Source organism: Equus quagga, chromosome 2, assembly GCF_021613505.1.
Source record: "Equus quagga isolate Etosha38 chromosome 2, UCLA_HA_Equagga_1.0, whole genome shotgun sequence".
Taxonomy (NCBI): domain Eukaryota; kingdom Metazoa; phylum Chordata; class Mammalia; order Perissodactyla; family Equidae; genus Equus; species Equus quagga.
This window is the reverse complement of record NC_060268.1, coordinates 30,631,668-30,703,756: the sequence shown is the minus strand read 5'-3', so window position 1 is coordinate 30,703,756 and position 72,089 is coordinate 30,631,668. Positions and strand designations below refer to the sequence as shown.

General features: G+C 34.7%; 4 protein-coding genes and 1 pseudogene across 4 annotated transcripts; all 5 read left to right on the top strand.

Moving 5' to 3' along the window:
- Positions 1-10,354: 10,354 nt before the first annotated feature.
- On the top strand, positions 10,355-11,329 carry LOC124235113 (olfactory receptor 4K15-like). The gene has a single exon (XM_046652733.1). The coding sequence runs from the start codon at positions 10,358-10,360 to the stop codon at positions 11,327-11,329; it is 972 nt and encodes a 323-aa protein (XP_046508689.1). The 5' UTR covers positions 10,355-10,357.
- Positions 11,330-22,309: 10,980 nt separating this feature from the next.
- Positions 22,310-23,218, top strand: LOC124235965 (olfactory receptor 4K15-like). The gene has a single exon (XM_046654539.1). The coding sequence runs from the start codon at positions 22,310-22,312 to the stop codon at positions 23,216-23,218; it is 909 nt and encodes a 302-aa protein (XP_046510495.1).
- A 5,454-nt stretch (positions 23,219-28,672) lies between these two features.
- On the top strand, positions 28,673-43,874 carry LOC124235112 (olfactory receptor 4K1-like). Its single transcript, XM_046652732.1, has 2 exons — positions 28,673-28,862; positions 42,910-43,874. The coding sequence occupies exons 1-2, from the start codon at positions 28,673-28,675 to the stop codon at positions 43,872-43,874; spliced, it is 1,155 nt and encodes a 384-aa protein (XP_046508688.1).
- A 388-nt stretch (positions 43,875-44,262) lies between these two features.
- On the top strand, positions 44,263-50,654 carry LOC124235111 (olfactory receptor 4K1-like; annotated as a pseudogene).
- Positions 50,655-66,613: 15,959 nt separating this feature from the next.
- On the top strand, positions 66,614-67,532 carry LOC124235110 (olfactory receptor 4K1-like). The gene is given in 2 exon segments (XM_046652731.1): positions 66,614-67,170; positions 67,172-67,532. Coding segments are annotated over 2 exon segments (918 nt in total).
- The last annotated feature ends 4,557 nt before the right edge of the window (positions 67,533-72,089 follow it).

Genomic DNA, 72,089 nt, shown 5'->3' with positions numbered 1-72,089 from the left:
CCTTCTAAAGCTCACATTGGTGCATCTAATTTGTGGAACCTAATTTGCACATGGAACGTTGGCTAAAAAGAAGCAGCCCATAGATTTCAACATTTTTATGCAATGGAAAACATCCTAAAGGAGAGTGGGCTGGAGGCTGGCTGAATTGATCAATAGTATTCATCATCACATTCATTTTTTATGATTATAACCTTTATATTGTAGAGTAAAACCAATGTAAAGAAAAATGCACAAAGTATATAACAATGAAATAGCATAAGGCAAACACCATTATAACGACATCTCAGGCCACAAAATAGAACTTAGTCATTCCTGAAGCTCTTGCAATTGTCCATCTAAATCCCAATTGTCTCTCTCCTTCAAAAAATAACTATTACCCTATTATAATAAATTTCTTGGTTTCTTCACAGTTTTATGTATATATGTATACCCAAGTATATATGCTGAGACATTCGAATTTCATCACGTCCACTTTGTTTCATTTTCTATTAATTTACATGTCTCCCTCCCACCATCCCTTCTATTTCTGTACAATTCGTCTTTTGAAGAACCTGAGCTCCAGGGTCTCCTGCAGTCTGGAATATGCTGATTGTATGCATTTAATATAATTCAACATGTACATCTAACCTCTATATTTCCTGCAAATAACACATCCAGAGACTTGATCATATTAGGTTTAATACCTTTTGTAGGACAGACTATAGATGGTCTTATGTTCTCTCATCTGGAAGACCTTGATATCTTGCTGTCTCTCTGTTGAGGATGATAGCAACTATTGTTGTTCAGTGCCACAGCCTATAGTCCATGTCTTCAGTCATTTTTGTTGCCTGAACCTTGTTTTCTGCTGTAGTCCGCAGCAAGGCCTCTTGAGGACCATATTTCCTGAATTTTGGCATGTTGACAACAGCTTCTCTGGTTCTTTAAACCTGTCAGTTTTGCTGGAAATTCTTTGACTATCCCTTTATTTCCTTGAGCATCTTAAATTTAAATTATGACTCTGTAAGCACACTATCTGGAGCCTCAAAGGCTGTATTTTATTCACCATAGAACATCACAAATTAGGAATTTGGGATTGATCTTTTAATTTTAGAAGGAAGACATTAAGACTCTATCATGGTATTTATATTAGTGGTCTCTCTAAACCAGTTAGGTAGGATTCCATTGCATCTGATAGATTCTCGAAACACTAAAATTTCCAAATTTTCTTTAAAAATCTTAAATCTACCTAAATAAAAAATCTTCTTCAAGAGTAACATATAATTAACTGGATTGTCATCAATATACCTATTTAAGTTTTTAAAATTTTTTCAAGAAAGGCACAGCTCTTCTAGCTATACTGCTTCCTTATTAAATAGAGTCCCTATCTGGATTCTGGAGTCCTTTTGGATCTGCACTCCCCAGCTCTCACTTCACACATGGGGAAAAAGGAGTCTGGACTGAAACAGCCAAACTAATTATGGTGCAAAGAGATTACATGGCTTTTCCTTACTTTAAAGGAAAAGAAAGGAAATATGCAAATAGATTGTGAACTAGCTCTAATAAGGCAGATAGAGGCTAGCTTTTCTGTGTGTCTGTTTTACCTAAAACTCATTAGGAAACCACACACCCAAAAATAAAGGGTGAAAAAGACACCTTTACACAAGCTCAGGGCTTTCCTTGAACCAGATCATTCCTCATTTGTCTGTCATCTAGGAGATGACTGTTTCTGGCTCATTAGATAAAGAAATCTGCTCATATCATAGGTTTTGGCTTTTGAATCAATAGGTCCATTTGTTGGCATTAAAAATATTTCACAGTGAAATAAACTTTCAAACATTGAATCAGATTAATATTCTAACCTGGTTGATCTTTAGTCCTAAAAATGCCTGTTTTAAGAGAAAAAAGATCACCTTCTTCCTTTGAATATGAGTCCTAATCAACAATTTCAATTCACACAATAAAGCCTCCATGTTTTCTGTAAACTCATTCCCAGTAACACCTGCCGATAACCACAATACAAGAATGGTAAAATAAACATTAATAAAAATGTCTACTTTTTGCCTTTTTCTTAATTTCCAATGACTATGTAGAGTCTCTCAGCCCCAGTTCCTATTTAGTACACTTTCTCAATTACTTACAGATTTGCTGGAATTCATCTGAGGAACACTGCACCCCAAAATTAAAGAGCGTATGTTTTTTCCAAGAACTCATGTAACATTTACTGAAACATGATTCATCGGTCGGCCATAAAGTCTCAATAAATACTAAATATTTACACAATGCATTACCTAATTACAATGCAATAAAAATACAAAATGATAAATAGTCCTCTCTTACCCAAAACCCTCTGAAAACAAATTGAACCCTGAACCTTTGGAATAAGACAAAGAGCTTTATAAGTAAGTCATGAGTAAAAACACCCTTGTAATGGCAATGACCAAAACATGTAGAACTGAGTAATTCGAAGAGACTATATAGAAAAACTTAACATTTCTAGTCATAAATAACATGTTTAAATACAAGAAAAAAAGAGTAAGCTTGGTTTTCTATATAAGAAATTAGAAAAAAAACAAAGAGAAATAAAGGAATAGAAGGATAAAAATTATAAAAACAGGAGCAGAAAATAATAAAATTTTCTTCATCTCTCTCCATGAATCTAGCTTAAGCTTAATACCCAAACTCAATGAGGATATTAGAAGAAGGGGAGTTTTTAGACAATTTTATTTTTGAACATAGACTATGTATCAGTTAGGATTTGATGAGTGAAGCTGAACCACTTAGAATGACATAGAATAAGGGGTTGATTATAAAGATTGGACTTTACATAAAAATGAGAGTTGGTGGAGAATACTATGGAAGGCTGTTGTTTCTGAATCTAGTGGTGAATCTGAAGTTGCTATAGGTCAGCAAGGCTGATGGCTGAGAAGAAAAGCTGGATGTGGAAGATAAAGTGTGTCTCCTGTTGACAGTGTATAACTGGATCTTCTTTTTTCTAGTCTGATAATCTACTTTTGTTTGGAGTGTTCAATTCACTCATGTGTAATGTAATGATTGATATGGTGGTTTGAGATTTACATCTACAAGTTTGGGATTTGATTTCTATATGTTTCATGTCTTTCTTCTTTGTTACTGTTCCTTTGTTTTTCTGCTGACTTCTTTCTTGTTAATAGATATTGTCTAGTGTGCCGTTCTAATTCCTTTGTTGTTTTTCAACTATAATTTTTTCAGTTATTTTCTTTTTGGTTGCTCTAGGGATTACCATATGCATGCTAATTTATTGCAATTTACTTCAGATTAATACTAACTCAATTCCAGTAAAATAGAGAAATTTTACTTCAGTTTATCTTCACATCCTCCTCCTTTCTTTGTGCTATTATTGTCAGATACATTGTGTTCATATTTGTAAGTCAAAAAACAAACTTCATAACAATTTTATGCAACTGACTTTCAAATCAGGTTAGATAAGGAAAAATTTAAAAATCTATTAATATTGGCTTTTACATTTACCTACATAATTAGCTTTACTATAGCTCTTTAATTCTTTATATTGAATGAAGTTACCCTCTGGTGTCCTTTCCTTACAGCCTGAAGAATTTCCTTTGTTATTTCTTGTAGAGCAGATCTAGCAATGAATTATCTTAGCCTTTTTTTTTTTTTAATCTAAGAATATCTTTATTTCTCTTTCATTTTGGAATATTTTCTTCTAGATACGTATTTCTTTGTTGACATTATTTTTCTTTCAGTACTTTCAATCAGTTATCCTATTGCCTAATATCTTCCATTGCATCCAATTAAAAGTCAGCTTAATTTTATTTAACTTAAAAGCCAGTTAATTTGATTGATGTCCCTTGTTGTGATAAGTTGGTTTTCCCTTATTGTTTCACAGTTTTCTAATTGTCTTTGTATTTCTACTGTTTGAGTATAATAGTCTATACTAGGCATAGATCTCTGTTTTGTGTTTATCCTCCTTGAAGTCTGTAAGCTTTTTGGATCTGTAGATTAAAGCTTTTCATCAACTTTGGAAAATTTTCAGGCATTATATTGTCACATGTTGTTCTGCCCCTTTCTTTCTACCTTCTCTTTCTGGGACTCCCCTCATGGGCAGGTTGTTATATTTTCCTTGTGTCCCACAGTTCTCCGAAGCTCTGTTCATATTTCTCCATTCTCTTTCTTTTTTTTCCTGTTCTTCAGAATGGATAATTTCTATTGATTTATATTCAACTTTGCTGACTCTTCTGCTCCTTCTAATTTGCTATTGAATTCCTCTAGTTAATATCTCATTTCACTTATTATATTTTTCAACTCCAGTATTTCCATTGTTTCTTATTTATAATTTCCATTTCTTTCTTATTGTTCTCTTTTTGGTGAGCCATTGTTATTATGATTCCCTTTAATTTTTAAACATAGTTTTCCTTAATTCTTTCAACATATTTTACTATATACTCTGAAGTCTTAGTTTGCTAAATCCAACATTTGAGACTCCTCAGAGATAGCTTCTATTGACTGTTTTTCTTCCTATTTTTCTTCTTCTATGTCTGTCACATTTTCTTTTTTGTTCACTTTTGGCATGTCTCATTTTTTTTGTTTAAAACTGAACATTTTTGGTAATATATTGTAACAACTCTTAATTTTTATCCCCTCCCTCCAAGGAATTGTTATTTTTGTTGTTATTATTATTGTAGTTTTCCTTTATTTGTTTAGTGTCTTGCTTGGACTAAGTCTGTAGTCTGTTTTCCTGAAGTATATTGCTGCTGATATCTCTGCTCTGGTTTGTTGTTGTTAAGTCTTGATTTTACTTTTGATCCTGATGTACTAAAGGTCATTTCTTGATAAGAGGTTGTGCTTCATCATCTTGAGCCAGTAAGTCTTTCATCTTTTGTCAATGGCAGACAGTTTACAAGTCACCCTGGATTTACTTTCTGCCAGGTCTCCTTATGTCACCTCTGCCTGTGTGCAAGGGCTCACATTCACCCAGGAGCAAGTAGATACTTGTGGCCCTCCTTGGCCTCTCTTGAGCATACATGCAGTCTTGTGTACATGCATAGCAGTCCAAACTTCCAGGGATATGTGGGGGCTTATCAAGGCCCAATATAACTCTGATTCATCAGATCTCTTTCTTAAGTTTCTGGCTAATCTGCCAATTTCTTTCTTGTCCCATCCAATATATTTACATACACTACCTACAGTGTTGGATTTTTCTGATTTTTTTTGCCACTGATATTGTTATTATTTTAGACAACATACCTGAGTATGGAATTTTCTGTTTTCAGCCCCAAATTGAGTCAGCAAACTTGGGAAATAAAGCTACTCATTTCCACAACTTGCCCCAGTCTCATAGAACTATATACTAAACAAGCTGGTGGGGGTTGTGATAATGTGAGAAGCCCAAGGCTGAAATAGCACAGATTTCTATTGTTCTTACCCATTGTTCAGAATTCTTTCACAAATAAATGCTTCTCAACTTTTTGTATGCTTTTGTTCACTATACACAATTCTGAAATAGTTTTTCTGAAAATTTTGTCCAGTTTTACTGTTGCTTTTGGGAAATTTGCTGAGCTCTTCACTCCTCTATTCGAAAGTAGGTTTTGCCTTTCTGTAATTGATTTTGTATACTTTAGATGAGAGAAACTTCTAAAATACAAATCTTACCATGTTAGTGCCCAATAATGCAATGCTTCCCCCCTCCCCGACAATTGCTTTTCATTATTCTTAGGAGAAATTCAAAACTATGTAATATTTCTTATTTAAATAAACCCCATATACTCTACATTTCAGCCATATTGCATGTCTTTTAGCTCTTCAGTTTTGCACTTTCACTGAGCGTTTACTCCTTGACATACAGATACTGGCACTTTTTTCTGCTTAAAAACTCCCCCATCTAGAAACATAAGAATCCACTAACTTAGCCAACTTTGACTCATCCTTTATGTACTAACTGAAACCTTCCAAAATTTTTTTAGATAAGATTAACACCTTCCATAATGTGCTCATACCACTCTCTTCTTCCCCTGTGGTAAAACAAGCACAATTTTACTAAAATTATTTGTCAAGCGATCTACTTTCTGCTTTAGAATATAAAATCTGTGAAGTCAGGAACTATTATGTACCTCAATATTTTGCCCACTCCTAATTTAGTAAGTGGAAAACAATTAGTGTTCAATGACTGTTTGACAAAGGGATGCAGTAATATGTTGTTATGAAATGATTTCAAGTTAACCAGCCATTTGACTAGAAAAGCTTGAAATAGGACTATAAAATAAGTTATACAATATGAATAAGGTATAAATATAGTTAAATGCAGAAATGGTTTTTTAACTTCTTAATATTTGGACATTTAAAAAATAAACAAAAGGTGAGAAAATGCCCATATGCTCCCCTCTATCCATTTGTTGCCTCGCTTCAACACTTATCAACATATGCCTAATTGTGAGCTTTTTTCCCCTATTCTTCTAAGTAAAATTGCCAAGGACAATGGTCAATCGTATATACAATTTTCTAGACCCTGCTAAATGCAGTTCTATAATGGTGTTGCATTTTCGTTCCCACATGCAGTATATGAGAGTGACTCATAGCCTTGCAAAGATAGTACATTAATTTTTTTACCAATATGATATATAAGAGATGATATTTAAGTGTAGTTCCACTTTTAAAAGAGCAGTTCTTGGGAAAAAAAAAACAATATAGCACAGTTACCAGTGAAATCAAAATATAGTTCTTGGAAAGGCAAAAAAAAAAAAAAAAGGACCAACTGATTAAAATTGAAAAGAGACTATACAAGTAATCATTTTGAGATTAGAAAAATGGCCTTAAATTTGTATGTTGAGGAGATTAGACAATTAAAAAAATATGTAAAAGCAGAAGATGACAGATTCATCCAGTTGAATTTGTTAATTTCCTAAGAAAGCGTAAGTTGCCAAATTTGCTTAAGAAGAGGAAGAAAACTGAAGTCTCCAATAATTATGGAATATATTGAGAAGAAGTTAAGGATGTAAACCTATAGAAGTCACAAGATGCATTCAAGTTTATGTACAAAATTTTTCAAACCTTCAAAGAACAAATAATATTAAAGTATAGAAATACATTCCTGAGTACTTCAACTCATTTTGTGAGTCTATCATTGTCTCAATACCAAAACTGGATATGGATAACACAACTTCAAGATACTTGTAAAACACTTGTAAGTCAATTTCACTAGTAAACCTATATGAAAAAATCCTACATAAAAAATTAGCACATCACCCAGGTTATGATATTCTCATATATCACTTCATAATTAATTAGGATTTACGCTAAGAATGCAAATATATTGATATTGGATTTTCTATTCGTGATATCTAACAATAAAGGTTAAAAGAGGAGTTCATTACACATTCCCATTGTGGGGGATCAGATATTTTCTGCCAAGATGGAAAATGTCACTGAAGATTCAATTCAATTCTTCATGAAGTATTTCAGAAATCTCTACATGTCAAAGTTTCCCTAAATCTATTAGAAATATAGCACATGTAATTGATAGTAGATATGACACAGGGAAGGAGCTCTGGGAGTTGAGAGAAAGTTGAAAGTGGCCTGGCTCTCTGGACTTAAGCAGTATTCCCTATTCAACACACCCACGAACATCTAATGACAAAGAATCACCATGGGAGACATCTATCCTCCCATAGTCTCAGTTCAATCCCCAGTCCTGAATGAAATGGAAAAACTATAAAAGGGAAAAAGGTGAAATAGAGTGCTGAGAAGAAGAGGTCGTTTGCCTAAGTCAATATTTATTAGAGTTATGATATATCTCTGCTTGAAAACGTACACATCTGATGCAGCTCTCTTAAAGGAGCATTTGATTTGAAAGAAGCCGAAACTTGTGTCAACATTCTTGAAATCTGTAAATAATTGAATCAGGTATGTTTTCTTTATTTTATGTCAACCACTTGATCCATGTGCTTTGGATTTTTTCCTCTGGAAGTTGTTAATGGGATCTTTAACTAGAGAAAGAAACTTGGAGCAATGGCTTATGACATTTGAACTTACAGTTTTGTTCAAAATCCTTTGCCTCAACCACAAAATATTTATACATATGTTAGTCTGCTGCATAAAATTTGACATTGGATCTGATAGAAAATGGTTTAAGAATCAATTCCTGTAAGGTTTCACCTAATATTTTTTTGTTTTAAAATTTTTATTCAGAAAGACTGAGTAGAGGAGACTCTATAAAAGCATACAAACATCATTTTATATTTATCGCCGTTCTTCCCAGCCCAGTCTACATCTAGGCGAAAATAGCATTTGGTAGAGGTACAGTGTCACTCTCCATGAGGATTTCTGGAATTTTTCTTTCCTCCCTTCCCACATCATTAATTTCTCATTCACTTTTACTAAAAGAAAGTTGTCATTTCATAGGTGACTGACCAAATTAAAAGATATGGTCAAGAATAACTTTATTCCCAACATTTTCTTAAATCCTTTTGGATACAAATTCCTTCCCCTCAAGAGAATGCCTCAGGGAGGATGCCCATCTCACTCCAACTGATAATTATTAATCTAAATATCCTTTGGAATGGTTCTATTTGAGTTATTTTGTCACAGCATTCATGGTTCATTCACTTGATTATTTTTTTATGCTCAAGTTTTTGGGAGAATCTTTGTACAGTGTAATATAGCAACAAACCATTTAGCAAATATTATCAGAGAATAAAGTTTTTCATGCTAATAAATGTTAAACTAAAATTTATACCTTTAGGCAAAACATAATCATTTTGGAAAACAAAATACTTATGACCTCCTACATTTTAAACTAGAAATGGCTATTATTATCAATTTCATTTATGGTACATTTAGTAATATTTAATGGGGTTTTACATCAATTACTTAAACTACCCTCTCATTTTCTAATCTGGATAATTCCATTTGTTGCATACTCTTAGACATACGTTTTAGATTCCATTAGAGACTCAACTATCAAGGATTGCAGAAAGAACTTTGAAGACCTGGGATAAAGTTCTGAATTTGTTACTTGCTGGTAGTATAATGTTGAGCATATTAGTTAACCTTTCTGAGTCTCAATTTGCTCATATGAAAAGTGGGAACAAGAATCCTCCTCACCAGATTGTTGTAGAGTTTAAAGCTCACATACTGCATGTAAAAACACTTCCAAACCTTTTTTGCCCACTGGCATTATTCTTTTTTTTTTCACAAACACTGACACTTATCACTTCTAATTATAACAGAAAATTAAAAGTGAGAACCTTATTTCTTTTAAAAAAAACTACTTGGTTTTCAACTAAAAGATTCTTGTGCTTCTAAATATAATTTTTTAAAATTAATTTTCAAATAAGAGTCTATCTCCTTAGAAACTTTTTCTGTATTGTTCCAAAGAAGATGCAGAGAGAATATAGGCAGAATGGATTATTTTACAATCTATTGGCAGTGTTTATTATCTCAATTGTATATCATCTTAATTGTTATTGTTTACTATCTCATTAATTATCTCAAATTTTGCTTAATGAGAAAGCATTGTGTTACTAGATATTTTTCAAAGAATATGCCTTATTCTATTAAGTCAAAGACTGAAAATTCTATGTCCTGGATATAATTACTTCTTGGAAGTTTTCTGTATTGATAAGTGAAATGTTACAGCTGAGCTTCAAATGATCTACTTTTCAACTGCATATCTTAACTAAATCAGATCTTGGCATTTCATAGTTATTGTCACCTTATCTATTGATATTCTGTACAGACATATTGGCCATTGCATTTTGTTTATTTTCACATAGTGCAATGTTAGCTTCAATGGACTTTACTTCTAACCAAAACAGCTATCAAAACATCAGAGGCAATATGGGTTAAACAGTTCTAATGGTGTGATTGTGGAGGTTAACTCATAGAGGAAGCACAGAGGCCAGAGGAGAGAGAACGGTAGTAAAAAAACACAGGGAAAAGATATGCCTTTTCCTTGTAAATGTAACCTCTTGAGAATTCTCTAAGAATCAAAGCTGATTGTAGATAATCCCAAGTGGATAATGAAAATTAGCAAGGCAGGGAAACTATAGTCCAAGAATCTGGATACCTTAGTATCTCCTTTTAATTGTGTTTTTTGCAATGTAGGTTTATTGTTTGGTTAGCATCAGATTTAACCCACAAATATATAAAATGGAGTTGTTGATTTACTACATTTGCACTTTATAGTTTCCTCACTAGTAAGGATAATTGAGAGAAGAATCTATTTGTCAAAATTACCAACAAGGAATTCCTAATAGGAATAACTCTGGAGCATTTTAAATTAATGTTGAGAGGAACCCTCCAGGATTGAGGTCTACTGTTCTTGCTCTTGATAATAATATACTAAAATTTCTCTTTGTAGGTACTTCTCTTGTAGCCTGAGACCATGGACCAAGGAAATTATTCTAGGGTGGCTGAGTTTGTGTTGCTAGGTCTCTCCAGTTCCTGGGAGCTCCGGTATTTCTTCTTTGTATTGTTTAACTTCTTGTACATGGCCATTGTGCTGGGCAACCTCCTCATTGTCATCACAGTGATCTCTGAACCTGCTCTGCACACACCCATGTACATCATGCTCAGTAACCTTTCTGTTCTTGACGTGTTTCTGGCCACTTATGCAACACCCAAGATGATACACGATTTCCTTCATGAACCCAAGATCATCTCCTTTGAGGGCTGCATGGCCCAGATATTCTTGCTCCATGTCTTTGCTGGTGGTGAGATGGTGCTCCTTGTAGCCATGGCCTATGACAGGTATGTGGCCATATGCAAACCTCTCCATTATGCCACCATCATGAACTTGTGCAGGTGTACAGGTCTGGTGGTAGGCTCTTGGGTCATTGGGGTCATGCACTCCCTGAGCCAGTTAGCTTTCACTATAAACTTGCCCTTCTGTGGTCCAAATATAGTGGACAGTTATTATTGTGACCTTACTTTGGTCATCAAACTTGCCTGTACAGATACTTATGTCCCTGAAGTGTTGATGCTTTTGGATAGTGGTCTCATGGGGGTGACTTCATTCTTTCTCTTGCTGATCTCCTACATGGTCATCCTGGTCACTGTACGAGGTCATTCCTCAGTGGGTATGGCCAAGGCCCGCAGTACTCTGACTGCCCACATCACTGTAGTGATCCTCTTTTTTGGACCCTGTATCTTCATCTATTCCTGGCCTTTCAGCAACTTCCCAGTGGATAAAGTCCTTTCAGTGTTCTCTACAGTTTTCACACCTATTTTGAACCCCATTATCTATACATTGAGAAACAAAGAGGTGAAGTCAGCAATGCATAAACTGAAGACCCGGTATATAAGTTCCAGGCTGCTTTTCCAGCTGTCTCTCACAAGATTGAATTTGCTGAATTGAGTATCCAGGAAGAAACTTGAGGAAACATGGACTTTACCCTTCTCTTGTGACCACCATTGTTTTAAAAAATTGCATCCTTTGTTTAAAACAGCAAATGTAATGCATGTTCTTTGTTAAATATTTGTAATAAAGTAGCCTACATACATCTCTGCATTCTCTAGCCATACACATTTTTGCTATAGTTTTATAGTCTTTTAATTTTTTAATTTGCTTATCTTTGCTACCCAAAATCAGTGACAAGATGTTTCACAAACTATTGTACAATTTAAATTGTATGAAGTTAATTTTGTAAAATTTATGTGCATACTCATACAGGCTAAACTAAAAATTCTATGTTTCCTTTATGGTCTAAAATACTCCACACAATGTGTAAGATTTAATTCCAGTACTAAAAACAATCCTATTAGTATTCTTTTTTCACACATTCTACATCAAAAAAATCCATAGACTTAGCATATAAAATATTTTTTACAAAAATTCAAGGTAACACTTTTCAATCTTTTATTTTTTTATTTATTTAATTTCTAAAAATTATTTATTATTTATGTTAATTATAAATTATCAAATAAATAAAATTTATTTATTTATTTAAAAATTTATTTTTTCTCCTCACGTAAGGTATTTAAGGGACTTAACACACGACATTTTTACAGCTTTATAAAATCACTTGACGTAAGACATGTACCATTTATTCTTTTATCATTTAATCCCTAAAACTGTGTTGACATCAAAATATGACAGTTAACCACATTTAAATCCATAAAATATGTATAAAACAAAGCACATGAAGCTTTAAACACTTGGCAATAAGGCCACATAAACGTAGAAGAAGATCCCCATCATACTTGTCCTCAATCAGGTACTCACTGGGCCCTTGTTTGGTATCTATGCACTGATTTAAAAGGCAGCAAATGCAAAGGAAGCTACTTCAGAGATCACTGAACATTATGGTCTGGAAGCACATTATGATGTTACTGCAGTATTATCTACCACCCAGCTTCCTCCAAGGTGGCCCCTAGAATGTCAGGTAGAGCTGACACAATAAAAAGACAAACAACGCAACATTTACTCTGTAGAGGTATTCTATTCATGCTATGCACTTGCTGTGATTTTGAACATAATTTGTCCAAAGAACTTGTCACCATCATCTTGGAATTCTAGTTTGTTTGACTGTACAGTCCTCTTGCTTCTCTCCCGGTATCAGCATTCTGATCAAAGATGGCCCAGACAGCAATTACTGCTATAGATAGCCCACATGCAGTGTTTCCCGATAATGTGGAAAATATTTTATGTATACCTCCATGATGAGGAAAACTTATTAGAGTTGTTTTGTGTTCTTCCTTTCAAATACACATTATCTTTGGTTCTTTTTGAGGATTCAACCCAATTATTCTGCCTATTTTTCAAAGAATGCAAGGGTTTCCTTTGAAAGTACCAGAGTCAGGATGATCCACAACACTGTATGCTTCAAGTAAAGAGCAGGAAACTGACATGCAATATAAACTGGAACTGCCTGTTCAAACAGTATTCCATTAGGACAGATTATGAGAGTATTCTATTCATCTAATATGCTTTAGAAAATTATTAAGGTCTGAAACAAACCCATTATAGAGACATGAATCAGACATTCTAATGTGTATTCCAATCCAGACCATGGTTTTGGAAAGACCTGAAGTCCTGGACTAGGAAGCTGCTCACTATATTTTAGAAACTCATCTCTCAGAGTCTGAAGCATAGTACACATTATGAATAAAAAGAGTGCAACTGGGAGCCCACAGAAGACTAAGCAGAAGAGCAAGTTCAAGCCTCTTTCCTTCCCTCCCACTACCAGTCCAGGAAGTACTGTCTCTCCCTGGGTGATGTGCTCTACTGCTGTGACGGGCACAGACATCAATTACCTTCATTTACTGCCTTCTCCTTTATAGACAACCAAGGTGAGATGGAGGGCAAAAATAAGCACCGGAACATTTTTTTAAGAAAATATGAAATTTCAGGAGCTTACTATGTAAACAGATAAATCTAAAGGTAGTCTGATGATGGCAGATTGGAGGGGGTAATATCTGGTCCCTCCAATCTCCTTTAGGAACATGTAGGAGCATCTGCACTATACCTCCAGGGTTCCATGAATCCAACTTTGAAATTCCCTGGGCTGAAAAACTGCTCTGGCTTTTGCAGGATTTTTATATTCTGATTTTTCTTCTTCACGTTCTTATTTCTCTCTCTCTCTCGGTCCTTGCTGGTAATCAATTGATTAAGTCTGAATATTCTGTCCCTGAAATGTCTATTTCCTGTATCTTTCTTTCTCCATATTCATCTCTACTTCAGTAGGCATACAAGGAACTTCTGAGCTAGCCTCCAATTGCAGCTACTCACCTCTGGCGTTTTATCTCCTCCAGTCAATTCCACAACTGCCAGATACATGCTCCTAAAGCATATGCCCTTGCACTGCAATCACGAGTAGTATTACACTTGCCAACAAATTACTTACAAAATCCTAAGGCTTGTACTTAAGACCCTCTAAAATATGGTCCAGTGAAACTCTCTGACATACGCTATGCTCTAGCCAAGCTGGAGCAGTTGTTCTTGGATCGCTGATAGTTGTCTTCTTTCACACCTTTGTTGATTTTAGTCTATATGTGTAATCTTCCTTCATTGGGTTTCTTTGCTTTTCAAAACCTTGCGTCTCATTTAAGGCCCTTTACAAAAAATACATTTTGTCTTCTTCTGTCTCTTTCGTATTTACCTCCTCCTCCTTCTCCACCCTTCTCTTCCTTCTTCGTTTCCTGATCTTTTCAACAAAATTTAATCTCTCCCAATGTTGAATACCAATGTAATTTTTTGTACTTCTTTTACACTATGTATGATCTCCTTTTTGTATTTTACATTACATTGTTTATTTTCTTTAATTATACTTATAAATTGTAAACTACTTACAGATAAGCACTTTGTCTTATTCATTTCTGAATTCTTATTCTGTGGCTTTGCATATTGTACATACTCAATTTTCACACATTTCTGAACTACATGTAACTAGGGAATGCAGAAAAAGTAAGACATTCTGTTTTACCTAAATGATTTATAGTTTTGCAATCTGCAATTTTTTTTGCTATACTTACCATTATAGTAATTTGAATGAGGCTTGAAACAGTATGTATTTCACAGAGAATGTTAATAGTAATGATTGGGACTCAGTTGAACCTACAGAGAGAGTAAAAGTTACTTTATGAGAGTTCAATTACAACTCTAGAAAACACTCAGAAATCTTACCTATGGGTAAATTTTCATAGAAAATGAATTTTTTCTTTTCTTTTTGGAGGAAGATTAGCTCTGAACTAACATCTACTGCCAATTCTCCTCTTTTTGCTGAGGAAGACTGCCCCTGAGCTAATATCCGTGCCCATCTTCCTCTACTTTATATGTGGGACGCCTGCCACAGCATGGCTTGATGAGCGGTGCATAGCTCTGCACCTGGGATCCGAACCGGTGAACCCTGGGCCACTGAAGCAGAATGGCAGAACTTAACTGCTGCGCCACAGGGCTGGCCCCAGAAAATGAATTTTTCACTAGTTAAAATAGGCCATTGAAATAACTAATGTATAGATATTACTGATGTATAGATAATGTATAGATAGATTGGGAATATGATTTTTAGAGATGTGAATCCCTAGGTAGAAATGATATTTGCTAATCTATAATGCAAAAGAGCTTGTTAGCATTGACCCCACTGGGACAAAATTACTCATCAATGAGAAATACATTTTCACATTTACCTCCTTTTAAATAAAGTGTGTTGAAGTAGAAGGAGTGTTGCAAGCCATATGAGAAGAATCTATTTTTCATATTACCATAATACTTCAGGTTATTTGTGTGGAACTTCTGAAATGAAAAAAACTGGACAAATTCTAGCTCTCTTGATGAGTCTATGTGGCAACTGAATAATGACTCATGTAAGTTTTAAAACTTCTGTTACTTCAAATAGCTTTCTGTAGACAAACTGTTCTAATATAATTTTCTGTTACTTTCAATTCTGTGAATGAGAGTGAATTTATCTCTCCATGTTTGACCTCTGTTTTATTTTCTGAGATGAGTTCATTTTTCTATATGCTACTAAACTTCAGGCACTCTTCCGCACACCCGGCCACTAGTATCTCTCAGTTTATTCTTATAGTTATATGGCACATAATGTGGTGCCACAGTGAATGGCCAATATATTCATGTGAATTCAATTGCTTCTTTACACATATAGGCACACATGCTTTTTTTAGTTCTTGCATTGATCTCCATGCAAATAATTATGCCAATATTCTATTTTAGAATGCTTAGCATATACTTTCTACAATGAAAATTTGTTTTGTCGCTTGCTTGCATATGGCCAGGCCAATTATTTAATTTGAGATTTGATAATATAAGAATAGAACAATACTTGAAGTGCTACACTTTATACTTATGTATTTGTCTATATTTCTATGTACAGTTTTATAGAGTTCTTGGTACATAATGAGTATGCAAGAAATTGAAGCTCATTATTTCATCCAAAAATTAAAGGGGTACATATAACAACCCCGTTATATTCTCCACTTAATATCTTGTAGATTTTTACAGACATTATGTTTTGGATGAATGAATCAAGCATCATAAATATACACAAACGTATATGTGTTTTTATATGCACTCACACACACACCCCATCATGCCTAAGTAACTGGATAAAACCAAAAAAGGTTTTCCAAGTTGACAAATTAGTGAAAGAAGAAAATGATTATATTCAATTACATCAGTTGTTTGAATGGCATTTTTGGCTATTAAAATTAAAAAATCATTGATGAGTAATTTACAAACACTTACTGTGTATTCTGCCATTCTTAGTTTAGAGGGTACTACAGATATTTATTCGAGGCTCTATAGTTTCAGAGATCTTATGTTATTTGTGTACAGGCTTCAGTGACTCAGCTAGTCAATGAGTAAAGTATCCATAATTTAGTGCTCAGAAAGAGTCACATACATCAAAAATCTCAATCTAACTCACTTTCATCAGGAAAAGTTTGAGTCCATCTTCTTTTGAACATGCCTTTCTGCCTTACTCTTACGAAGATTTATTTCCCTTCAAGAATATTTTGGGTCTCTTTTACCTTTAATTTACCTTAGAATAACTTTGGGACAGAAAGGCACATCTGTATGTTTTTCCATAAGATTTCTATTAACTTTATATTGTGTAGAGATTATGGAATTACTCAAAGTTAAATAGTCAAAGGCATAGATTTAGATTAAGATTTGGTCTGGTTCTTAGTTCTATAATCTAAACGTTGTGTCTTTCTTAGGAATAATAGGACTGAGTAGGCCAGGAATTCTGTTTATGTTGAAATATTCTCTTGTTCCTTATAATTTATGAAATTTCACCCAAATTAATAAAATGCAATAGCTTTTTTTTTAAAGACTTTATTTTTTATTTTTTCTCCCCAAAGCCCCCCAGTACACAGTTGTATATTCTTTGTTGTGGGTCCTTGTAATTGTGGCATGTGGGACGCTGCCTCAGCGTGGTTTGATGAGCAGTGCCCTGTCCGAGCCCAGGATTCGAACTGACGAAACCCTGGGCCACCTGCAGCGAAGCGCGCGAACTTAACCACTCGGCCACGGGGCCAACCCCTAAAATACCTTAGCTTTTGTGCTATTCAAAGCTCGCTATTTAAAGTGAGTGAACTGTTTTTTATTTTGTGTTTGTATTTGTTTTTAGTTTAAGTAAATTGAATAAAAATAAATTAATAAAATTAATAAAACAGCTCTGGGCCTCGCTCTAGAGATTCTCAATATTTCTATTTTTGCATTTATTTTTACGTTATTTGCCAGTTACAAAATAGATAAAATGTGCTGACATATGGTAAGACAAACAAATCAAATGAGTTTTATTTTACAGCTTAGAGGACTTATTAATGTTCAACAAATTAGCAGAATTATGAGGAAGAAATAGAATCAGTCTAAAAATGCTCTTTCTCCCTCCCTTCTTCCCTACCTCCTTTCTTTCTTTCTTTCTTTTTTTCTTCCTCCTTTTATCCTTCAGTGAAGTCATGGTTTCAAGATGATAGAATGTGGGTTGGACTTAAAAAAAATGATGTTTTGATGTTCAGAAAATCTAATCATTTATGATTGAATGATCTCTGTGGCTTTCTTTGTCTATAAACAAAGACAGAATGACAATGTAATATATTCAATCAGTAGTTATCCTTCCTACTAAAACTTTACTGGATTCATCCATGCATACGCAGAATTATTCATATGATCATTCTTCAATATGCTAACTAATTTGGCAAAGCTTTTGGTACCTTTTATAAACAGGCCCTTTTGTGAGAAACAGGCTTAATTGTGATCAGGAAAAAAGGCTTCATTCCTTCCCTCATGGAGTTTACAATCCAATTCAATCACTTGCAAGATTGTAATTCTAGGTTTTTTTAATCTTAAAATAAATGGCAGCTAAATGAAGAGTAAAATTTTTAGTAAGTTAATTTTTATTTTGAGTTAGTTGGTGTTTGGTCCTTCTTTGGATAATAAACAAGAATGTCTTAGACTGCCCTCTCATCAATGCCACCTCTAGGATTTTTGTCTTTCTCTCAAATCCTGTAGTAATGCTTGGCTTATTTTAAGAGATTAAAGCTAGGGATAATATATTTCCAATTACAAACAATATGCAAAAGAGATTAGCTTATTTATAAGGCTCCTTAGCCTGATATTAGGAAAGAAGCCCAGCTATATGAGCTAGAAATTTTGTAGAGTTATTTCAGATGCATGTTGAAAAACTTCATTCCTTACCTTTCTTCAGCCCTTTAGAGATAGTAATTTCCATGACAAATTTCATTTTCTTTAGTATAAGGCTTTGATTTCCATAGAAATGCCAAACTTCACAATCACTCCCACCCAACACTGGCACCCTCCCTTGTCAAACAAAGGTGGCATTTGAAGATGAGACTTCTTAAACTTTCACTCCTAAGTACTCACTTAATATGTATTTTCCATAGCAATCAATATTTAAAAAGTTTTGTTTAAATACTGAATTTGTTAATGAATAGGACTTATTTTACATTTTTGAAATAATGAATATAATTGTACAAAAACATTTTAAGCAAGACAACAAAGGCAGAAATGATTTGGGAAAAATTATAGATCTTAATTTATTTAAATATTTTAAACAATTTTATTGAAAGTATAATGTAAACAAAATTAAAAGAAACAAAGCAAACTAAAATATTTGTGGAATATTTGTAAAACAGATAATACTTTTAATGTAAAGTTTCTTCATAAGTACACATTGAAAAGAGGAAGAGCTCAGTAGAAAAATGGGCAAAAGACATGAACTGCAATTGTGAAGTAAAAACATACAAATGATCAATTCATGAATAAGTGATCAACTCCACTAATAATCATTAAATGCACTGAAAAATCAATAAGATGCATTTTCATTTAGCAAATAAGTAAACAAAGAAAAACATAAACTGTCTTGTTAAGAAGGGAAGAAATGAAGAATGGACATTCTCATGCATCATTTTCATGAGATAAGTTCTGGTATCATTAATTAAAAATCTCATAAGTGCATAATTATAATGATGTATCCTAAATAAATAATTATGTATAGCCATAGAGTATTAGTGAAATAAAAGAAAGGTTATTATATGTTAACGATAGGGAAAACTGAAACCATCCATCTAATAAAATACTGCAAAAACATAAAAAAATAAAATCCCACAAAAACATAAAAAATGCCATAAAACATAAAAAAGTGGTAAGTTATAAAATAATATGCACTGTGTATGCAGTGATATATATTTTTTATGTTATTATATTTGTGTTCTCATTAAATATAATTTTATGCCATCTCATTACTTATTTGATTTTTCTAAAATAAAAGATAGAACCTTATCAATTACAAAGAGCTTTACTGGTTTCTTCTGGTTCAAAAGATAATGTATGCTAATTGCAGAACAAAAAGCTCAGCAAATACAGAAATGTGTGAGGAAAAAATTTATTGCATTCTCTCAGCCAGAGATAACCACTGTCAACACTTTGGGGTAGGTCTTCATAAGCTTTTCTACCTATATAACAATAACAGGAGATTCCTGCAGAGGTGATTTTAGCAAATGAGTTCCACATCCCTCTAGTACTTTTCCTTAATTCCAGATAAAGAAACAGAGGTTTGGATAATTAAGAATATTACTTCATCTGACTACAGATATCACTAGGCGTCTGCAGAAAGGAACATGATGACCTTGGGTTCTTAAAACGGAGGAGTCAAAAGGGGAGAGAGCCCCTGAATTGGGGAACAAAAGAGTAGAGACAGAGGAACAATAGTCAATTATTTTGCCCAACAAAGTTTTCTTGGCTTCTCTTCCAGAAATGGAGTGCTACATGCTATGAGTTAACTCTGTCTACCTTCCCCAAGACGGGCTTTTTGGAAATTTCACTTCAGGAAAAGAGCCACCTCCTTTTCTTTTCTCGTTTCCTATCTATTTTTTTTTTTTTTTCATTAAGGTCACATCGGTTTACAGCATTACATAAGTTTCAGGTGCACTTCATTATATTTCTGCTTCTGCATAGACTGCATTGTGTTCACCACTAGAAGTCTTGTTTCCATGCATCACTATACACGTGTGTACATTTACTCCTCCTGCTCTACCCCCACCCACTTCCCCTCTGGTAACCACCAACTTATTCTCCATATCTACATGTTTTTTTTTTGTTTTATCTTCCACATTGAGTGAAATAATACAGTATTTGCCATTCTCTGTCTGACTTGTTCTTCTTTGCATAATACCTTCGAAGTCCACCCATGTTGTCACAAATGGCACAATTTCATCATTTTTTGTGGCTGAATAGTATTCTATTGTGTATATATACCACCTCTTCTTTACCATTCATCTGTTGATGGGCACTTAGATTGCTTCCAAGTTTTGGCTATTGTGAATATTGCTGCAGTGAACACAGGGAGGCATATATATTTTTGAATTACTGTTTTCATGTTCTTTAGATAAATACCCAGAAGTGGAATAGCTAGGTCATATGGTAGTTCTATTTTTAATTTTTTGAGAAATCTCCATATTGTTTTCCATAGTGGCTGCACTAGTTTGCATTCCCACCAGCAGTATATGAGGGTTCCCTTTTCACTACATCCTCTCCAACATTTGTTCTTTCTTGTCTTTTGATAATAGCTATTCTGACGGGTGCGAGGTGATATCTCATTGCAGTTTTGATTTGCGTTTCCCTAATAATTAGTGATGTTGAACATCTTTCATGTGTCTGTTGGCCATCTGTATATCTTCTTTGGAAAAATGTTTGTTCATATCCTCTGCCTGTTTTTTGATTGTGTTTTTCATTTTTTTGTTGTTGAGTTGTATGAGTTCTTCATATATTTTAGATGTTAACCTTTTGTTGGATATATGATTTGTGAATATTTTCTCCTAGTTGCCACTTATTTTTCTTGATCAGTAGAATCCAAAGTAGGGCATACATACCCAAGCAGCTAAGCTGCTTGAGTGTGAGAAAAATACTTAAAGTTCTCTTTCCATGTATAAAATATTTCTTTCTTAAATTTTAATCATATTTTATATTGCATGTAATATATTAGTGTAGTGATATATGCATATAAGTCGCAGGTAAATAAATGTACATGGTAACAATCTTTCTGTTGTTAGAAGAGCACAATGAAAAAAATTTGGATGTCACCTTTCTAAAGGTATGGTTCCCTACGTTGCTGCAATCAGATATGTTTTAATGTGCATCCTGTTTACTTTCTTCAAAATTGCCTTTCAACATGAATTTTCATACTAAATTCAAACTTTGCAGTTTATCAAAATGGGATTATCTATCTCTCAGAGAAAATAATCAGAGACTCTTAAGAAGCAGAGTTTCTTTGTTTTTAAGAGTTTTCTCCAAAACGCACAGGGATAATTAGCCTGTAAAATAAAAGCAGTTCTCTTTTAGCTGATATGAAACTAAACATTGCATTTTTTGTATATTTGGATCACCAAATATTGAACACCATCTATGAGCAATGGACAATTAAAAATCAAAGAATAAAATATGACTTCTTTCAGAATCATAAAATAGGTTTGCATAAATTGATAGGGAAGACAGGTTGATAATAGCAAATATGATATCCTTTTTTGTACTTGATTACTGAAGAGCACACAAATTAAATTTATTAAATTCACACAAATTCAGAGTCACTGGGTGAAGAAGAGTCATTATGCATTTATAAGGAGTCTAAATTAGGAAATTTCTGGTTAAAAAGAGAAAAATGTGATATTAAGTAACAAATAATATTAACATGCTTAAATGTAAACAGACACCACTAAAGTGCATGAAATAGCCATTTTCTTAAGTAAGATGAGTATGTACTTTGATATTTTACGTACCATGTTAATTTACACCTGCAAATATTTTCATCATAGATGCACCAAAGGCATAATACCTAACATCCATTGAATATCTATTATAGGCCAGGTACTGTTGTAAGTATTTCATCAATTACAACTCTTTTAATCTTTACAACAATCCTGTGAGCCACTTACTATTATTTCCCCCAATATACAGATGCGAAAACAAAAGCACAGACAGTTTAATTAATGTGCTCAAGATCACACCACTAAGAATTACAAGAGATAGCACTTGAAACCTGTCAGTATGACTCTAGAGCTTAACTCTCTTATTTATCAGGAATTTTAAAGTTGTGGAGGTGATGTATAAATTTGTATTTTTAGAATAATAGCTATCACACTTGGAGGCAGAGGTGAAAGCCAAGGTTGTAGAGTCATTACAAAATAAATGATTACATGCAATGTGTATTTTGTGTGCTAATGAGGATCTAATATACATAAGCGTGTTGAATGGAATTTGATACCAGGCTTGACTTTGCTCATTTACTCTCACAATCCTGTGATGTTATTTCCACTTCACTTTACAGGAACTTTTCTGATCTGATTTCAGAAATTTGAAATCATGGACCAAGGCAATAATTCAGGAGTGACTGAATTTGTACTGCACAGTCTTTCAGGTTCTCAAGAGCTACAACTTTTCTATTTTGCACTTTTTACACTTTTCTATTTATCCATTGTGCTGGGGAACCTCCTCATTGTGCTCACAGTCATCTCTGAACCTGCTCTACACTCACCCATGTACTTCCTACTCGGTAACCTCTCCTGCATCGATGTCTGTCTGTCCACATTTGCCACACCCAAAATGATTGTTGACTTCCTTATGGACCATAAGACCATCTCTTTTGAGGGCTGCATGGCCCAGATATTCTTTCTACATGTCTTTGCTGGTGGTGAGATGATGCTTCTTGTGGCCATGGTATATGATAGATATGTAGCCATATGTCGACCCCTGCATTATGCAACCATCATGAATGCGTGCAAGTGCACAATCCTCGTGGTGGGCTCCTGGCTCATTGGTGTTCTGCACTCGGTACGTCAGTTGGTCTTCACAGTAAATCTTCCATTCTGTGGCCCCAGTAAAGTTGACAGTTTTTTCTGTGACCTTCCCCTGGTTATCAAACTTGCTTGCACCGATACCTTTACTCTTGAGGTACTGATGCTTTCAGATAGTGGCTTAATGGCCATGAGCTCCTTTGTGCTCTTGCTGACTTCCTACACAGTCATTCTGGTCACTGTGCGACGGCTTTCCTCAGTGGGCATGGCCAAAGCAAGGGCCGCCCTGACTGCCCATATTACTGTGGTGACCCTCTTCTTTGGGCCCTGCATCTTTATTTATGCCTGGCCTTTTAGCGACCTCCCAGTGGATAAGCTTCTCTCAATATTTTATATTGTTTTCACACCTCTCTTAAACCCCTTGATCTACACCTTAAGAAATAAAGAGGTAACATCAGCAATGCAAAAACTGAGTTGACAAGTGAATTCCTGTAGGTCTCCCAGCTCCCCCTTGTGATAAATAACAGCCCATAACAAAAGCCAGGTTAGCGTACCTTCCTCTGTGAAGTACTGTTATGTCTGAAATATCACAGGACACATTTTCTTCCTTTTGACAGGATTTGCTTTTATAACAGTAAACAAACCATCTTAGATAACAGGAGAATTGGACTCCTTGTCTTTTGCTTATGAAATGTCTTATTTGATTCAGAGTAAAATTATTTATAATCATAGAATTCTTTTCTTTTCCTATAAAATATGTCTATCGAATTCATACTTCTTCCAATCAACTTGATAAATACAAAAATGTAAAAAATACTAAAGTAATGTAAAATATTTGTGATATTTTAAAATAGTAATTAATTTGAAGTTATTTTCTAGTCATCATCTTATCTGGTATCACAAATTAGAGGTGGGTATTGTAATAAATTTTACCATTTTCTTACCATTTTTGATTGACAGAGTAAGTCCTCTGATTATAGACTTTGTTCTTTCTGTCCCTCTGTGTCTCACTCTCTCTAAATGTATACAAATACACACCTATAATTTCTTACTATTCCAACTATTTCTATTTGAACTGAGGAGGTAAATAAATTGAGATATTTTTTGGATTATAGGGGTGATACTTCTTCCAATTTGAACTCTCACTACACTCTGTCCAAATGTATGGACCAAAGAGCAAATAGATTATGTTGCAGAACTCATTATCTGAACTCAGAAACCAAATAAATTAATATATTTACATTAATCATATTGCAAATACTAAAAGTTGAGCACACAATTAAAGTTTCTTTGTATCCATGTATTAAAGTTCAGAATTGACAAAGTTAGTGGTTCAATGACTACACACAAAAATGGATCTCTCCATTGTATAAGTAGATGGTTTTCACCAACAGTGCTAAATATATGTTTTTGTCCTGTGTATGTATTCTCTTGCCAATCTCCAGGTCATGCTCTCTAATCTACACCACCCAATAAAACAAAATTCAGAATACATTTTTTTCAAAGCTTTCTAAAAGTATGAAACTATTGTTTTGACTTTTCAAAAGAAGGCTGCATTTTCATACTTAAGTTTAATATTTAATTCTTACTCATAGTCTAACTCCTCTTTCACCACTTAGAAAACTAAGAGTCAAGTGTCATAAAAGATAAGTGAATTGACCACACTCATAATCAGCAAGTAGAAGCAATGATACAACTCTCTTAAACTTCTGACTTCTAGTGTTTGAAAGAAAAACCACATCTCAAAGGCAAGTTATGTTTTTGAAATAGTGTGGAGGAAATGGTAGTATGGAATAGAATTTAACACCAATTATGTCTTAAACAATTTTGACTCACTTTTCTCCTTCATAAATTTACCATTCTGCAAAGCTCTGTTGATTCTTTCCTGAAACATAGAATTCAAAAAAAAGCAAACATAGAACTGTGTTGTGTGGTGATGGTGATGATAAAGCCAAACATATATTCAATGATCACAATGTAATTTATAAATTGTATCTTTATCATCTCACTGATTCTCACAAAATATATGTGGATTAGGACAATAAGATTGTACCTATATTACTGACAATATTGAAATTTAGGTAATCTGAAACGCTTTCTACAAAAATACTTTTGAATTCTAGATGCATTCTCTGAAATAAACAAATGACCTCATGGTATTTGAAGTAGTGGAAACCTTGGGAGAAGAAAGTTGATGGCAAGTGATTACAGGTCATGAAAATGATCGGAAGTGCTTGGCCATTGGGAAGTCTGAGCAAAAGTCTGAGGTAGAATTGGATCTCTTCGATCTGGGACCCTCAGTGAAGGTATGGACTAGAAGAGGGTACTTAGGAGCACAAGAAAAAGGCCAAAACATTGATCTTCACTGGCCTAGCCTATGCATAGAAAAATTGCTTCCTCTTGGAAACTATAATCATGGGATTGCCTACATCCGGGTTTGGAGTTTGAATTTATACTCTCTGCATAGGCAAGAGAGCTTTAACCTGAAACAAATCAATGTAAGCTGTTGGGAACACACATATTGAAATTTTGGAGTCATTTGGAAAAGCAAAAACAAAAACTTTTCTGAAGAGTCATGTCCTTAAAACTGGCCATGGGGCCGGCCCCATGGCCGAGTGGTTAAGTTTGTGTGCTCCTCTTTGGCAGCCCAGTGTTTCCCCAGTTTGGGTTTTGCCGGTTCCGATCCTGGGTGTGGACCTAACACCGTTCATCAGCCCATGCTGAGGTGGTGTCCCACATAGCACAATTAGAAGGACCTGCAACTAGAATATATAACTATGTACTTGGAATGGGGGCTTTGGGGAGAAGAAGAAAAAACACAAAACAAAACAAAAAGAAAACTTGCCACAGAAGATTTAGACACATGAAGTTCTGCTGAACTTGAGTTTACAATCAAATTCACAAAACACCTGAGGAGCCTATCCACAATGAATGAAAGTCAGTAGACAGAATAAATAGTAGGCTAAAGCCCCACTCCCCTCTTGAATCAGCAATAAATCTATTAGATACTATGATGCAAATATCTTCAAAATGACTAAATACACAAAGCAAATAAAAAGGAGAAAACATTACTATCATAAAAGAAAAGCAGGTGATTTCTGCTCCTGGGAAGAGGAGTAGACATAATTTTCCATATTCCTCCTGCTAAATATAATTACAATCAGTAGAATATATATATATATATATATATATATGTGTGTGTGTGTGTGTGAGTGTGTGTGTGTGTATTATAACACTCTGAGAGTTGGAGAGAAGAAGGTAGACTGGATGGGGTCCCAAGGAATGACACAACATGACTGAACATGCCAACAACTCAGAAACACTAGTGAGAGCAGACAAGAAAAATCCCCAACAAAAGCCTATTCTCTCCAGCCAAAGGACCAGGAAAGGGGCAGCCTGGCAAGACAGAAAACTTTTAGACAACTTCTCTACTTCAGCCAAACACCACAAAAAAAATCTTTGGTTCCACCTCACCCACACCAGCAAAGGCCAAGAGGGTAGCTGAGACTCCTATCCCTGGCCAAGGTGTAACAAGGCACTCCAATGCCTCCACACCCCTGAGTTGGTGTCAGAGAAGGCCAAGTAGGGAGGCGGAAATTCCATCTTTTTTAGATCATAATCAGCACCTCCTCCCATGGTGTAAGTGGAGAGCAGTAACAAGGTTCTCCTATCCCTCCCAGGCAGGGAAGTATCACTGGAGGTCTAGTGAGGAGCCAGACCTCTCATTCCCACCCAAAAGTTCTAGAAGCATCCTCTCCTACCCTTGGTTGGGTGTTCATAGAGGCAGAATTGGGAAACTGGACTTCTTTTCTCACCTGGCAGTGAAAAGGCAGTCTTCCCTCTGTCTTTACCTGTCAGAGCAATGCAAGAAAAGCTCACTAAACAGAAAGTTTAAATATGGTTCATAGTCTTAAAATAGGATACCTCTGATAAACTATTGCTTATAGTAAGTAAATCAGGAAACCTTGGATTTATGATGCATAGCTCTGTGTACATGCGGTATAAAACAGAGATCTTTCAAAAACTAAACACCCCTCTACTGTGTCAGGTAATTCTGAAAAACTTCATTTGATGACCTCATTTATTATTCTGGGCCAAAAGGGGCCTGTCAGATGTGGAAGCAAAGACCTAGGAATCTGTTTGTGATCAGACACACACGTCAGCATTGACACAAACCTTCCACGTGAAGATGAGAATCCCATGAAGGAAGTTTGTACTGAGGTCAATTCATGCCTCATCTGTTTATATTCTTGAGTAATTTAAGTTTCTGCATTCATTTTTTTAGGAAGATTAGCCCTGAGCTTATATCTGCTGCCAAACCTCCTTATTTTGCTGAGGAAGCCTGGACCTAGCTAACATCCATGCCCATCTTCCTCTATTTTATATGTGGGATGCCTGCCACAGTATGACTTGACAAGCAGTGTGTAGTCTGCACCGGGATCCTAACTGGCGAATCCAGGGCCGCCAAAGTGGACCTTGCAAACTTAACCGCTGTGCCACTGGGCCAGCCTCACTCTGCATTCTTCTTAAGACTAGATATCCTAACTCAAAGGCAAAGATGAAGCCCTTTAAAGGTTAGGATTCTGTGCTTCAACAACCAGGTTGAAATTACATAATGAAAGTCTATAATAGTTGACACACTTGTTTAATTGGTTAATTTACCGTTACGTGTACAATTTTGTTTTTAAGGTTCTCAATATTTATTATTTTAGTTATATCACCACTGAATAATACAAGGCGCAGAACTTCCATCAGGATAATGACAAATAAATACCTATTGTGTAAAGTTGGCTTCACAAGTTTAAAGCCAAAAATGTTTCTTAAATCACTGGAGGTATGTAGGGTATTTTCTGGGAACAAGTGGCCACTTGGTCTCTAATGTGTTAAGGAAAATGTCCAAAAATGTTCAAGAGAAGATTTACACATGACTGCATTTTTCTCTTTTGAAAAGCTTTTGGGTGTTCGAAATGCACCTTGTATAGTTATATAGAATATTTCTGAAAGGTTGGTTTCTGAAAGGCATTGCATATTTTGATAAATCCAAGTATGTCAGAAATATTTAGGAAGAGAAAAAAGGCAGAATCAGAAGAGACTGAACACACATTGGTGATTCATTTATAATAGGTCTTTATGCATCAGAAGTTGAACTCTGATTATATTTTGTTAAAAAAATGAAAGAAACATTCTTGATCTTCACAGACACTTTCAGAATATTACCATTGCCTCTTCATTCCATAATATGGCAGATGGCTTCTATTAAGCTTCTTAAACACTGTCAAGCACTTTATGATTCTCAGTTTCAATAACATTATTCTGGTCCACTTAGTCTTGCATTTAAGGCTAATGGCATCCACAATTTGCTCCTGATCTACCGTTCCCAACTTTATTTTCATTGTTACTTAGGACACCCTCCTCCAGCCAGGCCACTCAACTCACGACTCTCTAATTATGTCTTTCATATTTTTACCTTTGCATCTTTATTCCTGCTATTCTCCCTGCCTGAAATAGCCTTTCCTTCAGTTTTGGCTATCAAATTCCAAACTTTTAAAAAAAAATTAGCTTAAATAACACCCATTCCATGGCACCTTACCTTAGCACTTTGGAATAATTTGTTTCATCTTGGTAACTTTTATATTAATATATCATTTACATTTGCTTATTTCTGATTTTACGTTTTTATTTTTCAATATGTGCATCTTTTTTTCCTAATTATGATAAGATCAATATCTAACCCTCTTTTCTCATACTTCTCTCACTTTCCACAACAGTCATAGGTGCTAGATATTAATCAATGAATTATTTATATAGTTAAATTAAATTGCCTTTTAATTGAGAACTTATCATGTGTCTTTTGTATATATACTAGATATGATGTCAATCATTGTGATATTTTCCTGATGTCCTTTTACTTAGGTGACAGTAGATGGGATAGATGGCTCACACAAATGAATCGGTGGTGTCTGAGTTTGTGCTTCTGGGACTCTCTAATTCTTCGGAAATTGATCTTTTCTTTTTTGCCCACTTCTCTATAGTGTATGTGACATTAGTGCAGGACAACCTCATGATTACTGCTATCATTTCCTCTGACTCCCGTTTGAACTTTCCCATGTACTTCCTGCTCAGTAAACTTTCTTTCATTGATATCTGCCAAACTAACTTTGCCACCCACTGTGAACTTTTTCATTGAGCACATGACTGTCTCCTTTGAGGATTGCATAGCCCAAATATTTCTTCCTCCTAGTTTACTTGGGAGTGAAATGATGTTTCCCATAGCTATGGCATATGAAAGATTTAGAGCCATCTATAAGCCCCTGAACTACAGCACAATTATGAATCTGTGTATAGTTTTGTGTTTACTTCCTGGGCTCTGTGTATTCTTCATTCTGTGAGCCACTAGGCTTTTACAATGGACCTGCCATTCTGTGGCCCCAATAAGGTAGATAGCTTCTTTTGCAACCTTCCCCTGGTGACAGAGCTGGCTCTCATGGATACTTACAAGACAGAAATTATGACCCTAACCAACAGTGGACCTAAACATTCAAAGGCAAAGTGACAAAAGTTATTTGAAACTGAGGACCAAATATGAAATCTAGGCTTTCACAATTTTTGGAAAACAGAAGAAGGAAAGTAAAATTCACGTAATCTAGTAGTGAAAATAAAAGATCAATAAATTATTCTTTCATTCGCTAGCCAAAATGAAAAAAATTAATCACTTAACAGAAAATAGAAAGCCTGCAGCTTTTATCATGCTGGGTTCAGTATTTTACGTATACTATGAGACATAAGTTAGTGGCTATGTGCATAGATATTAATTCTGCAAGCTAAGTCCTAGTGCAAGCTGAGTTTTAGATATAGACACACGGTATTTTTGAACCAAGATACTATTTAGCTAAAGTTTGTTGAAACACCAGACTTTTGGTCAATTGATTTGTATTATGTCTAACATAACGATCTTTTAAACTTGACTACCTTTTATATATTTTATACAGTGCCAAAAACATTTTGAATACACAATAAACATTAATGTAGTCATGATATTACTCTTAGTACTTTTTTCCTTTTAACTCTGTCCTGCCGGTGAAAATGGAGAGGTGTCGATAGTGTCCTTGAAAAATCAAGTAATTTTCCTGCTTTGATCCTCAGTGGTCTCACACTGTGAGAGAAGAAGGATAGAGGGCAAAAGGGAAAGATGGAGGGAGATGGAGGGAGAGCATCAGAAGAAGGAGGAGAGACATTAGAATTTATGGGTGGCTGTTTGACTGAATCAATTCTTTATATTGCCAGTGATACATCCTTCCACTTTTTAATTATTACTTCACCAGTGAGTGTACTTTGCTTTTAATGAATAAGCATGAACATAAACTGTCACATTAAGTTTGAAAAAAAATCCAGAAAGGCTAGGGTGGGCCTGGTGGTGTAGTGGTTGAGTTTGCGTATTCCACTTCAGCAGCCTGGGGTTCGCGGGTTTGGATCCCAGGCACAAACCTACACATCGTTCATCAAGCTATTCTGTGGCAGTGTCCCACATACAAAATAAAGGAAGACTGGCAACACATGTCAACTCAGGGCCAAGCTTCCTCACCAAAAAATAAAAAAAATGTATTGTCTTATTCAATACAGTAAAAATCGCTGCTGGGCATTTATCCAAAGAATATGAAAACACAAATGTGTAAAGATATATGCACCCCTATATTCATTGCAGTATTATTCATAATAGCCAAAACTTGGAATAAACCTAGGTGGCCATGAAGGGACAAAGGGATAAAGAAGATATGGTATATAAACACCATGGAATACTACTTAGCCATAAAAGAGATGAAATCATGCCATTTGCGACAACATGGATGGACCTTGAGGGTGTTATGCCAAGTGAAATAAGTCAGAGGGAGAAAGTCAAATACCGTATGACCACACCATACATAGATGACAAAGCAAGAACAAACAAACGCATACAGATAGACATTGGATAGGTGGTTGCCAGAGGTGCAGGGGAAGAGAGGAGAACGAAAGGAGTGATTCACACATGTGTATGGTGATGGATGATAATTAGTCTTTGGGTGGTGAACATCAAGTAGTCTACACAGAAATCAAAATATAATGATGTACATCTCCAGTTTATATAATGTAATAAACCAATGTTACCTCAACAACAAAATAATATGCCAATCAAATAAAAGTACTTATTGCAAGTTTTTGGGGAAAAAATTATTGATAAATCTGACTACACAATCTTCCAGAGATTTTTTTCTTTAAAGCCTATCACAAATAAAGTGAAAAAGGCTAGATGAATACCAGTGTTATTTGCAGGGGTAATATCTTTACTTTGTAAACAGCAAGAGTTAATAATGAAAAAAGGAATTGCTTGCATTAGGACTTAGAATGCAGAATTAATATCTGTGCACATAGCTATTAACTTATGTCCTATAGTGTAATTAAAATACTGAATCTGGAGTGATGACAACTGTAGGCTTTCTATTTTCTGTTAAATTCTTTTTTTAATTTAGTTTATAACAAGCAACAAACAATAAGTAAAGGCCCAACAAGCTGGTAAAAAAATGAGCAAAGTATATGAATAGCTAATTTATTATTAATGTTATGCAAGTGACTCTTGAACATACAAATAAATGCTAAAACTATCATATAAGTAAATGCAAGTATAAGTAGAGTGAGATTCCTTTGTTCATCTACGTGATTGGTAATGATCCAAAAGTGTGATAGTAAACTGGGTTGATGAGACTTTGATAAAACAGGAAAACTCAATCATTGTTAATAAATCTCTAAAATGGTAGAATATATGGAGGAAAATTTTCAATATCTATAAAAGTTTTAAAGCTTTGTATTAATAATTATGCTTCTAGTATTTTATCTTACAGATATACCCACACTCATATAAAACAAAATATGTACATAGTATTTATTGCAAGAATTAATTGGAAGAACAAAATATTGACAACAAATCTAAATATAAAAACCTAAACATCCATTAATGTAGACTCCTGAAATATATTATTGGTACACCCATAAAATACAATGTTGAACGGCTATTAAAAAATAATTAAGGGGGCCAGCCCCTTGGCTGAGTGGATAAGTTTGGATGCTCTGCTTCGGCAGCCCAGGGTTTGCTTGTTTGGGTCCTGGGTGCAGACCTAGCACTGCTCACCAAGCCATGCTGCATCAGCATCCCACATAGAAGAACTAGAATGACGTACAACTGGATGATGACTTCCGCTAGGGTTTGGGGGAGAAATAAAAAAATGAGGAAGATTGGCAACAGTTGTTATCTCAGGGCCAATCTTCAAAAAAATAAAAAAGTAGGGATCTTCCACTGCTTTTATCAATTTACAAGGAAAAGAAGTGCCTCAGGAGAAGGCTGGGATAGAGAACAATTTATCATAGACTTTGGGGATGGAAAGTGTTGTTGGAGATAATTTAACCCAGACTATTTACTTTTCACTGAGGAAATTCAAGCCTAGAGAATGTAAATAACCTGTCCAAACAGCTCAATGAATTAATGACAAAGGCAAGACTCATTTATACATCGCATGCAGTCTTTCCTTCTACCAAATTGCAGGGTTGTAGAATTGTAGACATGTGTGGATTGCTGTTTTAGTGGGCGTATCATGAATATAGATACTTTCATAGGAGTGTTCAACATACAATTGATGTTAGAACTAATGATTTTTCTAACTCTATGGTTAAGATTTCCTGGAGAATACATTTATTGCAGCTTGATGATAGATTACTCTAGATATGGATGCTTTGATGTTTGTGTAATTTTAAAGATTTTTTCCTCTGCAACACAACAAATTGTGTTTTGTTTTTATAGTTTGAGCAAATGCACTCTCATAAACTAACAGCTCTGATCCAGGTGGTGTTCCTTCCTTAAATACTCTTGGGGGAAGAATAAGAGTAAACCAGTGCAATTCATGATTTTTTTCTACTTCATGTGTAATCAGTCACATCCTCTATATTGATGAAACAATACTTTATTTATGATAAGAAACTTAGAATGGAGCTAAATTCATAATGACCACTTTTTGAATGTCTAATAAGTGCCAGTGACATTCAGTGTCACATTTGATCATAGTGGCATTGTGTGGCAGGGAGTGTACCTTACCCTCATTTTATAGATGATGAAGCTGAGTGGCTCAGTGGGAACCTGTATGTCTAACATCCATTTCCTATTCATTACAGCACCACAAGTGAAAACAGACTCACAAGTGGAAACCTTGCTCTCTTCTCTTAATTTTCTAAAGCCTTGCTCTGAGATCAATAAAACTAGCATCAATTAGAAATCCATAACACAGAAAGGACCTCTGAAAGTTAAAAATAAATATCATAAAATCTAGCCACAAAAATTCATATTCTTGACTGTAAGAGGACATTGTGGGTTGTCACTCAAAGTCTGTTAGTGACCAATTTTAAACATTTAAATTATTAAAGCCATTTTGTTAAAAATTCAAACAAGACAGAATATTATAAAGCAAAAGTGCTATCTCCACTCCCCACTCCCTACACCATTATCAGAAGTAACTGCCAAAAGTTTTACATGTATCCTTTGAGAGATTTGCTGTGAATTTTCATATTAGTTCATACATGCAAGCATACAAAATCACTTTTCATGTGTTTAGTTTTTTTTCTTTTTACGTAAATGGAAGTTCATTTTCTTTTTGTTTATTTCCATAACAATGTGTTTTAGAAATCTTTTCATGGTCAGTCATTGGTCTGCCACATCTTTTTAATTCCTCCACAGTATTCTATCATTTATTTATCCATTCCTTTATTTACTGATATTTAGGTATTTCCCATTTTTTGCTTTTGGAAACACTGCTGCAGTGAATATCCTTATACATATTTCTTCACGTAGAATATGTGCAAAGATTCGTGCATTTTAAATCTTCTAACTACTATCAAATCACCCTCTAAGTGAGGTACACCAATTCATAGACCCAGCAATAGCATATGAGGACACCCATTTCCTCCCATTCTTGCCAAACCTAAATATTGCAATTGTGGTAGCCAGTCTCCAGTGATCCTAATCTGGCTTTCACACCTTTGTGTTGTCCGTCCCACCCTAAATTAGAGCTGGCTTGAGTGTCCAGTAGAGTATGGTGACGGTAACCATGTGGTATATCTGAGGCTTGGTCATAAAAAGTTTCACTCTTTTGGACTCGTTGCTCTGGGGGATGTCAGTTGCTGTGCCATGAGGACACTCAAGCAAGTCTACAGAGAGGAACTGAGGCCTCCCTCCCGCCTCCAGCACCAACAACTGGCTATAAAAGTGCATTGTCCAGCCCCTGTCAAGCCTTCTATGTCTGTAGCTTCATGAGAATGATACATCCCAAGTTGGAACTGCCCAGCCAACCACTACTGAATTCCTAATGTACAGAAACAGAGATAATAAACGATTTTTTAACACAAATAAAATAATAAAAGAACTAGGTAATTCTTCATGCACTAATAGGAAGTATCTACTCAAACTATTCATACATGAGAAAACCAACATGCACAATCATGTGCAAAACGTGCTAACATTTATGTTTAGTGATATATATTTTAAGGTACATTACGTATATGTGTTTACTTACATATCCATAAATTGTCTCTGGAAATATTAAAGAATCTGGTGAAGGATGCTGCCTTTCCGGAGAGAAATTGAATGCATGTGATGGGAGATGCTTGTTAGATAGAATTGAAAAGATTCAGAGATATTTAAAGGTAAGTTCTATTGATTGGCTACATTTGAAGGTAAGGGACAATCAAGATTGGCTCTCAGCTTTCTTGCTTGAGGAACTAGCAAGAAGATATATACTCTAAGGGGAGTTCATTCATTAATTTGATTAAACATTCACTATGTGTCAAATATGTTGAAGATGAAGAGTTAAGTATTGTACATAATGGATTTGAAGTGGAGATGATCAGTAGGTAATTGGATATATAGTAGAGAGAAAAAACACTATTTAAACATATTACCTTTAGCACCTTCCTCTCAAGAGAATGATGTAATTCCTTCTAAGACCAGAAGCCTTTTATTAAGCGAAATGTCTGGGCAGGCCACTTTTTTTTTTTTTTAAGTTTTGAACAGGCAGTTAAAATGAGATAAATGGATGTGGTTTTGATTGAATTATGAAGTCCAAGATGAGATTAGAAAAAGTCAAGAAGTGTTAGCGAAGGTCACAGAAGGAAACAGAAAGCACATTTGGCAGAGATTTTGAATATAAAGAGTACTATCTGTAAAAGTCTTGGAAGAATTAAATGAGGCATCCAGGCACCAGCAGCAGGAACCTTTACCACTCTTAGCCTGAAGGGACAGGAGAAGAGATGGAAACTGGTGAGAGCTGGAGCCATGAAGATACCACAAGGTACTGACTGAGTAGTCAAGTCAAGGATGTAATTGCTGCCAGAATTTTAGTGATGTGGCAGGGAGAAGAAGTGAAGAAATGTCCAGAGCTCTTTCTCCTTCTTCTCCCTAATATCCTGCCAGTTCCTTCCACTCTCCAATCTCAATAAAAGCCAGAGGCAAAAAGGTCCAGATAATGTAGTCCACAGAGATCAGCCCACAGGTACACAGAACAGAAAAGGATATAAAATGGAGCAAATGGAGAAAAGAACAAAACAGAAAGAGAAGTGAATGGGGGATGAAGAAGTGGGGACAGTGGTGCAAGTATCTCTCTCAAGAATTTTGGGGATAAATTGGAAGAGAAAAGTTTATAGTTGGGAGAGGATACATTAAGAAAGTAAGGTACTGAAGAAAGAGAAAACAGAAGGACTCCAGACTTGGGGTAATAGGATTGGCTTTAGATAGGAGAGAATGAGTTTATCCAGTGCATACCATATCCTAAAAGCCAATATAAAGAAGAAAGTCCGAATGTCCTGTTTTAGAAGGCGAGGATGATGATCAAGGCCATTTTCTGTGCTTTCTCCCTCCACCATTGCATAGGCCCACAATGGTTAAATATCTTCATTGCCCAACTGTACAAGAAGGAATCTAATTTTTGGAGGTCTGTTTTTGTTCATTTCCATGCAAGTTATCTGGTATAATTTTTTTTTTTAATTTTTTCGAGGAAGATTAGCCCTGAGCTAACTACTTCCAGTCCTCCTCTTTTTTTGTTGAGGCAGCCTGGCCCTGAGCTAACATCCGTGTCCATCTTCCTCTACTTTATATGTGGGATGCCTACCACAGCATGGCGTGCCAAGCGGTGCCATGTCTGCACCCGGGATCCTAACCGGCGAACCCCAGGCCGCTGAGAAGCGGAACGTGAGCACTTAACCACTGCACCACCGGGCCGGCCCCTGGTATAAAAAATTTAATTAAAGAAAGTTACCTATTATTTTGCCTCCAGGTTTTAGATATATGGGCTGCTTTAAATTCTGTCTTGTTTTAAACGAAGGCAGAAAGAGTAAGATGTCTCTAAATCTTTGTATTTCAAATGTCTGATTTTAGTTTGTGGTTTTCAGCTCAACTCTGATCACTAAAGTTAACATATTTTATTACAGGAAAGTTGTGTGAAGCTTTTTGTACCTATGTGTTTCACAAAGTTGCAATAATCTATGATGGAGAAATGAAACTAGGAAATGTCAACTGGGATGGGAAACTAGTGTCAACAGCTAATTTATATTCCTGGTATTGCAATCCATATTTTCTACTATCTTAAATGATTAATTCAACTTACACATAGCCCTAGTAGTCCACTAGAAAAATAAAAACCTAGCTACTTATCTCAATGAAAAGAAAATTTCACTGATTTTCTTGGTGTCTTGTAGAGTCAGTCTTTCAGAAACCGCTTACCATTTGTTTATACTATTCAAGATACTTTAGAGTGATCTGGAATGAAAAGTAGACAATTGCATCTATTAGATTTTTCTACATATCAGGCCACCCCATCACCCAAAATTTATTGATTTAAAACAGTAGCCATTTTATATTTACTCACAAACCAGATAGGTTCTTTCTCCGGTCTGGGCCAGCATGTGTCATATCTGCTGGACTCTCTGGTGTGTCTGGAAACTGGAAGATGAATAATGACCTCACTCACACATCTGGTGATTGGTAGGTTGGCAGCAGGAGCTAGCTGACTGCCAGCCAAGGCACCTCAGTTCTCTCCACAGGGCCTCTCATCTGTGTTTGGAGCTGTCTTATACCAGCCCTTGAGAGCTGATTGTCAAGTTATCAGGGATTTTATAAGATGGCTGCTAACCTGTTGGTGGCTTGAATTCAACCATGGTAGCAGTATTGATTCCCCAGAAGACTAGCTGGGCTCATTCACATGGTGGCCTCAGGATTTTACTAGTGGCAAGAAATCTTCAATGCAAAACACTTGAGTACTATTACCAAATTGGACAAAACAAGGCACATGGCCAAGTCCACAGTTGATACAGAATTCTACTCAGAAATAAAAAGGAACCAATTATTGATTTATGCAACCACTTGGACGAATCTCAAACGCATTCTGTTGGGTAAAAAAGGCAGTATAAAGGAAAAACGGGGTCAGTCTTGGCAGCCTAGTGACTAAGTTTGGCGTGCTCTGCTTTGGCAGCCCAGGTTCGGTTCTTGGATGTGGATGTAAACCAGTAGCCATGAAGTTTTGGGTGCTCACATAGAAAAAGAAGATTGGTGGCCAGCCTGGTGGTATAGTGGTTAAGTTCACATACTCCACTTTGACTGCCAGGGTTCAGATCCTGGCCATGGACCTACACACTGCTTGTCAAGCTGTGCTGTGGTGGCATTCCAGTTACAAAATAAAGGAAGTTTGGTACAGATGTTAGCTAAGATCCAATCCTCCTCAAGCAAAAAGAGGAAGATTGGCAGTAGATGTGAGCTCAGGGCAAATCTTCCTCACCAAAAAATAATAAAAATAATAATATATATGTATTTATATGGTATAATCCCATTTATATGACATTCTCAAAAAGATAAAGTTCTCTGGCATTTCTTAAAAATAATAAGTAACCACCTCATGGTCACTTATACATTCAAATATTCACTGAATCAATGCTACTTTTTGAGCACCTACCAATTACTAGGTTCTGTGCCAGGTACTGGGAATACAGTAGTGATCCCCAGAGAGTTAGTTCTTTCACGCATGAAGCCAACAGTCTGGGGTGGGGAGGAGGAATGAAGAAACAAACACTAATATGTGAAGAAAAAATTTAAAAAATTAAAATTGTTGTAAGTGTTATGAAAGGAGCAAATAACGTCATGAGATGAAAAATATTAAAAATTAGGAGTACAGGGAGAGGGAATGGTGCTCAGAAAAAGCTGCTCTTTGTAACGACCTTTCATCTGAAAGCTGAAATATAAGATGGATATAACATGTGAAGAGCCAGAGGAAAAAAAATTCAGATAGAGGAAAGAGAAAGCAAGACCCCCTGATGTGGAAAGGGGCAGTTTGTTCCAGAAAATGAAAGCAGTTTAGTCACAGAGCACAGAGTGAGAAGAGATAAAGTTGAAGGTTAATATGTAAAATGTAAAATGAGAAGGACTCAGTAATGTGATTGAATTTTATCTCTGAGATCTGGGCTAATGCTTATGGGCATAGTCACTTTAAACAATGGGAAAAAAGGCACCTGGATGGACATAGATTATTAAATGAGAGTAAATATAACTGTTGCAAGCTTCCCGGTCACTACATTTCTCTCTTGTGGATATATGCCTCACTTGCAATTATAGATGAATGACTTAAAAGTTCTTACCATCCTGTTTTTGGAAAAAGCAACCAAAATTATGTTAATCACTCCCACAGAAAGATGACTTCATTTACAAAGGAAGTTCTTTAATTGGCTATTGCAATTCATGAGATTAGTTATCTGAAATTTTTGGGCACTGGTTTCGTACTTAAATGTTTGTTTTATGCACTCTAGTGACTCATTCTTTAAAAAAAAAAAAAAAAAAGATTTCGTGGGCTTCTCTTCCCAACCTGTTATTTCTTCCCTGGGATTTCTCTCAAAACTGGTATGTGGAATTTAACCATATCAAGTAACAAATTAAATATGAACTTCATCATTCAGAGTTAAAGGGATTCTGGGCTAAAGTTATTGCTAGAATTAAGATGCCTTGAGTTCATGAGCATGAGAACTTGGAGTTTGTTTATGAGATTCTAAAATCTGAAACAAAATGTCAAACTATGTCTAATTATTGTCATTTCTAACACACGTGATGGATTGAGGCACCCAGGTAAAAGTGAGAATATTGATATATAGATGTGAAAGAACAAAGATTACGATAGAGAATAGAATGGGGCACAAGATTGTCATTTAATAATCAGGTAGACTTCCTCAGATATAGATTCACAGTGATCAGGTCTTCAATTAAATAATATATGGTGGCTAAAAATACGTCTTTTGACTATGCAAAACCCTGTTCACTAGCAGTGTGCCCCTGTCACACTAACTTTACTGCTAAGATTCAGCTTCTTCTACTACTAATAATAGTACCCCCTTTATAGAATTGTAACGATAAATGAATTAACAGTTGAAGTGTTTAGCACAATGCTTTGTATGAAGTTGACTAAGAAAATACTGGCTGTCAGAATTGTGATTAGCAGAAACTCTTTCCTCTCGACATTTTACAAATATAGAATGCTATAATTTGATCTTTTTCTTAATTGAGGACATTTTCTAGCTTCAATTCTTTTGCACTTTCTTGCATCAGAGTTACAAATCTATTTATGTAATTATTTGTCACATATCAATGCAAGGCAAATAAATCAAAGTGTATCATATCCAAAAGCTTTTATTCAGTTTGATTAATTATGTACACAGGGACAAGAAGTCAATTTTCTCATATAAATATGGTTATCTTCATTGTCCAGCTACTGTCTTTCTCTTCCATGTCTTTGATTCTTTTCATGTATCACATCTACACTACCATCATAGAAGTCTTTAAATTATTGTGTTTGTGAATCTGAGCTGAGCAATCTAGAGTTTGACCGAAAGGAGAAGCTTCTACAATTTGACCTCTCGCCTTGTAAACTTCACTTCTCTATTCTTGAATGGAATGCTTTCAGTTGACTCTCCTGGTTCAGAAAAATCAATTTCTGAGTGTGGAAAGTGCCACATAGAAATTTCACATTTCCTTTCAAACGGAAGGCTGATTTCACATTCACTTTATCTTTATCTTAGATAGAGACCTGCAATTTCTTGCTTTCCAAAATCAGTGACCAAGGAAAGCTCATCTATAGGATACGCTGAAGTCCAAGACTGGGTACTATTCAACTCTGTGTTCTAAGTCTGAAGTAGATTTCATAATGGAACATCAAAGAATGCCCTCCTCTCTTTCACAATGATAACTATTGGGAACATAATTCTAGCTCTAGTTTACTCTACTTTCTTTCCTTTACAGGTTAGAGTTAAAGAACGCCAAAGACCGGCAGTAACTAACAGTGAATACAGAGAGAACTATAAAAACCCTATCTGACTTCTTTTCAGTATCTTCTTTCCTTTTTGTCAGATTTCCATCTCACTGTTTCAACAAATTATAAACATTATAGAAAAAGTTTTTTCATTCTAAAATTTCATTTTAATTTTCTTTTTGGCCCTTTAAAGTTTCATGGACTATTAATTTACTCAGAAACAGATATTTTCTCATTGAGATTGGCTTTCCCTGAAAGGAGGTAAAACTTTACCATGTCAGTTTTAATTATAATGGAAAGCTAACACAATTAACATTTATTTAACACTTTATATATCTTTTATAACTTTTGCATCTTTCAAATGTAGGCTGCAATAAGTAAGAAATCAAAAGTTCAGAGAGATGTGATGAATTGCATGAGGACATGAATTGTATCTGATTTGATCACTGTTGTATGCCCAGGCCTACCGAATGCTGGGCACATAATCGTAGTAGATGCACAATAGGTTGGAATAAATGAACAAATGTTATCACAAAAATAAGTAGTGAAACCAGGAATGAAATCCAGATCTGATCCCAAATCGTGTATTCTTTATATGATGGCATCTTGTGGAAATTTTCACCCTCTGCCTTTCTATGAAGACTTACTGAACACACAACTGTGAATAAAGAATATGCTTATTTCTTAATATGGAAAAAAACTTTTAAAGTAGTTTTAGAGAAATTCTGCCTGTACTTTTACAATGAAACTAAGTCAATTTAATAAAACTCATTGTAGACAAAGTGGAATGGTTTATCATTAAAAACTTTGGTTCAATACACTTAGCACTGTGCAAATTCTTGTCAGGCTTTTCATATGCGTATCCACAGTATAGGAAGATGTTTTAAAGGACATAAGATTCTTTGAAGTAACACAAAAAAGTAATTAGCAATTTTTATGTTTTTAAATGGTCTCAATATGTGAAACTCTTGCCATGAATAAATAATACATCTTAACTCTCATCAAGTGTGATTACACTCAGGGAGCTCTCCCCAGCTTCTAAGATCTGGCCACGAGTTTCATTTCAAAGGATTCTTCCTAGAAATCACAGATGATTTCAATTTTATTTTGAATGATAAAATTAGCACCATAAGTTATATTAAAACATATAAAATTGATTTTCAAATTCTGTATATTCAAGAATATATATATGGAAATATAGAATTTGGAAAGCAGTTTTATATCCATATTTCATTCTAGAAAATAAAAAGGCTAGTTTTTAATGTGAGTCCTTATTTTAAGACTGAATTTATAGTTGCCTAAAGTTGTAGATGTATTTAGGCCTGCGAGGTAGAATACTATTCAGAAATGCCAATTATGAATGTGTCAATTCCATAATAACATCAAAAGCTGATTTCCATTCAATTTCTAATAAACCTGCCCAAATTATAATGATAGTTCCCAAGGGAATGCTTATTTCACGTAAATAAGTTATTGTACATACTTGCTATTCCCTTTGTTTGAAGTAGATTTCCTCAAAGCTTGCTCCTAATTTCCCTCGGTCTTTACTGAAATGTAATCTATATAGTGAAGTTGTTTCTGACCACCTCAGAAAAAATATTGGTCGGTACCCCTTTGCTCGGCTTTTTTTTCTCCATAGCACTTATAATTAGCTGACAATGTATTTTATTTATGTATTTTTAATTGTCTCTGCCAGCCCCACCACCTCCTTAGGATGTAAGCTACATGAAGGTGGGACACTTTTTCCTGTTTTTTTCCCATAGCTTTTTCTGCAGAGTCCATAAAAGTGCATAGTACATAGCAAGTAATCCATATATTTGTTGAATGAATTAATTACATCAAACATGCTGTTCAATGGGCTTTGGAAAAACACTTGCTGTTGTGATATTAATCTCATTAGAAAAAGAAGACATTATAAAAATCATCAGCAAAGACAGGTAGTATAAATACAAATTTAATTAGCAAATATATCATGCTAATTGAAATTGCATTCAGTCCTAACTTTGAAGAGAAGGTAGCTGGTCAGATTAAATAGTATCAGATTCAACTGCCTTGAAAGGTAAATCACATTGAGAGAGGTAAAGATTGCAACTGTGACACTAGAAGTATCATTTTTGCTAAAAAGAATGTATGCTTCTGTCGTTCTAGAAGATGCTTCTTCCACTGCTATGTGGTGTAACACTGCTGTACAGCTTGATTGTTTTAATATAGAAAAGTGAATATAACCTGTTGTTCACACTAGTTTAACTTGTTGCAAATTCATTTCTCTCTTCTTATTACTGCAGATAACTACATGGTCACATCTCACTGCTTTCTCTGATGTCATTTACCAAAGCAACTGGGCCGATTTCCATCTCTTTACACTTGGCCTAAATTTTTTCTCTTTTCAAGATTCTATAAAAGGCATCAGGCTCATTTTCTGCTATTCGTAATCTGAATGTGTAAGTACAGTATATATAACTTCTAATGTACTGTTGAGATTTTGCACACTTCTACACAAGCATGTTAGAATACAATGGCAAACACTCAACATCTTCCTTCTTTCCATATTGACTTCTCTGTTAGATAAATCTAGCTTTCTATTTATCTATTATCTACCATGTCAACCCATAAATGCAAAAGTAAAGAACAATTTATAATATGTAATTATGTAAATAACCACAAGGAAAATATCAATTGCTAATGATAATGTAAATAATCCGTGTCTTATAGCCTCACCATATTATTTTTCTGGTTATTGGAACTGAAGTATCCATTTGATTTGCAAAATAGTAAAGGGCTTTTCCTTATATATTTTCCTTATTTTTCTCCCCTCTAGATAACTTCATCAAGCCAGATTCAGTTAATGGATGGAGCAATAAGTCAGTGGTTACTGAATTCATTTTATTGGGTCTCTCTAGCTCTAGAGAACTACAGCTCTTCCTTTTCTTTATCTTCTCTGTGTCTTATGGAGCTGCAATGTTGGGAAACATCCTTATCATTCTCCTGGTAATTACAGACTCTCGCTTGCATTCCCCAGTGTACTTTCTTCTCAGCAATCTCTCTTTCTTTGATATGTGTCAGGCTACGTTTGCCACTCCCAAGATGATTGTAGACTTCCTCAATGAATACAAGACCATCACCTTTCAGGGATGCATGTCACAAATCTTTTTCTTGCATGTTTTTGGGGGTAGTGAGATGGTGCTTCTTGTTGCCATGGCCTACGATAGATACATTGCTATATGCAAACCCTTGCACTACATGACCATCATGAGCCGAAGAGTGTGCACTGTTCTGGTGGGGGTCTCCTGGACCATTGGCATCCTGCACTCAGCCAGCCACCTGGTGTTCACAGTCAATCTTCCTTTCTGTGGACCCAACAAGGTTGACAATTTCTTTTGTGACCTCCCCCTTGTGATCAAACTTGCCTGCTTAGACACATACGTTTTAGAGATCCTGGTACTCACCAACAGTGGTCTGCTCTCACTTATCTGTTTCCTCCTTTTGCTCATTTCTTACACTATCATCCTTGCTACTGTCCATCACCAAGCCTCTGGTGGGATGTCCAAGGCACTTTCCACCCTGTCTGCTCATGTCACTGTTGTGGTTCTTTTCTTTGGCCCATTAATCTTCATCTATATCTGGCCCTTTGAAAGCTTCCCAATTGACAAATTTATCTCTGTGTGTTTTACTGTCTTCACTCCTCTCCTTAACCCCATGATTTACACGCTGAGGAATAAAGATGTTAAGGAAGCAATGAGGAAGCTAAGGAACCGACATGTGGGTTCCAAGCAGATCTTTTAGATAATTCGAGGAAGTAACACAAATCCTTACTTCTTGTTCTTTGTAATGCAGATATATGATTGTTATTATTGTGTTTCTATCACAGTTAGTCTTTCACTATTAGAAGATCTGAATCTGGTGAAGTTGGTAAATGTAGTGCAGTATCTCATATTATGAGATCAGTTCCAATCGTCTGTGGCTTTCTTCGTTTTCCCTGAAAGAGCAAATACATGTGTCAAAATTCCTAAGTAGTTTTTTCCCTTTACATAGGCATGGTTAAAAAAAGTATCTTGTAGCATTTCAAAATCAGCACCACATGAAAACAGGTTAGCTAACACATCTGATTTGATTGGAATAGCATAAAGAACAATTTAGCATTCTTTGATTTAAAAACAGAATCTGCTTTGACATGACTGCATGTAGGAAGACTCCTCCACTTTTATTAGTTACAGTTCATAATTATTTCAACTAATAAGTTGGTTTCAATAAATAGGCTGCCAAAATTCCATGTTTACAAATAAGGCATTTGTGTTTATAAAATCTACTTTTATTATTATTTTTGCTAAGTTTTCAATACCTTGATTCTGCAGTATCGATGATAGGACTGATTTTTACTTCTTTGGCTTTAAAATAAATAATACATGAATAAACCATCAAATCTGTAGTTCAGATTACAAGAGTACTCTTCCACCTTCTGTGAGAAATCTTTCAGCACTTACATACAGATGCTCTTTATACTACTGATAATAAACCTACCGTCAGTTGAAAATGATTCAGAATATCTGAATAGTCAGTGATTTTGTTTAGTTAATTTCATTTAAGAGTTTAAATTTCAAAGTAATCACAGAAAGCGCATATATCTGTAAGTGGAAACTATACTCCATACTTATTTTTCTCAAACTGTAAATGCAATTTCAGAAGCACTCCACCAAATCATGGAAAAAAATAGAAGGAAGATTAACACAATTGATTCAGTCTCTTATCAGTCACATATCTGTCACTGTCATCGCTGCATTTCTGAATTTATGCCAGGAGGAATTTATTCTGTTTGTCCTGGCTTTCAATTCAAACTTGTGATCTTTCAACTAAAGACACAATTGCGATTTTGTTTTTATTACTTAGAATAGATTAAAAGTTTCTAAGATAATTACTGCTCTATTTCTTACCATATTTGTCAATGTACCAGAAATTTAACATGTAAGCACATGCAGTAAGTGCCACAAGGATGATATAAAACCCAAAGCTTTGATTTCCAGGAAAGTGCTACTGTTGTTTCACATGAACAAGTTATTTGAAGCGATGGAGCAGGAAGCCCGTGGAAAACTATATTGTCTGTATTTGTCTTAGAATTTTATATGAGTCATGGTACTCTGTGGCAATCTGATCTTGTTTTCACGTTTAGTTGTCCATGTGTGAGGTTGCCTCACTGGAGCTTACTTTAATAAACTGACATTGATTAAAAACAGGCTGAATGAATATTACTAAAATTAGCACTGGCAGGTATTACAAAAGAGGCAGAAGTCATAGTCTCACATTCAGTAAAAGCTTTCAAATCAAGATAGCTATAAAAAATTTACTAGCAATTAGTTAATAAAGGCAAGTAAAAATATGATAGTTGTCATAAACATATATTTCGAGTTAATAATCTCAGTGTGGTAATGCTCAGTTTTGTTCAATTCAAAGAAGCCCAATGCATTTCAGCAATTTTCTTTACTTAATTTATGCCGGATGTTGTGGACACATAAAGCAGATTAAGGAAGTTCTCTGGCCTCAAGGAAATGACTGAATTGGGAAGCAGAGAATCATAGAGGTTTTGAATGATAAATGACTTCCTCTGCATAAGGCTTGCAGAATGGTACCACCAGGATAGGACATTTAGCTAACCAACCACCAGAAAACCTCATAATTCACACTAACTTAAAGAATTGCTCCAGTTCAAGTTTTGGCCCACATACTTACAGACCCAGAAATCTCAACTTCTTAATAATTACAAGAAACTTGGAGAAACTTATCAAATTATGCTGAAAATATAATTGTCAAATAAATCAAGTAGTCACAGTATTATGATTGAAATGGAAGCCACATATTAGTAAGTGATTTTGGTGAATCTGCGTTAAAATTTAAAGTTTTGGTTACTTGATTGACGTATGTAAGATCATCAGAGGCTGATTACCTGACAGGGAAACACTCACCTGAACAATGGTGGTATGGGTACTTTTATGATTTGTCTCAGTGACTCCCTCTCTTATCTATCCATATACCAGGGCTGCATATAATCTTTCTCTAGGTGTGTTAACACCTATCACCAGGTTAAAATCAAGTCTCACTGGCCCAGGAATCATTCTAATTGAGAGCTGGCTTATGTTCTCCTATCCATTGTGGATGCTTATAGAACTTAACTCTAAAATGGCAGCCTTATTTAATTATTTCTGAAGATTTATGGGTCAACTATCATAAGCAGAAAAATTTAAGAAAAAAGATATAACAATGGTTAACAAAAATAGAAAAACATATTGAATCTAACAGGTAATAAAAATGTAAATTAAAATGAGAGAAATCTTGTGTCCTCTGTTACACTGAGAAAGAATAAAACAAAAGAATAGTACTAAGTGGGACTTAAAATTTGGAAATGTGGATGTTCTATTTGGTCAAAAATTATTGAACAATTTTTAGAAAGCAATTTGGTATATCAAAATATGTCTGTATTCATGACTGAATAATTATATTTCTAGGAGTCTTCTATCTTGAGTATTCTATCTCCCAGTTCTGAAGCACAGAATTAAATGTGTATATATGCTAGACATGACAGTCTCTAGAAAATATAGCCCCCATGAAGAATTGGTTAAAGCAAATCATAAAACAAAGAAAATTTATGATTCCTTCCATGCAAGAATGCCATCTAAAAACAGAGACTGATATTTATTCCCTTTCCTGGGGGAATGTTCCTCCACTCAATAAAGCCAGAACAGCCCTGATTCCAAAATTTGACAAGAATTTTATAATAAAAGAAAATTTTAGACCAGTCTTACTCAAAAACAGACACAAAATTCCTTTAAAGAAAACCCTACAATTTAATCGAGGATACATAAAAGCAGGGAAAAAAATAATGATCTAATTAAGATAAAGCAGAAATGCAAGGTTGGTTCAACATTTAACAATCATTCAATATAATTTGTTGTATTAACAGAATAAAAAATATAAACATCATTGTCTCAATATGTACTGAAAAGTGTTTACTAATAATTAACAATCATTGTTGGACAATCATTTTCTGTCAAAGATTTTCACTATGATAAGTTATTTTTGTTTATATGCTTTTTGCTCAGTAAATAGCTATATATCATCTCTAGTCAACCTGAGGATATAATGCTTGAAAATGTTTGTTTGTTTTTTCTTAAATTCTAAATCTGTCTAAGATGATAAAGCTTTCCCAGCTGGGTTAAAAAACCTCTATTCTGAGAACTAATTTTGATCTTCAGATTAATTTTATCTTATGTATTGGAGTGGACATTAAGAAGTGAGAGAAGTCCGAGAAAATGTTTATAATTATAGAAAAATATCACATTTTGAAAAGTCTCTGGTGGCAGGACTCTAACCTACTCCAAGATGGGCTGTTACTCTGCCTAAGAATGTGTCTAACCCTGAGTATTTTCCCTTTATTTCTTTCTTTTCCTTTGTATAGACCTCTTTATCATCAATTTCTTTTTGTGGCTATGTTGGATTTATGGAATGTGTCTTCCTGTGAACCAATGTCTCTCTGTCTCTTCACCTTAAAAAATATATATATATATATATATTTGTAATTATATAATTTTCTTGTCATTTATCTCTCCAATAGCCTTTTTTTTTCTCAGTTTTCTTGTTCTACATTTTAATCATTTTCTAACTTTCTCTGTACCTCTTTTTTCCTCTCATTTTTCTTTCCTCTCTTTTTCTGCTTCTCACACTGTGTCTTTGTGCTGAAAATAGATAAGAACAAATAAACATTTGATTACAAATTATATTTAGTTTACAAGAATGTGTGTTCATTATTTCAATTCTAAAGCAACTCATAAATCTAGATTCCACTTTAAAGCAAAACAACAAAAAAAGAACTACCAGATATAAAAAAAATTAAGTTGCATTTAATTGCTCTGATCCTTAATTAATTTTTTATTTCAATAATCTTCAATGTAAAAACAAAAAGTTCTTTATCCTTGTTTTAGCTGAGCAGAGTAAAAGTGAGTAAACAACAAATTCTGAGATCATGGTACATCTTTTCATGTCCTATTTGGGGGGTTACTTTCCCTCGAGGAAGTGGTTAATAGACAGTTCTTTACCAACAGTTTTAGACAGGACAGTTTTTTTCTTAAGAAGAATCATACCTTGAAAATCCTTATGACCATTATTTATATTCTCTCTGCCTATGGCTTCATCACCAGCAATATGCTGACTCTTACATACTCACTACTGACATGGTCATGTGACTTGCTTTCAGAGCCAGAACAATGGTGAAACTAGAGAGGTGAGTAAGGCACTTGCTTTGAGTGCAAAATTTAAGGGAGTGACAAAAAAACTTAGTCATAGAGATAAACAATATTTAACCAATATTTAAAAAATCAAAATTAATTCAAAAAATCCATGATGAACAAAATAAATACTAATTTTTAAATAAAAACAGGATCAGTAATAGTGTTATCTAGAGCCATATTGGAACCTGAGGCAAAGGAAAAATTTGTACTATTCATGGATTTATTTTTAAAAATTGATATTCTGTCCATAATTTCACCTTAACTTTGATCTTCAAAATATTATTTATCTTGATGACTAAAAGTTTTAGTCCCTTGGTAAATTTTGTGCCTGATGCCAGTACCTCAGTTGCCACAGCCTCATTCTGGCTTTCCTGGCTTTCTTTATAAACATACCAATAATCTCTCATCATTTATTTACATTTTTTCCTTTTTTAAATTTTGTTATAATATGTAAATTAACTTTTCCTTATAAATTTGTTTTCCTTATAAAGTACAGATGAAAGGGAGGAAGATGAAGAAAAGGTAGACTAAGGCCTCCAGAGAAAAACTTAACAGACTTTATGATTTTGCAGAAGTTGAGCCATGATCTCTTAATTTCCATACTCAACATATTTGAGAGTGTCTTCTATTGTGTATGGTTCTGCTATTCATCAACAATTGGGCTTTGACAGAGAGAAAGTTATAAAACTGAGAAAAGCTTGTCATAAAACAACTGACAGCACTAGAAATTTTATGGGAAGGATTTACTGCATCTCCACAATTTCTTCTCTCTATTAGTCACTCAGATTTATGCACCTCCATCACCCTGGGTTTACCCTACAGACATTGACAAAGGATCTAGTGGCAATGTGTCCATCAATAGAGCTACTGCTTAACATCTAAATATTTTCAGGGTTAGCTTTGGTTTAAACACACTCGAATGAGTTACTTATTATTAGCATCATCACTTCATTTTCGTATTTTTCCCTTTGTATCTTCCTGCTATTCTCTCTGCCTGAAATAGTCTTTTCCTTCAGTTTTGCCTAGCAAATTCCAAAGTTCTAAAAAATTTTAGTTTAAATAATACCTTCTCCATGATGCCTTCCCTTACCACTTTGGCATAACTTCTTTCATCTTGATAATATTTATGATGTTAATGTATCACTTATATTTGCTTGTTTCTGACTTTGTATCTTTATTTTTTAATATGTTTTCCCTATATTCCTAATTATGGTTGAATCCATATCTAATTCTCTTTTTTCATACTTCCCCCACTTTTTACAATAATCATAGTTGCTAAATACTAGCCAATTGATGATTTACATAGTTGATTAAATTAAACTGAGTTTAAATTGAAAGATTATCATATTTCTTTTGTAAATATACTAGATACAGTGCCAAAAATTGTGATATTTTCCTGATTTTCTTTTACTTAGGTGACAGTAGATTGAATACATGGCTCACACAAATGAGTTGGTGATGTTTGAGTTTGTGCTTCTGGGACTCTCTAATTCTTGGCAACTTCAACTTTTCTTTTTTGCCCTCTTTTCTATAGTGTATGTGTCATCAGTGCTGGCAGCATCTTGATTATTGTTATCATTTCCTCTGACTCCCATTTGAACTCTCCCATGTCCTTCCTATTCAGTAACCTCTTTCACTGAGATCTGCCAAACTAGCTTTGTCACCCCCAAGATGCTTGTGGACTTTTTTTGTTGAGTACAAGGCTATTTCCTTGGAGGGTTGCATGGCCCAGATGTTTCTTCTTCATAGTTTTGTTGGGAGTGAGACAACTGTGCTTGTAGCCACGGCATATAACAGGTTTATAGCCATCTGTAATCCCCTGCACTACAGCATGATGATGAATTGAAGACTGTGCATAATTTTGTGTTGATTTCCTGGGCTGTGGGTATTCTTCATTCTGTGAGTCACTTGGCTTTCACAGTGGACCTGCCATTCTGTGGCCCCAATGAGGGAGACAGCTTCTTTTGCGACCTTCCTCTAGTGATAGAGTTGGCTAGCATGGATACTTATGAAATGGAAATTATGATGCTGACTAACAGTGGCCTGATAGCATTGAGCTGTTTTCTGGCTTTAATTATTTCCCATGTCATCATTCTGATCACTGTCTGACGTCGATCCTCCAGTGGGTCAGTCAAGGCACTTTCTACATTAAGCCCACATCACAATGGTGATTCTTTGCTTCAGGCCTTGCATTTATTTCTGTATATGGCCTTTTAGCAGACTTTCTGTGGATAAGTTCCTGTCTGTGTTCTACACTGTTTGTACACCCCTGTTGAACCTCAGCAACTAATCTCTGAGGAATGAAGATGTTAAATCATCAATGTGAAAGTTTAGAAACCATCACGTGAACTCCTGCAAAATCTAGGGATCACCATGAGGAAACATAATCCTGAATGACAATGAAGAACCTTCACTGGATCACAGCACCGTGTCAATTATTTTCGCTAATGATACAGTTTATTGAATTATTGAATTGGATTTTTGTCCTAAGTGCAAGGGAATTGCATAAAATGATTTCCTGGTGTAATATTTAAATATAATTTTAATCAATTTTTTATGTTTATAATTCTAAAGTACAAATTCTCTTGAAAATATTTAGTAATCCTTTCAAATATTTTAAAAATAATTTACAGATTCTAATTTACAGAATATGTTACTCATGTTACTAAACTTGTGATTGTCTTCAATTGAAAGCATGATATTTTTATACCTTGAAATCTAAATGTACAAGCACATTAAGTTTCTGACAACTTCGGTGAGCTTATTCATAACATTTTTCCAAATATTGACATAGCAGAAAAAATATTGTGTTTTACAATATGGATTTCACCTTATTAATGTACATGTGTTAGCTTATCTTTTCCTTGTGTGTTGAATATTTTGGTTATAATTTAGTTGTTAGACATTTTGTTATTTATAACTTATCTACTTCTATGTGATAATATTATCTTTCTGTTTTCTTTTAGATTATTTGATATACATTTCTACTCATTAAAAAACTTTTTCTAGCTATGTGGTGCTATCAGTAGCATATATATCTATATTCCAAGTCTATTTATTTTTAGTAAGATAAATTGTTATAATGAATTCTACCTTATTCATAAAAAACTGAAAATGTCTCTGAAGTTGTTTGCAAGTATTGCAGCTGATGAATATTTAAATTCACAGAAAAGTTAATTCCACGTACACCTAAAACAGAAATGCATAATGTGACAAAAATTATTTGCAGCTGAGGACCAAATCTGAAATCTAGTCTTTCATATTTTTTGGAAAACAGAAGAGGGAAAGTAAAATTCATGTAAATTCATAATAAAGATTAAAAACAATCTATTATTGTTTCATTTGTTAGCCAAAATAAAAAAAAAAAAAGAATTGCTTAACAGAAAATAGAAAGCCTGCAATTGTCATCACTTTGAATTTAGTATTTTATTTATACTGTAAGATGTAAGATAGGGGCTATGTGAATAGATATTAATCCTCACGCTAAGTCCTAATGCAAGCTGAGTTTTGGATATAGACACAATATTTTTGAAGCATGATACTACTTTGGTAAGGTTTTGTGAAACTCAAACTTTTGGTCATTTGTACAATGTCAAACCTGATAATGATCTTTTAAATTTAACTATGTTCTATATATTTTTACACTGTGCTTAAAACATTTTAAATACACAATAAACATTAATGCAGTCATGGTATTATTGGTAGTAATTTTTTTCCTTTTAACTGCCCTTCTGGTAAAAACAGAGTCGTGTTGATAGTACCCTTGCAAAATCAAGTCGTTTCACTGCTGGGATCCTCAGTAGTCGCATACTGAGAGAGAGCAGGGCTAAGGGGTGAGGGGAAAATGGAGGGAGGGGTAGGGAGAGCAGCAGAAGAAAGAGGAGGGAAATTAGAATTTAAGAGTGGCTGTTTGATATGATCAATTCTTTGCAGTGCCAGTGGTACATTTTTCCACTTTTTTAATTCTTACTTCACCATTGTATCTATTTGTATTTTAGTGACCCGGCCTGGCCATAACTTATCACATTAAGTTTTACAAAAACTCCAAAAGTCACAAAGTTAAAAAAAAAGGTTGAAAAATCTGACTATATAATTTTCCACAGAGGTTTTTTTCTTTTATTTCAAGGCAATGACAAATAAAGGCAAAAGGAAAACCAGGTGAAAAGCAGTATTATTTGTAAGGATAATATCTCTAATTTGTAAAGAGCTCTTACAAGTCAGTAAGTAAATGAGCAACAAGCTAGTAGATAAATTAGCAAAGTATATGAATAGGTAGTTTATTATTAATGCAATGTAATTGACTCTTGAATGTATGAATAAATGTTAAAACTATCATATGAGAAAATGCAGTTTTAAGTGAGATTGCTTTTTTCACCCACATGATTGGCAAAGATCCAAAAGTTTGACAGTAGATGTGTAAATAAGAGTTTTATAAAATAGAAAACCTCAAATATTGTTATTATATCTCTAATTTGGTAGAATATATGGAGGGGGATTTTTGATATCTATTAAAATTTTAAAATTTTGAATTGATAATTATACTTCTAGTATTTTTTCTTACAAATATACCCACACACGTATAAAACAAAATATGTACATAATATTTATTGCTAGCATTGATTGGAAGAATAAAATATTGACAAAAAATGTAAATATGTAAACCTAAGGGTCCATCAATGTAGGCTCCTGAAATATATTATTGGTACATCCATAAAAAGATGGCTATACAGCTATTAAAAGATAATTAGGTATCATTTGATGCTTTGATTAATTTATAAGGAAAAGAAGTGCCCCAGATAAAGGGAGGACTAGAGAACACTTTATTATGGACTTTTGGGGTGGGAAGATTGTTAGACTTCCAGACTCCTCAATTTTCACTGAGGTAATTCAATCCTAGAGAATAAAATAACCTGTCCAAATGACTCAATGAATTAGTGACAGAGGCGTGATTCATTATACATCTCAGTCTTTCCTTTTACCAAGTTGCTAGATTACAGAATTGTTGACCTATGTGTTGGTTGCTGTTTCAGTAGGTGTTTCATGAATATAGATATTTTGAAAGGAATGTGCAAGTTGAGGATGCATTACACTTGATGTTAGAGCCAACTTTTTTTTAAATTTTATAGTCAAAATTTTCTGGAGAATAAATTTATTATAATTTTATGATAGATTACTCTAGATATGGGTGCTTTGTATTTATATAATGATTTTTAAAAGATGTATTTGCTTTGCAACACTATAAAATGTGTTTTTATTTTATAGCCTAAGCGAATGCCGTCTAATACGCTAATAGCTCTGATCCAGGTGGTCTTCCTTCCTTAAATATTCTTGGGGAAGAAAAAAAGTAAACCAAAACAAGTCATGATTGATTTTATTCTGGTTCACATGTAATCAGTCACATCCTCTATATTGACCAAAACGATGCTTTATTTCTGATATGAAATTTAGAATGGACCTAAACTAATAAGGATCACTGTTTCAATGTCTAATAATTGACAAAGACTTTCACTGTCACATTTGATCATAGTGGCATTGTGTGGCAAGAAGTGTACCTTATCCCCATTTTGTAAATGATGAAACTGAGAGGCTAAGTAGGAGCCTTTATATCTAACAGTCATTTCCTATTCATTACAAAACTACAAGCGAAAACAGACTCAGAAGTGGAGACCTTGTTTTCTTCTTCTAATTTTCTAAAGACTTGCTCTGAGATCAACAAAATTGTAGCAGCAATTAGAAATCCATAAGCCAGAAAAGGCCTCGGAAAGCTAAAAATAAGTATCATAAAGTCTAACCACAAGAACTCATATTCTTTACCATAAGAGGGCATCTTGGGTTGTCACTGAAAGTCCATTAGTTAACTAATTTTACATGTTTAAATTATTAAAGCCATTTTGTTAAAAATTCGAGCAAGATAGAATATTATAAAATAAAAGTGCTGCCTCTACTCCACTGTACATCATTTTCAGAAGTAACTGCCATAATATTTACATATATACTTCAAGAGACTTCCTTTGAATTTTCATATTCATTCATATATGTCCACACGGGAAATCACTTTTCATGTGTTTGGTCTTTTCTTTTTACGTAAACAGAAATGTATTTTCTTTCTCCTGGTTTTTTCATAACAATGTGTTTTATAACTATCTCCATTGTCAGTCATAGATGTGCCACATTTTTTAAACTCCACAACATTATTCTATCATTTACTTATCCATTTCCTTATTTACAGATATCTAGGTATTTCCCTTTTTTTGCTATTGCAAACAATGTTGCAGTGAACATTCTTATAAATATTTTTTCAAATATAATATATGCAAAGATACGTGTATTTCAAATCTTACTAACTACTATCAAATCACTCTCTAAATGATGTACACAATTTACACAGCCAGCAACAGCACATGAGGGCACCCATCTTCTCCGATTCTTGCTAAAGCTAAATATTGCAATTGCGGTAGCCAGCCTCCAATGATCCTAATCTTCTGGCTTTTCTGCCTTTGTGTTGTCCCTCCCATACTAAATTAAATCTGATTTGCATGTCCAATAGAATATGGTGAAAGTGATCATGCGGTATTTCTGAGATTTGGTCATAAAAAGCTTTTCACTCTTGGACTGCACTGCTTGCTCTGGGAGATATCTGTTGCTATGTCCTGAGGAGGGTCAAGCAAGTCTATAGAGTTGAACTGAGGCCTTCTTCCAAACATCAGAACCAATTGCCAGCCATAGTGTATTTTCTAGCCCCAGGCAAGCCTTCAATGACTGTAGATTTATGAGAATGAGGTACCATAAGTTGGGACTGCCCAGAGAAACCACTACTGAAATCCTAATGTACAGAAGTCATGAGAGATAATCAAATATTTTTTAAGACATAAAAAGAAAATAAGAATTAGGGAGTTCTTTATGTGCTGATAGGAATTATCTCCACAAAGTGTTCCTATATGAGAAAATCAGCATGCACAATCATGTGCAAAAGATGCTACCTTTTGTTTTAGTGATATAAACATATAAGATGCATTATATATACATATTTACTGTATTTACTTATATATCCATAAATTATCTCTGAAAGTATTAAAGAAACTGGTGAAGGATACTGCCTTTTAGGAGAAAAACTGTATGCCTGCAATAGAAGATAAAGTTTGGACAGAGAGAATTGCGCAGATTCAGAGATATTTAAAGGTAAATCCTATTGATTGGCTGCATTTGAAGGTAAGGGACAAGCAAGATTGGTTCTCAGATTTCTTGCTTAGGGAACTAGCAAGAAGATTCATACCCGTAGGGGAGTTCATTCATTAATTTTTTACACATTCATTATGTGTCAAATATAAGGAAGATGATGAATTAAGTATTGTACATAATGGATTTGAAGTAGAGATGATCAGTAGGTAACTGGATATATAGTAGAGAGAAAACACTGTATTTAAAATCATATTACCTTTAGCGCCTTCTTCTCTCAAGGGAATGATGTAATTTCTCCTAAGACCAGAAGCCTTTTGTTTAGTAAAATATCTTGGCAGGCCACTTTTTTGTAAGTTTTGAACAGGCTGCTAAACCAAGAGATAAATGGATGTGGTTTTGATTAAATGATGAAGTCCTACAACAGATTAGAAAAGGTCAAGAAGTGTGTTAGTGAAGGTCACAGATGGAAATAGAAAGCACATTTGGCAGAGATTTTGAATATAAAGAGAAACTGTCTATAAAAGTCTTAGCAGAATTAAATCAGGCATCCAGGGACCAACACCAGGAACTTTTACCACCCTTAGCCTGAAAGGACTAGAGAAGAGAATGGAAACTGGTGAGATCTGGAGCCAAGAAGGGACCACAAGATATTGGGTCGTCAAGTCAGTAATTACTGCCGGAATTTTAGTGATGTGACAGGGAGGAGAAGTCCAATAAATATCCAGACATCCCTCTTGTTCTCTCTATTCTCTTGCCAGTTGTTCCACTCTCCAAGCTCAATAAAAGCCACAGGTGAAAAAGCCTAGGATAGTGTAGTCCATGAAGATCAGCCTACAGGTGCACAAAACAGAAAAGGTATAAAATGGAGCAACTGGAGAAAAAACAAAACAACAAGAGAAGTGAATGGGGATAAAGAAGTGGGGATAGTGATGCAAGGATCTCTATCAAGAATTTTGTGTATAAAAAGGGAGAGAAAAATTTATAGTTGGGAGAGGATTCATTACGCAAACAAGGTGCTTAAATAGAGAAAATGGAAGAACTCTAGACTTAGGATAATAGAATTGACTTTAAATGGAGAGAATGAGTTTATCCAGTACATACCATATTCTAAAAGCCAATATAAAGAAGAAAATCCAAATGTTCTGTTTTAGAATGTGAGGATGATGATCAAAGCCACTTTCTGCATGTTCTCCCCCCACCATTACATAGGCCCACAATAGTTAAATATCTTCATTGCCCAACTGTACAAGAAGGAATATAATTTTGTGAGGTCTGTTTTTGTTCATTTTCATGTAAAGTATCTGCATAAAAATGTCAGGAGTACATCGGCATCATGTTGGAGTGAGCACTCCCTTTGACTCTCTCCTCTAATCAAAACCAGTTGGACCTCCAATGACCAACAAAGGACTACCTACACAGCACAACAGACTTCTTAAGAGATCCATGCATCTATCTATCTGAAGGTGGGTGGACTGGACCTCCAAGAGGCAGTGGAGTTAGCAGAACAGTCCCCTCCCAATACCCTGGCAGCAGTAATCCAAAATGAGGATCCTCACACTGGCAAATATGCCTGAGAATGGCGGCTGCAGGGACAGACATGACACTTATGGCTTAGCCCCTGTCTTCTCTCAGTGGTGGCAGGTGGTGTACATGTCTAGAGGATTCAAGACATAGAATGGAGCCAGTGATCCAGCACCCTAACTCCCCTAGTATCGGTGATCCAAAATGTGGATCTGGCATGTGCACATGTAAACTGAGACTACAGAGGCAAACATAACTCTTGTGGCTTAACCCCTGCCCCCTCAGCAGCAGCAGGTGGCACAGACATCCTGAGGATTCAGGATGCCCCTAATCCCCTGGTAGTGGCTTAATCTTTTCAACAGTGAAGAGAGTATCCAAAATGTGGATTTTCCTGGCAAGGCTGGAGCATCCTGACATGAGTTTTCAAAAGACACCTGCTTGCGCCAGCATCCAAGGGTCTTCATAGATGAGAAGCAATGACACTTACTGGTTACTCACTACCCCCTCTAGTGGTGGCAGGTGGAACCTGTGACCTGAGACTTCAGGAAACAGCAGAACCCATGACCCAGCCCCCAAGTGGCAGCCCCCCTGACACTGGTTTTACCAGTAGTGGGGGCTGACAAACAAATAAACACATAAATAAAGAGAATAGTTTGGTGGTTACCAGAGGAGAAGTGGTTAGGGGTAGAGTGAAAGGGATAAATGGGCACATACGTATGGTGACAGATGGAAACTAGACTTTTTGTGGTGAACACGATACAGTCTATACAGAAGCTGAAATACAATAATGTACACCTGAAATTTACACAATATAATAAACTAATATGACCTCAGTAAAATAATTTTTAAAAAGACAACTCTAAAGAAAAATTACATTAAAAAAAGTTAGCTCCTATTTTTTTCACCAGGTTCTAGGTATATGGTCAGATTTAAATTCTGTCTTGCCTTAAAAGAAGGCAGAAGGAGAAAGGCATCTCTACATCTTCATATTTCAAATATTTAGTTTTAGTTTGGGATTTTCAGCTCAACCCTGACCACTAAAGTTAACACAATGTTACAAGAAACTTGCATGAACCTTTTAGTACCTATGTGCTTCAAAAAGTTGCAATACAGTATGATGGAGAAATGCAACAAGGAAATGCCACCTGGGATGGGAAGTTAGTGTCAACAGCTAATTTATACTCCTGATATTGAAATGCATATTTTCTACTGTTTTAAATAAATAATTCAACTTCCACATGGACCTAGCAGTGCCCTAGAAATATGACAACATAAACATCCGTCTCAATGAAAAGAAAACTACACTGATTTTCTTGGTCTTGTAGACTCAGTTTTTCAGAAACTGCTTATTATTCATTTATACTATTCAAAACACCGCATAGTGATCTGGAATGAAAAATAGACAACTGAATCCATTATATTTTGTTACATATCCAGCCACCCAAGACCTTATTGATTTAAAACAGTAGCCATTTTATATTTACTCACAAAGCAAGTGGGTTCTTTCTCTGGTATGGGCCAGCATATCTCATCTCTGCTGGACTGTCTGATGAGTTTGGAAACTATAAGATCAACAATGACCTCACTCGCACATCTGGTGGTTGGCAGGTGGCAGCAGGAACTAGCTGACTGCCAGCCACGGCATCTCAATTTTCTCCACGTGTCCTCTCATCTGTGCTTGGCTAGAGCTGGCTTATAGCAGCCCTAAAGAGTAGATGGTTAAATTATCAGGGATTTTGTAAGATGGCTGCTAAACAGGTGGTGACTTGAAACCAACCATGGTAGGAGTATTTACACCACAGACATTGGGAAACACTACAAGTGAAGGCCTTCCCTGGGCCTCCCTACCCCCACCCAGAACCAGTTATTTAATATTTGCCGGCACACTACTGCTTCTTATCCCCAGCAGATTAGCTAGGCTGATTCACATGGTGGCCTCAGGATGTCAATAGTGGCAAGAAAGGGCATCTCCAATGCAAAACACTTTGTGCTATTATCCAATTGGACAAAACAAGACACATGGCTAAGTCCACAGTTGGTGTAGAATTCTACTCAGAAATAGAAAGGAACCAACTATTGATTTATGTAACTTGAGATGAATTTCAAAATTATGTTGGGTAAAAAAAGACAGTATAAAGTAAAAACATATTGTATAGATCCCATTTACATGATATTCTCAAAAAGACAAAGCTTTATAATATTTCTTAAAAACAAAAAATAACCACCTTATGGTCACTTATGCAGTCAACTATCCACTGAATGGATACTAATATTTGAGTTCCTACCATTTGCTAGGTTCTGTACCAGGTACTGAGGATACAATAGTGATCCCAAGAGACTCAATTCTTGTACACGTGGAGCCTACATTCTTGAGGTGGAGAGAAGGAAAGAAGAAAGAAGCACCCATATGTACACAAACAAGTAAATAAAAAATTAAAATTGTAGTGAGTCTTATGAAGGGACCAAATAACGTCAGGGGATGAAAAAAAATTAGGAGTGACGAGAAAGGGTAGGGTGCTCATAAAAAGCTCCTGTGTGTAATGATCTTTCATCCAAAACCTGATAAATGAGAAGGATATAGCATGTGAAGAACCAGAGAAAAAATACACAGATAGAGGAAAGAGAAAGCAAAACTTCCTGAAGTGGAAAGGGGCAGTGTGTTCCAGAAAATGAAAGCAGGAGTTTAGTCACTGAGCAAAGAGTGAGAAGAGATGAAATGAAGGTTAATATGTAAAATGTAAAATGACAAAGACTCAGTAACGTGATTGGATTTTATTTCTAGAGCAATGGAACATATTCACCATTTTAAAGTGGTTTGATTTATTGTGCTTTTATTTTATTTTTAAAGTATTTTTTAGTTTTTTTTTTTTTCCTGAGGAAGATTAGCCCTGAGCTAACATCTGTCCCCAATGCTCCTCTTTTTTTGCTGAGGAAGACTGACCCTGAGCTAACATTCATGCCCATCTTCCTCTATTTTATATGTGGGATGCCTGCCACAGCATGGCTTGATGAGCGGTGCGTAGGTCTGCACCCGGGATCCAAACGAGCAAATCCCTGGCCACTGAAGCTGAACGTGTGAACTTAACCACTGTGCCACTGGGCCAGCCCTTTTATTTTATTTTTAAAGATCACTCTGTAGGAATAGCTTGGGAAAACTCAATGGTACAAGGTGGAGACCATTGGAAAGCTTTGAAACACTTCAGGAGAAAGATAATGAAAGTTTAGACAGGAGAGTTAAAATGGAAATAATTTGATAAATTGGGACTATTTTGGAGGAAGGCAAAGCAGGATTTGGAAAGGGAGTGAAGAAAGTAAGGAGCTAAGTTTCTGGCTGAAACAACACGTTCAGTAGAAATGCCGTTAGCTGGGATGACAGAGTAAAGGAGGAATATGTTTAGAAAAGGAAGAATTGAAATGTCTGTGAAATATTAAAGGGAAGATGTAAAGAAGGAACTTGGTCTCTCAGAAGAGAACTCAGAGAAGCCTGGCCTCTTAGATCAGGCTCACCAAATGTCCTGGGCACTCACTCTGTGTCTCAACATTAATTATTTTCTCTCTGTCGCCTGCTTTTCTCTGTAGACCTTCTTAGTCCTGCTACTGCTCTGAGATATCTTTTCAGCACAACCAAAAGCAAGCTATGTGTATATCTAAGCAGTTTTATCCACTCCTGGCCGACTAAGCTTTCTTCCTGATTCTAATGTATGATCAGGCACTGAGCACTGACAACTAAAATATTGCATTTTTTTGGTGGCATATTACGTGGTATGGGCTTTGAAAAACTTTATCATAATATTTCCATGAAAAGGAAGGGGTAATGTGGATAAGAGAAAACAAAATTCTGATTCTTTTAGGCCCACTGCCAGATTTAAGTTTCTTCTGATATGATCTCCTTCAGGCTCTGAGTGTATGGGCTGGTGTTTATGGGCATAGGCACTTTAAACAATGGAAAAGAAGGCATGTATGGAGACAAATTATTAAATGAAAGTAAATGTAGCTGTTGCAAGCTTCTGGGTCTACATTCCTCCCTTGTGATATATGCCTCACTTGCAATTATAGGCAAATGATTTAAAAGATCTTACCATCTTGTTTTTTGGAAAGGCAACCAAAATTTTGTTAAGTAACTCCCTCAGCAGGATGACCTCACTTCACAGAGGAAGTTCTTTGATTGGCTGTTGCAACCCATAGGATTGGTTATTTGAGATTTTGGGGCATGTGGTTTGATGTTTAAATATTTGTTTTATGGGATCTTGTGACTCACTCTTTTTTAAAAAAATATGTATTTATTTTTAAATGTATTTAAAGTGTATTTTAGAGGTTTCTTTTCTTCAACTTCTTACTGCTCCACTGGGATTTCTCTCAAAACTGGTATGTGGAATTTAATCACATCAAGCAAAAAATTAAATATAGATGTTATCATTCGGAGAGTTAAAGGATTCTGGCCTTAAAGTACTAGAATTCTGGGCTTAATTACTAGAATTAAGACGACTTGGGTTCTTGAGCACAAGAAGCTGCAGTTTGTTTATGAGAATCCAAAATCTGAAACAAAATATCAAACTATTTCTAAACGTCACTGCTACCAGAGATTATGGATGGAGAAAGCAAGGGAAAGTGATCATGTTGATATATACTTCTGAAAGAACAGAGATGACCGTATAGAATAGAATGGGGCAAAATTGTCATTTTAACGACCAGGTAGACTTCCTCAGATATAGGTTGTCAGTGGTCAAGTCTTTAATTAAGCAATATGTAGTTAGTAAACATGTGTTTTTGAATATACAAAACCCTGTTGACCAGCAGTGTGCCTTTGTGACATGAACTTTACTAAGATTTAGCTTTTTCTACCATAAAGTTAGGATAGTAATAGTACTCCCTTTGTAGCATTGTTGTAACAATAAATGAGTCAACAGATGAAGTATTTAGTACAATGATTTGTACGAAGTTGGCTGAAAAAATACTGGCTGTTATAATTATGATTAGCAGAGGCTCTTTCCTCTCAACATTTTATAAGTATAGAATGGTGTAATTCAAGCTTTTAATTGAGGACATTTTCTGACCTCTATTCTTTTGCACTCTTTTACATCAGAGTTACAAATATGTTTACGTAATTATTTGTCACATATCAATGCAAGGCAATTAAATTAATTCTATCACATCCAAAAGCTTTTATTCAGTTTGATTAGTTATGTACACAAGGACAAGAAGCCAATTATCTCATATAAATATGGTTATCTTCCTTGCCAAGCTATCTTCTTACTCTTCCATGTCTTTGATTGATTCTTTTCATGTCTCAATCACATCTCCACTACTATCACAAAAACCTTTAAATTATTATGTTTGTGGATCTGAGCTGAGCAACCTAGAGTTTGACCCAAAGGAGAAGCTTCGACAATTTGATCTCTTGCCTCGTAAACTTCACTTCTTTCCTTCTACTTGACTGGAATGCTTTTAGTTGATCCTCCTAGCTCACAAAAATCAATTTCTGAGTCCAGAAAGTACCACACATGAATCTCAAATTTCCTTTTAAATGGAAGGCTGGTTTCACATTCAGTTTATCTTTATCTTAGATAGAGCCCTGCAATTGCTTGCTTTCCAAAGTCAGTGACCAAACAAAGACAATCCCCAGGATACTCTGAAGTCCAAGACAGGGCATTATTTAACTCTGTATTCTAAATTTGAAGTAGATTTAATAGTGAAAGATCAAAGAATGCTCTCCTGTCTTTCACAGTGATAACCATTGGGAACATAATTCTAGCTCTGGTTTGCCCTACTATTTTTTTCTTTTTTAAGATTAGAGCTAAAGAACTCCAAACACTGAAAGTAACTACAGGTGAATACAGAGAGAACTGTAAAGAACCTTATCTTGCTTCTTTTCATTATCTACTTTCTTTTTTGTCAGATTTCCATTTCATTGTTTCAACAGAATATGGGCTTATTATAGAAAAAATATGATTTCCTTTTAATATTTAATTTTAATTTTATTTTTGTTCCTTTAAAGTTTAGTAGATTGTTAATTTGTTTAGAAGTGTGTATTTTTCCATTCAGATTGGCTTTGCCTGAATGGAGGTAAAACTCTATTAAATAATTTTTAATTATAATCATATGTTAACACAAATGATATTTATTTAGCACTTTATAGTTTACACAGCTCTTTCAAATGTATATTACAACAAATGAAGAATTAAAACTTCATAGAGTTGTGATGAATTGCATGAGGACATGAATGTTACCTGTTTTAATCATCATTATTTCCCCAGACCTACAGAATACTGGGCATATAATCATAGCATATGCTCAATAAATTGGAATAAAAGAACAAACATTATCACAGAGTAAGTAAGGAAGCCAAGAATGAAAACCAGATCTGATTTCAAATGGTGTGCTCCTTATATGATGGCATCTTGTGGAAACTTTTATCCTTTGCCTTTCTATGAAGACTTGCTGTTCACACAACTGTGAATAAGGATTAGAATTACATCTTAATTTGAAAAAAATATTTTTAAGATGGTTTTAGAAAAATTCTGCCCATAGTTGTAGAATGGAATTAAGCCAATTAAAAAAAAATGTAGACAAAGTGGAATGGTTTAAGGTCAGAAAACTTTGGTTTAATACATTTATCACCATGCAAATTCTTGTCAGGCCTTATATATGCATAGCTATGGTATAGGAAGATGTTTTAAAAAGCATAAGATTCTTTGAAGTAATGCAAAAAAAGTAATTAGCAATTTTTATATTTTTAAATGATCTCAAATGCGAAAGTCTTGTCATGAATAAATAATAAATAATATATCTCAACTGTCATCAAATGTGACTACAGACACACGGAGCTCTTCCAGCTTCTGAGATCTTGCCATGAGCTTCATTTCAAAGGGTTATTCCTGGAAATCACAGATCATTTAAACTTTATTTTGAATGATAAAATTAGCAGCATGCATTTATATGAAAATATGTAAAATTGCTTTTCAAATTCTGTGCATAGAAATATATGTACGGAAATGAATTTGGAAAGTAATTTTATATCCATATTTCAGTCTAGAAAAAGAGGAACATTTTTAATATGTTTTATGACTGTAATATATTTTAAGATAATAAATTCAGTCTTAAAATAAGTTTTAATATGTTTTAAGACATTTTCTGATCACCTGGTTAGTCCGTTTCCCTTTGCACTGCTTTATTTTCTCCATAGCAATTATAACTGGGTGATATATATGTTATTTTTTGTATTTTTAATTGCCTTTGCTAACTCTACCACCTACTTAGAACGTAAGCTACGTGAAGGTGGGACATTTTTTCCTATTTTTTTCATTGCTTAGTCTGCAGAGTCCATAAAAGTTCATGGTGCAGAGCAAGCAATCCACATTATTTATTAAAAAAATAAATTACATCAAATATGCTATTCAATGGGCTTTGGAAAAACTCTTCTGTTATTGTGATGTTAACCTTATTAGAGACAGAGGGATTATAAAATCATCAGCAAAGATAAGTAGTACAAATATAAATTTAATTACAAAATATATCATGCTAATTGAAATCACATTCAGTCCCATCTTTGAAGAGCAGATAGCTGGTGAGATTAAATAGTCTCAAATTCAACAGTATAAAAGTTAAATCATGGTGAGAACAGTAGAGTGCATCTGTGATACTAAAAGAATCATTTTGACTACAAAGAGTGGATGCTTCTGAGGTTCTAGAAGATAATTCTTCCACCACTACATCGTGTAACTCACTGCTGTGAAACTGGCTTTACTATAGAAAAGTGAATGTGATCTGTTGTTCACACAGTTTAACTTGGTACAACTTAATTTCTCTCTCTTCTTATTACTACAGATTATCTCAAATACATGGCCACATTGTACTCCTTTTTCTGATGTCATTTGTCAGAATAACGAGGCTGATTTCTATCTTTTTATGCTTGGCCTATATTTCCTCTCCCTTCAAGATTCTGTAACAGGCACCAGGCTCATTTTCTGCTATTTGTAATCTGAATGCGTAAGTACAGTACATATGACTTTCAAAGTACTATTGAGATCTTGAACACTTCTACACAAACATGTTACAATACAGTATTAAACTCTCAACTTCTTCCTCCCTTCCATATTGATTTATCTGTTAGTTAGACAAATCTACCTACCTAATTATCTCTCTCTCTCTCTCACTATCTATCATGCCAATCCATAAATGCCAAAGTAAAGAACAGTTTATGTAACTATGTAAGTAATTACAAGGGAAATATCAATTTCTAATAACAATCAGTATCTTATAGCCTCACTGTATTATTTTTATAGGTATTGGAACTTAAGGATCTATTTGATACCATATGATCTCACTCATAAGTAGAAGATAAAAACGACAAAAAAAACACACATAGCATTGGAGATTGGACTGATGTTTACCATTGTGGAAGTGGGGAGGGGGGAGGACAAAAGGGGTGATTAGGGTCATATGTGAGAGGATGCACTATATTTAGTGTTCGGGTGTTGAACATGATGTAATGTATACAGAATTGGAAATATGATGTACAGCGGAAAAAAATAAAAATTAAAAAAAAAAGAGTGTTTATAGCTGTTTTACTCAGAGTAGCCCTAAACTGGATCCCAAGTGTCTACCAGTAGATGAATAGATAAACAATCCGTATTTGGATATATCTATATACTGGAATACTACGCAGCAATAAAAAGGAACAAACTACATGCAACAACATAAATGAATCTCAAAAACATTATGCTGAACAAAATAAGCCAGATACAAAAGAGTACACATTAAATGATTCTATTTGTATGAAATTCTATTAAAAATCTGATTTATTTTGACAGAAAGCAGATAGTGGTTGTCTGAGGTTTAGAGTCTGGGGTGGGAGGACAGATTGGCTAGAAAATGGCACAAGGAAACTTTTTTTAATCTACTCACCTACTGATGGATATTTGGGGTCCAGTTTGGGGCTACTATGACAAAGCTGTTATAAATATTTTTGTATGATTCTTTTTTGATGATGGAAATGTTCTATATCTTGATTGTTGTGTTGGCTATATGAGTGTAGACATTTGCCAAAACTCATTAAACTGTACACTTAAAATGGAAAAAAAAAAAACAGTACCATATTATAATTTGCCAAATGAAATGACTGTGTTATAAGACCCAGTTTTACTGAATAGAGGGCTACAGAGTACTTGATACTGACCAATGCAGTCACTGTAAGATTAAAGATAGTTCATTTTATATCAGCTCATGACGGTCCATAATTGCTCTTTCACAGATGAATAAAGTTTCTTAGTTAGTATCTAGTGTGAGATAGTTTTGTGTGATGTAAATATCAGATTAGAAGGAATTAGACTTTTAAATATCCCGTATTATAAGGATATTTCTGGAGACATAATATCTTTAAGTGTTCTAACTGTAAAATGATAACATGGAGTCAAAGCTCAAAATATAGTAAATAAAATGACACTAAAAAAAGGGGATCTATTTGATTTGCAAAATGATGAAGGCCTATTCCTTATCTTTCTAAATTATTTTTCACCCCTCTAGATAACTTCATCAAGCCAGATTCAGTTAATGGATGGAGCTGAATTCATTTTATTGGGTCTATCTAGCTCTAGAGATCTACAGCTCTTCCTTTTCTTTATCTTCTCTGTGTCTTATGGAGCTGCAATGTTGGGAAACATCCTTATCATACTCCTGGTAATTACAGACTCTCACTTGCATTTTCCGATGTACTTTCTCCTTATCAATCTCTCCTTCATTGACATGTGTCAGGCTACATTTGCCACTCCCAAGATGACTGCAGACTTCCTCAATGAATACAAGACCATCACCTTTCAGGGATGCATGTCACAAATCTTTTTCTTGCATGTTTTTGGGGGTAGTGAGATGGTGCTTCTTGTTGCCATGGCCTACGATAGATACATTGCTATATGCAAACCTCTGCACTACATGACCATCATGAGCCGAAGAGTGTGCACTGTTCTGGTGGGGGTCTCCTGGACCATTGGCATCCTGCACTCAGCCAGCCACCTGGTGTTCACAGTCAATCTTCCTTTCTGTGGACCCAACAAGGTTGACAATTTCTTTTGTGATCTCCCCCTCGTGATCAAGCTTGCCTGCCTAGACACATGTTTTAGAGATCCTGGTGCTCACCAACAGTGGCCTGCTTTCACTTATCTGCTTTCTCCTTTTGCTCATTTCTTACACTATTATGCTTGCTACTGTCCATCACCAAGCCTCTGGTGGGATGTCCAAGGCACTTTCCACCCTGTCTGCTCATGTCACGGTTGTGGTTCTTTTCTTTGGCCCAATAATCTTCATCTATATCTGGCCCTTTGAAAGCTTCCCAATTGATAAATTTATCTCTGTGTGTTTTACCATCTTCACTCCTCTTCTTAATCCCATGATTTACACACTGAGGAATAAAGATGTAAAGGAAGCCATGAGGAAGCTGAGGAACCGACACACAGTTTCCAAGCAGGTGTTTTAGACAAGGTGGGGAAGTAACACAAATGATTACTTCTTGTTCTTTGTAATGCAGATATATGATTGTTATTAGTGTGTTTCTATCACAACTGGTCTTTCACTATTAGAAGACCTGAATTTGATGATCTAGAGTTGGTAAACACAGTGCAGAATCTCATATTATGATACCAGTTCCAGCAATCTGTGGTTCCCCTCATTATCCCTGAAACAACAACTATGTGTATTAAAATTCCTAAGTACTTTTTCCTCTCATATAGGTATTGTTAAAAAAAATCTTCTAGAATTTTAAAATTTGCTCCATATCAAAGCAGATTAGCTAACACATCCGATTTGATTGGGGTAATGTAGAAATCAACTTAGCATTCTTCGAGTTAAAAAGAAAATCTGCTCAGACATGACAGGCTGTATGAAGAATCTTCTACTTTTATTAGTTATTATTCATAATTATTTCAAATAATAAGTTGATTTCCATAAATTGGCTGCAAAAATTCCACATTTACAAATAAGGAATTCGTGTTTATAAAATCTATTTTTATTATACTCATTATTTATGCTAAATTTTGAATATCTGAATTCTGTAGTATCAATTATTGGACTGAGTTTTGCTACTGTGACTTTGAAACAAATAACACATCAAAAAATATCACCAAGTCCATAATTCAAATTACGAGAATAGTCTTCCACCCTCTGGGAGAAATGTCATAGCATTTACATACAGATGCTGTTTACTTCACTGATAATAAACCTACCATCAGTTGAAAATTATGTAGAGTCTGTGAATAGTAACTGGTTTTGTTCAATTAATTTTATTTGAATGTTTAAATTTGAAGTTAGTCACAGAAAGCACAGATATTTGTAATTGGAAAATACACTCTATACTTATTTTTCTCAAACTGCAAGTGAAATCTCAGAAGCATTCTACCAAATCATGAAACAAATAGGAGAAGGAAGGTAGGAAGGTGAACACAATTGATTCAGTCCCTTATCAGTCACAGGTCTGTCATTGTCATCACTGCATCTCTGAGTTCTCGCCAGAAGAAGTTTATCCTGTGTGTTCAGGATTTGAATTTAAACTTGTGTTCTTTGAACTGAAGATTTAATTGTGTTCTTGTTTTTATTACTTTGAATAGACTGCAAGTCCCTAAGGTAATTATTGTTCTATCTCTTACCATGTTTGTTGATGTACCAAAAGTTTAACTTGTAAGCACGTGCAGTAAATGCCATAAGGATGATATAATGCCCCAAGCACTGATTTCCAGGAAAGTTCTACTGTTGTTTGATACAAATGAAACATTTGGAGAGATGGAGTAGGAAGTCAATTAAGATTGTCCATATGGATTTTTTTAGTGTGTGAGGAAGATTCGCCCTGAGCTAACATCTGCTGAAAATCCTCCTCTTTTTTCTATTGTTTTTTTTTTTTTGCTTGAAGAAGATTAGCCCTGAGATAACATTTACTTTAATCTTCTTCTACTTTGTATGTGGGATGCCTCCATACATGGCTGATGAGTGGAGTAGGTCTGTACCCGGGTTCCAAAGCCATGGACCTGGGCAACCGACGCGGAGCGCAAGGAATTTTAACCATTCAGCCACGGGGCTGGCCTCTAGATTGCCCATATTTAAGTCTTATGATTCTATGTTAGTCATTGTACTCTGTAGCAATCTTATCTTGTTTTCATATTTAGTTGTTCATGTGGGAGGTTGCTTCATTGGATGTTACTTTAACAAACTGACATCGATTCAAAACAGGCTGCATCGTTATTATTAAAATCACCACTGACAGATGTTATAAAAGGGCAAAAGTCATAGTCTCATGTTCAATAAGAGCTTTCAGAGCAATAAAGACAGCTATAAAAAAGTTTACTAGCAATTAGGTAATAAGGGCAAGCAAAAATATAATAAATATCATAACATACATATGTTGAGTTAATAATCTCAATGTGGTAATCATCAGTTTTGTTCAATTCAGAGCAGCCCAATGTATTTCAGCAATTTATTTACTTAATTTATGTCAGACATTGTGGAGCAATAAAGGAGAAAAAGAAATGTCTCTTGCCACAAGGAAATGACTGAATTGGGAAGCAGAGAATCATAGAGGTTTTGAATCAAAAAGGGCTTAATGGTCTAGATAAGAGTTGCAGACTAGTATCCCCAGGAGAGGACATTTAGCTGACTAGCCACCAGAAAGGCCTCATAATTGAAATTAACTAAATGTATTTCCCCACTTCAAGTTTGGCCCACAGACTTACAGACCCCGAGATCTCAATTTGTCAATAATTGCAAGAAACTTGGAGAAATTTTTCAAACTACATTGAAAATATAATTGTCAAACAAATCAAATAGTCATGGCACTATGATTAAAATAGAAGTCAAATTATTAGGAAGTGGTTTCGTTGAATCTATATTAAAATTTAAAGTTTTGGTTACTTGATTGACGTATCTGAGATCCTCAGACTTTTATTGCCTGACAGGGAAACACCCACATGAACAATTTTGGGATAGACCCTATTATAATTCATCTCAGTGACTCACTCTCTTATTTATCCCTACACTCAGGGCTGCATACAATCTTTTTGAAGGTGTGTTAATACCTCTCATCAGTTTAAAATCAAGACTCCCTGGCGCAGGAATCATTTTAATTGAGAGTTGGCATATGTTCTCCTATCCATTATGTATGCTTATAGAACTTAACTCTCAAATGACAACCTTATTTTATTATTTTTAAAGGTTTATGGGTCAAAGATCATAAACAGCAAATTTAAAGAAAATATCCATAACTGGTAAACAGAAATAGAAAAAAAATTCAATATAACAAGTCATAAAAATGTAAATTAAAACAAGAGAGAAGTCTTGTGTCCCCTATTAGTATGACAAAGAATAAAACAAAAAAGTAATACTAACTAGGACTGAAAATTTGGAGATGTGGAAATTTTATTTAGTCAAATACTACTGAAAAATTTCCAGAAAATAATTTGGTGTATTTATGAAAATATGTCTTTATTCATGGCCCAATCATTATATTTCTGAGTCTTCTAACTTGAGTGATGTATCTTCTAATTCTGAAGCATGAAAGTAAATGTGTATGTATGTTGGACATCAAGGCCTCTAGTAAATGCTAATATTTCTTCCGTTTTCTGGGAGAACATTCTTGCATTTACTTAACAAGAACAGAATAACCTAGATTCCAAAATTTGAAAAGAATCATATAATAAAGGAGAATTTTCTGCCAATCTCACTTGAAAACAAAAATACAAAATTCCTTTAAAAAAACTGCAATATGAATCCAGGAATACATAAAAACAGGAGAAAAAATAGTGATTTATTTAAGATAACCCAGAAATGCAATGTTGGCTTAACTTTTGACAATCATTCAATATATTTCACTGTTTTCACAGAATAAATGAAAATAAACATACAATTATCTAATATATGCAAGCATTTTATAATAATCAACAAACATTGTTGAAAAAACTTTCCTAAACTAGAAATAGGAAAAAATGTCTGTGCACGAAAACTTCAGTATCAAGCACAAAGCATATAATCGTACCTAGAAATAACACTGCTATCTACTCTACTGATCTGAAATGTAGTCCAGAAGGCAAAAACAAGGTTAGCAAAAATTCTAAAAAATGTGATCATCAAGTAGAAAGATGTTGGATTCACAGCATATCTAATTCAGAAGAATTTTGGAGGTCAACTGAGTGGTTAGCAAAAAATACTAAATTATTTAAAAACAAATCTTGAAATAATTAACCTTATCCACAAGTAACTTCACTCACGGAACATGGACCACTACTTGTAAAGAAAGAAAGAAAAAATCCTCCTCTCAGAAATGCAAAATTTATAGTGTCTATCATTCAATCAAAGATTACTAGATATGTTAAGAACAAAAATATGAATTATAACCAGAAGAAATTAAATTCATATAAATAGACTCAGAAATTACCTAGATAATGGGATTAAAAGAAAATAACTTTAAAAGAACGAGTAAAAATATGCTCAAAGATATAAAGAAAAATACTAACATAACAAAGATAGAAATGGAATTTATTTAAAACAAAAAAATGGAATTTTTAGTGACTAAAAACATAACATTAGACAGAATATTAGTGGAGATTATTTGTGCAATATTAGTGCAGATTAGACCCTATAAAAGAAATGATCAGTAAACTTGAAGGCATAGCAAGAGAAAAATCTCTAAACAGAAGTACCAAGACAAAAATACAAAATGGAAAGCTGACTAGAGTCACAATGATATGTAGGATAATATCAATTGGTCTAACACATATGTAATTGGAGTCCCAGAAGGAAAGGAGAAAAAGAAGGTGTACAAAAAATATATGTTAAGAAATAGTGACCAAAATTTTCCACATTTGATTAAAAATATTAAAATAGTCAAGAAGCTCTACAAACCCCAAGTGAAGTAAATTAATAGAAAATCACAAGACACCACAATTAATACTGAAAATTTGTCATCAAAACATCTTACTGCAACCATAGATAAAGATCATAAACAGAGGAACTAGGGTAAGAAAAACAAAGACTTTTTATCAGTAGACAAAAT

Coding starts and splice junctions, on each gene's coding strand:
- LOC124235113 (XM_046652733.1), top strand. CDS start 10,358: ATGGACCAAGGAAATTATTCTAGGGTGGCTGAGTTTGTGTTGCTAGGT.
- LOC124235965 (XM_046654539.1), top strand. CDS start 22,310: ATGGACCAAGGCAATAATTCAGGAGTGACTGAATTTGTACTGCACAGT.
- LOC124235112 (XM_046652732.1), top strand. CDS start 28,673: ATGGCTCACACAAATGAATCGGTGGTGTCTGAGTTTGTGCTTCTGGGA. Junction 28,863..42,909: donor TCCCATGTACTTCCTGCTCA/GTAAACTTTCTT, acceptor TCTCCCCTCTAG/ATAACTTCATCAAGCCAGAT.